At 46.0% G+C, this 71,888-nt stretch overlaps 2 protein-coding genes across 4 annotated transcripts in view; one reads left to right on the top strand and one right to left on the bottom strand.

The window, feature by feature from the left end:
- The window catches only part of SCML2 (Scm polycomb group protein like 2), a 65,888-nt gene extending 65,384 nt beyond the window's left edge, over nucleotides 1-504 (top strand). Inside the window, exon 14 of the mRNA XM_032442346.1 lies at nucleotides 1-504. This exon is cut by the window's left edge and continues 1,926 nt beyond it. The gene's annotated coding sequence lies outside the window, so the exon portion shown is untranslated.
- A 9,196-nt stretch (nucleotides 505-9,700) lies between these two features.
- RAI2 (retinoic acid induced 2) lies at nucleotides 9,701-40,427 on the bottom strand. Of its 3 annotated transcripts, none has more exons than XM_015886042.2 (2): nucleotides 40,325-40,427; nucleotides 9,701-11,833 (listed from the first exon to the last, which is right to left on the bottom strand). In XM_015886042.2, the coding sequence occupies exon 2, from the start codon at nucleotides 11,740-11,742 to the stop codon at nucleotides 10,096-10,098; it is 1,647 nt and encodes a 548-aa protein (XP_015741528.1). In that variant the 5' UTR covers nucleotides 11,743-11,833; nucleotides 40,325-40,427; the 3' UTR covers nucleotides 9,701-10,095. The 3 variants fall into 3 exon arrangements, with proteins under 3 accessions (XP_015741528.1, XP_032296987.1, XP_015741537.1); XM_032441096.1 differs by lacking the exon at nucleotides 40,325-40,427 and adding an exon at nucleotides 28,320-28,627; XM_015886051.2 differs by lacking the exon at nucleotides 40,325-40,427 and adding an exon at nucleotides 25,567-26,505.
- Nucleotides 40,428-71,888: the final 31,461 nt, after the last annotated feature.

Below are 71,888 nucleotides of genomic sequence, written 5' to 3' on the forward strand. Positions count from 1 at the left end.
TATTTTCTCTTTGTGTTTGGAAAATACTGACTTGATCATTGATAAAAACCATATGAAAGTTACAGTTATATATTAAGAAAAACATCATGCCCCGCATGTTGAGTATGTTGTTTAAACCTTGCTTCCACCATGATTTATTATGCTGAAGTTCAGAGTTCCTTAGCGTAAAAAGGAGCACTGCTCATACAATTAACTAAACAGTTTTCATTTTTCACGTTGCAGTTGGCAGAGGAGAAACAAAGATGTTTAAAATTTCGGTTTGGCCTCTATGGAATGAACTTTTTTATACATGGCACTATTATGGGTATAAATATTTGTTCAAGGCTTTGCATGCACCCGTGTGCATGGCGGGGGGGGGGGAGGGTGTTACAATACCAGAATTTCACCACGTGCTGTAGTGTGAGATTCAAGCGTTCCATGTGTTGTAGCAGAATATATTTTTTATTCTTTCTTTTCAATGGGATGTCTTTCCCGTCAACAAAAATAAAATGGTTTTCCATTGCAGCGCGTTTCATTTTGACACCATGTGTAAGCAGTGCCTGCGTAGGCAGGGGTAGCTCTTATCTGGCACTGGGCAGGTCTGGACAGCTCGTGTAAACATCTGACGTGAGGAAGTTTCACTCAGAAGGATAACATGGTTCCAACATTGTTTATCCCGAGCAGTTCGTATTTGAACTTTGGTTGGTCTGTGCTTTCAAAATAACGATTTAGGAATATATTCATCTCTTTAGTTTTGAATACAGCATACCGCTGCTTACGGTTTATAGAATTCCCATATAAATCACCAAGCGGGAGAGACAGCTAGAAACTAAAACACTGTGCTGTGTTCAGATGGAGTGATTCAAAATAAAGCAGTGCCAGTGGGTTTGAACTTCGTGTACTTTAGGTTTTATTATTTGTGTTACAGAGGAGTCTGTTACTCTGATGCCCGTTTGCAGTGGTCTGCCCGCTTTTTTTACATTTGAAAAGTAATGTAAATTGGGTTAATGGTAACACCAACACTTCGCAGGCCAATCGTGGAACATGGAAATAACAGTAGTCTGGGGGCATTTTGCATCTTTGCTCAAGGGGATAGCAAATATCTTTTTTAGTGCCTATTCAATACAAAAGAATGTGTGATGTGTTCTCCTTGTTTCTCTGAGGTGCTTTTCTATCAACAGGGGTTCACCTACTCACCTGTTGAATCCACAACTTTTAGACTCTTGTAAGACTGTGCTATGACTTGTCAATATGCAGTAGGGTCTCTTTTATCTGAAACTAAAGTTCTGCTTCTCCGGGAGGAGCGGCATCTCTCACAGCTCGTGAGGAAGATCAGTAAAAGACACCAATGTTGCCTTGTAAGAACTGGCTCAAAGGATGGAATGTCTTACCCTTTTTTGTTGCTTTAATAAAGGCACATCATTTTTTACATCAGCTGGTAGTTACTGGGGAAGATGTTCCTCTGCCTGCTCGTGGTGTTCGTAGAAACTCTGCTTCCTTTCTGGTTGCCCAGGGACAGTTTGCCTAGAAGCTGCATTAACCATCTCTGTAATTCTAATGGCACTTTTATGGGAGTCTGCAGACATCATTGTGCACCTCCTGCACATTCAGCTTTTTAATAGCCCAAATATTCCTATATCTAGGGGAACAACGAACACCCAAGGAAGAATGGCTAAACCTGGACAGATGAAAATGTATGGTTATTCATGCCTGTCTTTTCTTTAATTGGAGGTACAATGCAGAGAGTTGAAGCACAGTCACAGTGTTGAATTAATAGGTTATCTTCCTGCTTAATTCAGAGAGTCACTTTCTTCTGTTCATGTAACTTTCCAGTGGGTGAGCTTGGGATCATGTTTTCCTTTAAAAAAAGAGGTAGTAATGCAAGTTTATTCATATATTTGTATATGTGAATCTGTACTATAAGTAGTTTTTAACTTAAATGTCCCAGCATCCACAAGTAAAGGAGCAGCCTGTGTCTAGCCAACTTGAAGCAGGGATACTCACTGCTTTAGGATGATACGCGTTATACTATTTCTCCATTCTTTTTCCAGTTGGAGCTGGTTTTCTTTCTGTTCTTCATTATCACAAATTATCCCAGGCCTGCTCAGTGATTTTGTCTGTACCACTTCATGTAACTTTTATGCTGCCTGCCCTGAACCTATTTGATTTCTAAAAGCTTTTTTTCTAATAGACTTAAAATAGTGCCTGGAAGTAATGATTGTATAGAAAGCTGTAGAGGAAGTGGTGCTACAGGGAAAAACAGAAATACCACTCAGCATAGGCCTTGAGGGCTTTCCATTTAATACAATGGGATTTGTATTGACAGCTTTCTGTGTTTCTAGCTTTCTCTTGTCTCTGCCCTGTTCTGAGTGGAGGACTCTACTTGGTTTTAATGCAGTGTCATGTGGCTAAACAGACTTGAAAGTGGATAGCAATATTTTTGTCTTTGATTGATGTGCTGGTTATGTAATGGTTACAGAAACATTTAATTCCAACTTCAGATGCGTGAGTTTCTTCTGAATTGAAGCTATGTAGAGATAGGCTTAGATCTCCCCAAGAGATCAGTTTTGAAGGTCATATATTCCTCCTCTCTTTTTCATTGCTTGTAAAACTGTTGGAGTGTATAGAAAGTGCTTGCTTGGAATTGCCTGAGAGTGATGCAGGGAGGCAGAAACTGATTCGCATCTATTCCTCTGGTGAGATGGTTGCTGCTTTTTGCTCAATCCTTGATTATAATCTTTCCCTCTGCAAAGTTCAGTAACCAGTCCGTAGTTCTGGGATCTGGTTCCCAATCTGGCAGTGCTCCTGCTGGCTTGAAAGACCATGCAGAGCTGTTTTGAGCCTTTATCTTCTTAGGATCTGAGGTCCGTTGTAAGCTCTCTGTGTTTTGAATCAGCAACCAGGAGGCATTTTATATTGCGATTAATTTCTTTTTTTTACAGCGGCAACCCTGGAGATTCTTCTTTGAAAAACAAACACATAATTTTTTAAAACTTTCTCCTCTGACCGTGGCTGTGTAGATGATGTGAGTTCAGTATGTCCTTAAAATATGCCGTTATAGCGGTCCAGCAGGCTTTTAACTCCCTCGCTTACATGAATCATCCATCCCTGTCTTAGCAGATCATTTTGATTAGCTGTAATTTGTCCCATCTGAATCAGAATTAGCTTCTACCAGCCCCATAATCTCCCAGCCCTACAGTACAAGCAAGCAGCCTTGCCTGAGCTGCTGCTCCTCTGAGCTGTATGGACGTCTGCTAGTTTCATTTCAGCTTTCCCCATCTGTGATGGAACTGCTTAGTGCTGATAGTGAAGGCTGCACATCTCTACCTCTTTTTTTGTTAAGATATGTGAAGACATTTTCATCTACTTAGATTGACTTTTTAGCCTCCGAAATCAAAGCCCTTCCAGGACAAATTGTATGAGCAAACAGATGCCAGCACAAGAGGGAAGGGAGATCACATCCTGTGTTGTGCGAACAGACAAATGTGAACAGATGTACAGCTCGAATCTGGCAGAAATGCACTCCTGCCAGTGACTCCTTTCTAGTTATGACAGCTGGAAGGAAATGAATGCACCACAAAACCACTATGATAATTGCCATTACCCTGTGCTGGCAGCCTCAGCAGTGAGGTCAGGAATGGGAAAGACAAAGACTCAGCTCGCCTCCCAGGTGAAAGCTGAGGCAAGTCGGCGAGGCAGTAGGAAAACCTCAGCGAATGGCGGTGCACCTCAGAAAGTCTGGTGTTTGAATGGGATCTTATTAGATTTCTCCTTTCCTCTTGTGTAAAGTGTTTGGTGGTTTTTGTTTTCTTTCTTTTTTTTTTTTTTTTTTTTTTTCCCCATGGTTATGTAAGTACTCTGTTCCTTCAAGCACTCGTGTTGATGTTAATGGGGATTTCAGCTCTGAATGCTTATTCCCTCAACTTCCACTTCTCCAAACCCGGGCCGCCAAGCAGGTCTTCCTACTGCTGGAGATCCTTTATTTTGAGGGAAGGATCTTTGTGTGTGCATGTTTTGTGTACATCTTTGCCCTGCAGGTTTTGAAAAATAAGAAAAGGACTCAGCAGCTTGCTTGCTGAATCCCTGCATAACGTACTGCTGCTACTGATTTCTTCCCTTGCCAATGCTGGTGGTACTCGGTCCACAGAGTGTTTTCTTTCTGTCTGTGTTAACTCCCTGTGCTCACATGAACAAAGTAGTGTGGAGGGCACAATTAATAAATCAAGGCTCAGTTCAAGCCTAGCCCTGGCTTATGCTTGTGGTTTAGGAGTGAGCTACTAGCTAGGTCATCGTAACAAGACTGGGATGTCTACCAACACAACTTCTTTTCCTTATCAGGCTGATGGACAGTGGTGGATTTTTAGGCGTGTGGGTTATTTTTTTTTTGTTTGTTTTCAATTGAATGTTGCCATCTGTTTTCAAAGAGCCAAAGCAATGGGCTCTCAGCTCGGCCAAAAGGAGCTTATTGCTTCCGTACATCCTTGTATTCACCATAATGTATTGTAAACTGTCTTAGGGTTTGGCTACAGGAAATGAACAGGTTGGAGAAAGTTTAAATGTTTTGAAAGAAAACAGAAATGGAAGCCTGGGATGAGTGATAGGGTTTTTGTGCAATAATCATGGGAAAGAAAGTATATGAAGAATGAAGTAATGGAAAGCTGAGGAGAAGGAGAAACCTGGTGGAATGCAGAGTTAAACCATTTTGGATTTAGATGCACTGATTGCTGAGTCATAACCAATGACTTTGGGCATTGGTATTGAGCTGAGATTTTAAGGAGGAAAGAGAAAGATTAGCATTGTGAGCTGTTTCAGGGGTGTGAAATTGTTTATCTTGTGTGAAAATTGACCATTTTCCCCTTTCATTTTGCTGGTCACTAGTTGCAAAAAAATCAGAACTTGTCTCTTAAATGTAGTGCTGTCTTTGATTGAAAGAAAATCCTGTCAGTAACTTCAGATACCAAAGACTTCTTGATGTGATTTCCTCTGAGAATATGGGCTGAGTCATTCCCTGCCTGATCCTTCAGGCATCCTCTCTCTGTCCTTTAATTGTTTCTTCCTAATTAAATGAGGTGCTGCCACCAATTCCCTCTGGATGTGATTTGTTTTAAAATCACACCTGACAAGGAATACAGCATTAGGTTTAACTTAATATAACTTCCCATCTTCGTACCATAGCTGGCTGACTGTTTCTCATTGTAGACTATAGTTGACTGAGTTTGGGGTATGAGTGATCTGACCCAATAGCAGCATTGGCTTTACAAAGAGAAGTAGCTTTCTGCACTCCCTGGGTTTTGTTGACTAGATTGTCAGTATCTGTCATGGGAGCCTCAATACTCATCTCTCTTCACTTCAGCATGTTAACTAATTCATCATCAAAAGTGCTGTTTGTTGTAAGAAGGATGGAACAATCCCTTTACTTGAACCCTCCATGAAAGACCTACCTGCCGTTTAAGAAGACATGCTTGGATGTTCCCCTAAATGAAGGGGCACTGACAAAGTCCCATGGTCTACCACACAAGTGGTCTTGCTCAAAAGTCCAGATGTCCAAAGTATCTGGTACCAAAAGGCAATCCCTTGAGAATACTTCTGAGCCTGAATCCCAGTGTGCTGCACACTCCCAGCACTGTCATTTCGCATTTGAAATGGCAAAATGTAGATGATAGCATTTAAATATTTCCTTTTTCAGTCCTGCTCTAACCCCCTGTATATGAGTATTGGGATACTCAGCCAGTGAGGCATGTGGTCCTCAGGCTTTGGGACCAGCGGGGCAGCTCTGTGCTTGCATGGCTGAGCTGTGTGCGTTTCTAAGGGCACGCTGTTGTGCCAAGTTGTCCTGATACACACTTGGAAACCTTCAATTAAAGCATGACAAATCCACCTGAAATCTTATAACTTTGGATGCAGGTGAAGTGTTATTCTTTTCCCTCTGAGGTCTCAGAAGACAACTAAAGAACTGGTGAAACAGAATCCCCAACAATTACTAACTTTCCCATACCTACTGATGGGACTCATGGGTTGTTGGTTTTTTTGCAGTACAAAGGTCCTGGGGAGAAGGACTTCCTTGTTTTGTGTTGCAGTGATGCACTGCTTTGTGGCTTTGGTTTGCAAGATGCCAGACTTGGACAAAACATTGCCGATCATCTCCGGTTCTTAAGCAGAAAAGGATGGGAATGCCGTCAATGAGGAGATTGTGGGAAGGATGATATTAAAACAATGCAGAAAATGTGGTCATTTTGAGACAGCTGTGGGCTAAGGAACATTAGTAATCCTGGGAGCGAAGGGGGCTTGGCAGGGCATTGGGTTCCCAGCGCTTTCCTACAAACCTGAACTTCATTATAGTGAAAACTTTTTGCCTGGGAAACAGTGCTCCGTTCCAGGTATGTTTATTCGGTGCCATCCCACCCATTCCTCTTTTCATTTTCGCCACTTCATTTGAAAGTAGCCTATTAATTTCAGGATATTACACTGTTACTGAAGGAGAGCTTGGCGTATGTGGGCACAGAACAGTGCTAAATACTTCAGTGGTTAGTAATTTTTCTCCCGAAACATGCAGAAATGATTCAGGTGGTTAAACAACAAGATGGATTTTCCTAGCATGGGGGTGATACTGGGAATTTAACAACTGTGGAAAACACATTTTCCACACCGAAATTAGGGGATTTGCTTGTGCATGGAGGACAGCCCCAGACTATCCTGAATAGCAGACTTCAGAACTGATGAGTATGTGATGTAGTCTCGGAGAAATGAAACTGTAAATAAGAGTAGGGGGGAGCAGGTGAGTAGAGAAGCAAGTTGAAGTGAGTAAAGTGGCAGGCGTGTACAGAAGCAAAGGGCACAAATGTGCACCATTCCTGCCCAAGCACTTCAGCCTGTTCTCATAAACTTGAGCACAAAAAGAAACCCAAATGTCTGGCACCAGGATATTATGTAATGTTGTTCTACACCATTTTCATTGTCGGAGATCCTTGGTCGCGGCTGCTGGCAGGCTGTGTGTTGCTGCTGGATCACTGTCCTGAGGTGCCTCTGCACAAGTGGAGGAGCAGACTCCCAGCACTGCACCCTTTGGTGTTCAGCAGCCACTTCTGTGTGTACAAGGCAGTGCTACATATGCATCTGTGTTAGAAACTGACACATTTGCTGCTCTCTGTCCCTTGTCTTTCTAGTTTAGTTGGGTTTGCTGCTGAGTCCTGCTCTTCCCCACCACTGGCTGTGTCATGGCAGGGGGCAGAAGGAGGGAGAAGGATGTGTTCCCTGTGCTGTGCCATGGTGTGTTGTGTTTGTATCTCAGCTGCCTTCATCACAAGCAAGCAGACCCTGTACTCACTGCCTGCTGCTCACGGTGCCGCAGCTCCCTGCAGTGCGTTCTGTGAAGCTGACAGCTTCCTCTGCTCTGCTCCTCATCTGCTCATGGCTTCTTGCTAGCTTTAACATAGGTGTCAGGTTATAACAGATCTGGAGGTGGCTCTTGGCTTCCACTACTTGTTTCCATCTTCCCCTTTTCCACCTTCTTGAACTCGTAATTGCCTGTTTCTCACCTGGCTGTGTGTCTGTTCTGTCAGCTTAAATATCACTTGTTTTTGTCAGGCTTAGAAATGTCTTTTCCTCTTTTTGCTTCAGTGCCAAGGAAATGACCAGCAGACCTAGGGGCTGCTTTCCCCTTGAGCTTGAAGTTGGGGTCCATGGCTTCCTGCGAAGCCCTTCCTTGAGAGCAAACAGATGGGAAGGGATCCCACTGTGCTCGTTCCTCACCTCCTAATAAAACCCACCCTCCAAGTCACTGGGAGCTTGGAGCCAACACGGGTTGCCCTTGAGGGTCAGTGCTGCTCCTTTCTGTCTCTACTTTGCACGTGCCCATCGTTGTAAAACATCCTCCTCCTGTCATTACGGCTTAATGACTTTCCCTTCAACTTCTCAAGAGGTATTAATGTCTCCATTAACAGCCACCAGAAATGGAGGCTCCATATATCACATAGCAGCTCCCCATCCTTCTCCTCCTGCAGAAGTTTCAGAAGCAGTTAAAATGTAGCCGTGGAGAAAATTAATGGCCCAATGTACAAAATCTGTAATTGCTGCTAGCAGCGGGGAGGAGGAGGAGGTGGAAGCGCTCAATCTTCATGTAATTAAGTGCCCTGTTCTGTGCCCATGTGCTTCACACATGAGCGCTGGTAGGAAGATGGTAACAAGGTAGGGGCCTTATGCCCAGCACAGTATAAGGGGAGGTGTTGTGGCATGGCAGTTCCACGCCCACCGCCCTGTGGTGCATCCCCTTTCCCTGACCCCCAGCTGCCCCTCCCCTGGCACAGCTCCATGCCGTTCCCTCGGGCCCTGTCGCTGTCACACAGAGCAGAGCTCAGCGCTGCCCCTCCGCTCCCTGTGAGGAGCTGCAGCCGCCATCAGGCCTCCATCAGCTCCTTGGGGCCTTGGCTGCTATGGGGAAGTGACAATGGGGACCAGGGTCCTGAGGGACCTCCTCAGCCCCAGCACTGCAGCTACTGGGAGGTGGCACATCAGCGCAGCTTTTTGGGAGGAACAAAACAAAGCAGAAGAGCGCTTTCAATTAAGAACAAAATTATTTTTAAAAGACACAAAAAAAAACCTGTCAGATGACAAAACATTAATGAATCCATCAATGCTATGAGCTCTCCAAGCATTTTCAGTTCTGCCAGCTTTGGAAAGAATAAAGGCTTTAAAATCATTTAAAAAGATTGGCAGGATTTGATGCTGCAGGTGTGCAGCACCCCCTCATTCTTTATATAAAGTAGTCCTTCAGCCCAGAAGAGCAGCAGAACACCCTTCCTGACCCCTGTTGATGGGGGCACTGAGCAGTGCCCTGCTCTCTGCAGTGGGAGTGTCAATGAAGCTCAGGATGAGGCCCATACCTGGAGATGACGTTTTGAACCTGGAAGTTGCCCGTCTGGCCAGCTTCCTGCAAGAACTACTGCCACCATCTCCTCAGAGCAGAGGAGATCTGGGTGCTGTTTGGCTGCAGAGGGAGGAAGCATGGTGCAGTCAGAGCACTGTGTTACCTGGATGATGGGTTCAGAGCTACATCTCAGTGGGTGCCCCATCCCTGCAGACACTCAAGGTCAGGCTGGATGGGACTCTGAGCACCCTGATCAAGCTGTAGGTATCCCAATTCATTGCAGGGGGTTGGGCTAGATGGCCTTTAAAGCCAAGGTGCAATCGTGCACCTCCAGCTGTCATACACAAGTGCAAAACTGTCACTTACCAGAACTTTTATTGCAATGGTACATTCACATTTCTCCATGGATGGGCGCGGCTTGTAAAGCACCAAGTAATGAAGTTACATGGTTCTGCTCTTTCATGATCACTGACTTCGGCCATCAAAGACAGCTATAAAACTAACAATAAACAATGCCTTCACCTATCTACAGTCAGGCTGGGAAAAAACTAGGCCAATTTTACCTCATCACTCCTTGGCAACTGAATTCTCACAGATTTTAAGACCTTGTCATTTAAGTAACTGCTGCTATTGCTTTCAACACTTCAGATCCGGGTTGGCCTCACCACTCACCTACCCTCATTTTTTACCACTCCAAAGCCCAGTGGAGTGCAGTGCCCCCTGCAGCACACCCCAATCTGCTCCCGGGTGGGTTGTCAGTAGCATTCACTCTGATCATGTGAGGGCGGTTGCAGACTTTGGCCGGGCCTCCTCCACGTGGCCAAAGCCCTTCAGAAACGACAGAGATCCCGCCACCGATTAGCACGTACAAACATTTATTTTGAAATTTCCGTTCTAACCATTATGAAGAATTACATCATCAAAGCACTTTATGGCAGTGAAAATAGCTCTTACCCCTCTGACTCATCCGTTACTCCATTAAAGCTGCAAAATGTGCAATCTGCTTGAAAAATAGGTTGCTTTTATTCAGTTTCCCACGAAAAGTCAAAATTTAATAACAAAACAAAACAAAACAAACCAACAAAAAAAGAAACCCAGCTTATAGGGACTCTACATCTGCTCCTCTCCCCCCTTCCCCCAAAAATAACTTACAAAGATAGTTTAAAGTTTTAAATGAGTTTTAAACCAAGTGCATCTTTTTTATTTTATTTTTTTTTTTCCATAATAATCTTAAAATTCTAAAAACCCATAATTTACTTTCTTGGAAAAAAGGCAGCGAGCCGTTGCTTCTTGATTGGAAGAATGTGTATTTCGGGCGAGTTCATTTTCTTTAGCTTTACGCTCCTGTTCTTTACGGGTTTCCTAAGCGCCTCGGCGTTGTCCCGGGGCTCGGGCTGGCTCTTCACATCATAACACTGCAACACTGAGTCCTGGGGCATGTCCCTTTTGAAGGAGAAGTTTTTGGTGGACACCCCTGACAGGCCCTTGATCTTGCCGCAGAAGATGGCGGGCACAGCATCCTTGACGGAGACGATCACTTTGGCTGTCTGCGAGGTGCTGACGATCTCGATGTTGTTGCCACCGGCCTTGGGTTCACAGGCCGCCCTCCCGGCTGGTTCCACCAACCACTTCTGTGGCGGCCGCAGGAGCTCACCTGGCCCTGGCCCCGCCACCCTGCCCTCCGCCTTGCCCGCAGCCTCTGGCGCTTTGGCGGAAGTGAAAGGGGTGGCCGGCTTGTCCTGTGGGCTGCCCTCGGTACTGGGCCCGCTGCCGGCCATCTCCCCATGGGGGCCCCCTGGCTTGCGGCAGGAGGAGAGAGACAGGTCCAGTGCCCCATCCTCAGGGGATGGCGGTGGCGGGGCAGCCTCGCAGGCCCGAGGCACAGGCGGGCCCTTCATGGAGAGGTCCAACGCCTCATTCTCGCTGCCCATCTTGATGACAGTGTGGCGGCTTAGCTGGGAGAAGTCCCGCTGGTGGACGAGGTCGAAGGGCTTTGTCTCCTCCTTCTCCAGGGGAGTCTGGGTGCCCTTGCAGGGCTGCGGGGTGAAGACTGGGGGCTTGGGTGGGTCAGTGGCTACCTTGGCCTCAGCGCCGTGGGGTACGGGGATGGGGACAGGGATGGGAATGGGCACCGGGACGGGCAGTGGCACAATGACAGGGTAGGGCACCAGCAGTGTGGCAGGGGGTACCAGAGGGGAGAGGGGTGAGCTGAAGGCCTGGGGGGGGAGGGCAGCATAGTCAGGAGGGGGCTGGCAGGGGGCTGAGCCCAGGGTGCCCTGCCCTGAGGGGAAAAGGTCCTGCAGGACTGCAGCGAAACCAGGCGTCTGAAAGACGGGTGGCAGCACGGGCTCCTGGCCTGGGCCTGAGGGCTTGGGGTCCAGGAGCTGGGGCTGACTGACAGGGGCAGAGGCGCCCGGGAAGAGGCTGCCATGCAGGGGGCTGGCTGGGCAGGCAGTGCCAGGGGGCAGCACCAGGGGTGAGTTGAGGTGCTGGAAGACATGCTGCTCCAGCAGGACTGGCAGTGGGACGGGGCCTTGCGTGGTCATGACGTATGGGGTGGCACCACCAGCCGGCATCTGTGGGGCAGCACTGCCAGCCACCTGCAGGTGGATGGGGAGGACAACGGGGCTGTCCCCAAGGCAGATGGGCTGCAGCACGGTGGCCGCCACCTTCAGTGCCACCCCACTCTGTGACTCGGCCGGCGGTGTCAGGATGGAGGGAGCAGGGACGGTCACCAGCGGGGACAGGGCCTTCTTCATCAGGTCAGCTGAGTTGATGTTCCAGGCCTCTGCCGTGATCAGCTGGGCCACACCGTTCTCCAGCTTGTTGTTGGCCATCGCTGCCGGTGGGCTGGTGACATCCATGGGCAGGTTGGGGGTCTCCTTGTAGAGCTCCTCCATCTCGCAGGGCTTTGTGGCTCCGCAGCGCCGTGCTCACATCACCATCAGCAGGACGGGGCTGCCATGGGCTCCGGCATTGACATCGCTTGGCCTGCGATGCAGAAACATGGTTTAGGCAGTGCATAAATCTCCTCCTTAACAAAACATTTGCGACTGTCTTGGAAGACCCTGTCACCAAAACAAGCCCTTAAACGTTTCCACGTTTCAGGGCAGCGGCTCCACAACTCACAGCGGTAATGTACACAGCGATGCTATATATACAGACATCCGTGAGTGCTGTACGAAGAGTTTTGAGGAACTTATATTTAGCCATAAACACAGATAATTTAAAGGACTTGAGGGCTGCCTGTAGTCAAAAAGCCCCACCCATATGCAAGCCAACCCAAGGGCTCAGGCAGCCCCTTCTGCCGCCTTAAACAAAGTCTGCCTAATGACAGTGTGTGGCAGAGCCCAGAGACTGCACACTGCTTTAACTCAGCAGGAGCACAAAACCAAGCGTTTCTAAAAATACACAGCTCAGAAATGTTCCACCGTGGCAAAGGGTCCTCGGTTCCCTTGTAAGAGCTGTCTTGTTTTCCTCCCATGGGGTTTTACTTTAGTGGGTCAGGCCATTGGTGCAGTACCTCTGACACGGCCCTTTAGAAGGACTAGAGGAAGCCATGAGGATGACCAGAGAGCCAGAATACCTCCTCTGTAAAGAAAGGTTGAAGAAGTTGGGCTTGTTCAGCTTGGAGAAGAGAAGGCTGCAGGGAGACCTCATTGTGATCTTCCAGTACTTGAGGGGAGCTTATAAACAGGAGGGAGACTGGCTTTTTACAAGGGCAGATAGAATCCTAGAATCATAAAGGTCAGAAAAGACCACTACGATCACCCAGTCCAACTGTCAGCCCATCACCACCACCCCACTAAAGATCATCTCCCTCAGTGCCACATCTACGTTTCTTCAACACCTCTAGGGACAGAAATCCTTTATTCAGATGTTGGTGAGGTGCTGGCACAGCTGCCCATAGAAGCTGTGGTGCCCCGTCCCTGGAGGCGCTCAAGGCCAGGCTGGATGGGCTCTGGGCAGCTGAGCTGGTGGGGGGCATCCCTGCCCATGGCAGGGGTTGGGGCAGGGTGGGCTTTAAAGTCCTCACCAAACCATTCTGTGATTCTGATTCAGATTTACTTTACCAGCCAATGCCTTTATCTAAACCAAGCAAATGTCAACAGAAAAAAAAGGACAGAGACTGTTTCTGTTGATGACAGTGAAATCTACAACCTGTTTCCTTCAAAAATCAACACTCTGCTCCCCCCACGTTCCCCTGCGAAGCAGTATATTAATGGCACCGTGCATTCATTTATTCAGAAGGGTAAATAATTTCCGCCCGCAGATTTTGCCATGCTGCCCGTGCCACTCCTGAAGTGAGCAGCGCATCCTGAGGTAATAATCACCATGGAAACTTGTCCGTTTTTAACTCTGTTACCATGGGGAAGCACCGGAGCACCCCAGATTTACATTTCTCACCTGCGCCACAGCTGCACGCTGTTACCCAAGAGCAGACCGCACGCCATCACCATCACCATCACCATCACCCTGCATCCTTGACCCACAGCAGCCACACGCAGACCCTAAGCCTGTGTTGGGTACACAGAGTTGATGACCTTAGTGGTCTTTTCCAACTTTAATGACCCCACAATTGTACGGATGGCCCCGCTGCTCACAGCGCTGCCCTGCCCACATGAATGGCTGCGGGAACAGCACCGTCACCTGCCAGCTCAACGCAGACAGATGCAAAAACCAACCCCCAAACAAAGGGCAAACCACGGCCAAGGCGGGGAAACGGGAAACCAGAGCATCCCTCCTGAGGCCTGTAAATCCCCAGGTTTGGCAGCACGGTGTCACGGCCAGAGCAGGACTACAGCGATGTTGGGAGTTAATAGCTGGGGCCGGGCGAGCGAAATCCCGATAATGTATCATCGGGTACATCTGATTTTTAAAGAGGATTTTTAAAAGTAAACAGATGAGTCATTCCTTCTCCCCCGCCGCTGCTGGCTGGGAGAGAATAATTCATGATTCTTCTCATCTCGTGAAACACTGAGAGGAAAACACGACTGCGGGGTTGAGGGGTTCTGTTTGTTTCCTCACTCAGTGCCGGCTGCAGGCAGAGATTCCCGAGCACAAGAAAGCAGGAGAGAAATAATGCTGCTGATTCAGACAGCGACGAGCAGCAGCACCAAAGCAAGCAGGCCCATCTTGTTGGGGAATTAAAAAGGGGTTTTATACTTCTCACGTCATCTCCCTCCTTATAAAAGAACCATTCAAAACTCCCTCAGGCCTGCAGCCCAGCCCTGCACCCCTACTGCCCTCTGTTCTGTAGCACTGAGGAGCACTGCAGGCGGCACCGGTACTTCTGCTCTGCCGTTTGTTTGCAAAGCGTGAGACGATCTCTGCATTTCCACAGCAAATGAGTGATCTGGTAGGGATGGGAAATGACCTTCTATTCCCCTGGTAAAGCCATTTAGCTTTGAGAAATAGAAAAATTAAGATGAAAATTATGCCGCGTACAAGCCTTGAGGGATTAGCATGCTGCATGGAGCCACAGAGAGAGACAAATAACTGTGCAGGATGAAAGTCTGAAGCATCATAAAATCCCCCATTGCTGCTTTAGAAAGTGACAGGGCAGAGGAAGTATCTAGACGAGGGAAAGAAGAGCTCATCTATCACCATCAGGCACCTGGAAGAAATGCCTGCTTCTTGCTCTGGGGCTTTTAAGGCATGGTCATATGCAGTTCCAGGCTACATCCCCTGTGTCCCTGAGGTATAGGAACCCAGTGGTGCCAGCAGCACCTAGGTGGCAGGGCACAACTCTCAAGGCCAGGTTGGATGGGGCCCTGGGCAGCCTGAGCTGGTGGGGGACAGCTGTGCCCATGGCAGGGGTTGGGGCTGCATGGGCTCTGACATCCCTTTCAACCTAAACTGTTCTATGTATCTATAATTCTATGCAGAGGACCTACACTGAACTGCATTTTCCAACACTGTTATTAACAGTGAAAGCTGTACTACATTTCTCCTTTAATAAAGAACAACCTGAAGTGAGTACTGCTGTTACTTTGAGGACTGCTGCTCCTCTACTCATATGGAGAGCTGCCTGGCTTTTAAAGCCAGTGCTATGTATCTGATAAGCAAGAAGGAAGGCAGTGCAACTCAGCAAAACCGCCTTAAGGTTCCTCTCTCTGCCTCACCCCAGTGCCAGAAAATCAATTAATTTCACTTTCCCTACTTATCTATTTAATATTTAATTTGCTGTTTGTTTTAATTGAAAATAAGCTTACAACACCGAGAAGAAAGCTATTGTAAATAACTTGGGTTTTCCCACCGGGGTGCTGATAAGAGTTAAGTTCATGGCACTAAGCAATGATGTGTGCAGCTCTACAGGAAATGATATGTTAGCTATGCAGAAATGCCATTATGAGGGCGGTGATAACTCCGTCCTGCTTGCTGATCCCCTGCCGATGTCAGCTTTTCCCAGGGCTGTGGGTGCTCGCTGTGGGACCACCCATGCCACGCATGCAATTGCCTGCAGCCAAAGCCCACCCCATCTTTCTGCTTCCTTCTGCAGTAGATAAGGCAGAGGGCAACCAGGGCACACACTGACACACAGCAGCGAGCTGTAAATCACCTTGCATCCTGTGACTTGTGCTGTGCTGTTACAGCCGCACATACACAAAGACTCATGTTGTGACTAAGGTTGTTTCAGGAATAGAGAACAGACATACCCAAACTGTATATAAGGTTAACTAATGTATATGCACGCACTATGAGACATGACTGTTCTGAAACCACTGGAGATGCTGCTCTTCCCCAGTGTTCAGGTCTCTCCTATCCACAGCACATCCCAATCCTAGTTGTCTCACAGCTGTTGCAGCAGAAGAGCCTTGCTGTTGGGAACAAACCCTACACAGACAGGGCTCTATTTTCCCCCTCAGAGCAGCACGGCAGTGCCCGCACACCGGCAGCTTGCTCAGCTTGCACTAAGCTGGACACACACACTCAGAGCCCCAGACAGCGTACGGAAATCTGACATATTGAACCTGACATGTGAGGGATAAATATAAATTTGCCAGCCGTAATTACTGCTGAGTCACGTGCCGCAGAGTTTGGTGACATCCCTGCAACCTCACTGCAGCTTTCACACTCCAAATTCCTGTTCAGATGGGGAACATGAGGCACTGCTCCCAGAACATCCAGGTGCATCAGTTCTTTGGGACCGGGGCACTAGGGGCTGCTGCACTGCCCTGGGTATCCCACAGGGATGGCAAATGGCAGCAGGGTGGGGGCCTAAGAAACCCAACATGAAAGTGATGGAGGGAAAAACTGGACATACTCGAGGGATATCTCTTGTGCCAGAGCTCCTGGAATTCACCACACCTCGACCCACACGTTTTGATACACACACTGTGCCCAGGGTGTTTAATTCTGGAGCAAGACAGTAGGAAGGATGCAAACCTACACTGGCATTGAAAGGCTTCTTAGGCTTGAAAAGCAAATGGCATGATTTTCCTATGGGAAAAAATATTTTAAACAATTTTTCCTGCCATTAAATATCCCATTTAGCTGATTATTTAGTATTGTTTTCAATCAAAACATTCTATTTGCCAGCAAAGCAATGAAAAATGAGCTGCTTTGAGAGCACAGAGCTAAAAAAAACAAACGAGAGCTGTGACTTTACAGTTAATTTTTTAAAACACGCATTTTGTTTTCCCAGCAATCGATACCCCAATGATAACAAGAGGAAAAGGATATCAATTAAACATAATTGCCAGTCCCGCTTCCCCCCAAACCCACAACAAAAAGCACTCAGCGTCAGCCTGATAAAATATTTGCTCCTTTCCCAGTCGAGGGCTTTATTAAACAGTCCTTAAAGCACAGCGTTTCCTACAAAGGGTCTCAGAGTTTGATGTCAGTGACAAGACTTCAAAGCCTCGCCAGCTCCTCGGCAGAGGTTTGTTCCCAGCTCAGCAACCTTCCTCCCGACACACTCCCCCGACCCCACACTCACACACTCTCCCTGTGTTCCCTTGATGTTTCCCAATACTCAGATGAGAACTGGTTTGATGGAGGCTGCCCTTCACAGACATGACCATGCAGCTTCTGCTCACAAGGGACAGGGACCCATCACACCAGTCACCCTGCTCAGCTGGCCAGCTCAAGTTAAAATCCATTTTGTGAACCACTACAGCACTTCTGCAGGTGAAACACCTGACTTTGCCCCATTGCACCATGATGGCTTCAACACCCTCAGCTGCCTCCTAGCCAGCAAACCCTTTCACGTCTCCTCCTTAAGGCTTGCCAGCTCCAGTCAAAAAACACTTGATGCAAGCGAGGCCGGGACAGGGACAAGCTCAGTAATGTTGCAACGATCACCATTCACCTGGTGCTGCCACCCAAACCCTCTCACGGCAGCAAGGAAGAATGAGCATGAGGCAGGCTTTGATCATAACTGAACATCATCACTCACTGAGTCAACACCTCCTCACTGAGGAGAGCCTGAGAGAGCTGGGGCTGTTCAGCCTGGAGGAGAGGTGGCTTTGGGGAGACTTGATAGCGGCCTTTAAGTACCTAAATGGAAACTATAAGAAGGAAGGATTGCGACAGACTCCTTAGCTGTTTGGAGGGCAAAAAAATGGTGATTTAACACTACATCCCTTCTTCACCAACTTGAGTAACCATATCCTCCTTCAGCTCGCCTGTTCAAGATCAATTTTTATACTCGTAGCTCCAGATTTACTGGACTGCCTCTCCCTCTCCAACACGTCATCACATCAGTACACCAAACCCAACATTTCGTCAGCTACTTGATGCCACTAATCCTCACGCAGACAGCACACCCACGCCAGGTTTCAAACATGCCACCTTATCCAAAGCTGTGTGGATGGAAAAGCTTCCAAGCAAAAATAGCCCCTTATTTTTATCCTTGCAAAATGTGTAAGCAGCTGCAGGCATTTTGTTTATAAGAGCCAGAAAAACACAGAATTCCTGTGATGTGAGGAAAAACGCAGCTTTTTTTTTTTTTTTTTTTTTTTTAAATCTCCATTTCACATCCGTTTACACACAGGTTTCCATCCCATAAGCTGCACCGAGCCTTTCCTGGTCCCTAGGAACCAGTCAACACGAACCTATTTTGCAGACATGTCTTGCAGCAGGAAACAAGATCAGCGCTTCCCATGCTTTTCCATCAAACCTTAGAAGAGCCCATACATCACAATGACCGCAGTACACCAAATTTTGTGATTATCACTTCCCCCATCTTAACGATGGCTGCCTGGTACCAGAATAGAAGCCTGCTGCCACGGGATGCAGAGCCCCTGACATATTTACTGCAACATTCGTCACCAGCCATCTCCATCGCGACGTGCTCTACTACGTGTGCTGAAAATCTTACGGAAGCGGCGGGACACGGAACGGCAATTACATCTTTCCCAGATGAGACCGCTGCATTAATGGACCAGCGTAATCCATCATCATTGACTGTAAGTCCCCTGGGGCATGTCACCAGGCCACTCCAGCAAACCTGGAGGGGAGGTCTGGCGTCCGGCTGTGCTATCCAGCCTCAGAGATCAGTGGCCGCACACTGATGGCTCGGCTCTCCCGGGGAGATGGGAGAATCTCCCTGCACAAAAACACCAGTGAGAAGAGCTTCAATCTCACATTGTCACATTTTCAGCTAGAAATTAATCGCTGTACATATATACAGTAAAGGACGAAAGCTGGCTCTGCAGTATCATTCATTTCACTACATAGAAAATGAAACAGAAAATAAAGATGAACAAAACAAATAGATCTTAAAAATAAATAAATAAATGCGGCACACTGGAGCAAATGTTGGGTTATTTTTTTGCTGCCTGTCTTCTTAGTCTTGTAGGCATACACCCTCATGGGCTCTTCCCACGTAAAAATGCTCTGGCTCAGCAAGACATGGCCTGTGCTATCTCCATGGGTCTGGGACAAGCCTCACGCCAGCAATCAGCTGTAGGCACCAGGATGGCAGTGATGAAATGGAGCATCCCCTGGTTCCCCCAGAGGAATGATAATGGGGCACCAGACCCAGCTGTTTGGGTCCGGCTGTCTAAACAGGCACTGAGGGATTAGGTCCCATTGCATCTTTTGCACTAATTAAAGGCTGTTTATTATCAGATTGTCCCCAGTAGTATATCTTTCTTCCTTGCGTAAACACAGCTGACGCTGCTGTCTGAAAATTCACAAAAACCCAATAAGTGGTAACATCCATGTTCGGGTAAGTTATAGAGTGTGAGAGATGCCCAGCAGGCCTCCCTGCCAGCACGTGAGGACCGGTGGGGTCTGCGTGGCTAGCTGGTATGCCATGCCACCAGCAGCCATTCTGATGCTCCTCCTATCACCTGCTCTGGCAGGAAAACATGCAAAACACGTATCTGAAAACACAGGTAGCATCCCATCAGACACTGCTAAACCACAGTTTTTTGGGCCATGGAACAGGTTTACTCAAATCTAGGCCAGCAAGGTACTCTGGCAATGTCCATGTCTTGATCCAGATCATAGAGAAGTCTTGATGTCCACATCTTGATCCAGTCCATGGACAAGTCTTGATGTCCACGGAGAAGTCTCAATTTCCCCATCTTGATCCAGGCCATACCTATAGGCAGGTGGCGGGCTTGGCTAGACCCCAGCCCTTACACTGGAACACTACTGTCACCATGAGCTCAGGCACTGAGAGGCAAAGCACTGCAGACTCTTTGTAGCCGCATCCATAAATAATTATCCTCCGTTTTCCCCAAAGCCTCTGTTGTTACACTGCAAAAGAACGGATGCAGAAGGGAAAAGTAATTTTTTCACAGGCCTCCTTCTAACTTTCAAGCATTGGATGCCAAACCAAGTGACACTCTTTTCATGCAGATTTGTGCATCTAATTTAAAAGAATCAAATTAGTCCATGAATCTGCTTTTAATGATATGAAGCTCCGTGTTACCCTTGTAAATTTATAGAACTGTTTTAGCCTTCCTCTCGCTGTGTCTTACAGCGGCAACATCTAGTAGTTTCAGCAGTTGAATTTTTAACTGTGTTTATCTGGGTCACTGCTACTTACAGCATAAGAAGATTTAGTGAATCCAGTTTAGCATCAGTCTAATGCAGAAGAAGAAGAAAAAAATCTTTAATTAAAACCAAAAGAATTATGGTGTTTGGCAAGTAAAAATCTGAACATAATCAAATAAAAATCTTTTGACTCAAGAGGAGCACAGATCTCCTCGCAATGCAATTAAAATCAGTCTTGGAGTTTCATGTTGTTGTGGGTTGGGTTTTTTTTTGCCTGTAACTGGCAATTTCAGGTATAAAAAAGAAAGCTGAGAATATTACACCATTAGGGGGAAATTTCCTCCTGTGACATCATTTAAATTCATTAACGAGTGAAGAATGTGAGCGCTGGTGCTAGCAGTGCTCAGCTGATCTACCAGGAGCACAGCTGCATGTGTGCCCATCTGCCTACAGGAGCTACAATTCTATGCCAAGCAGTGGTAATGATGGAAAGTGATGGAGAAGGAAATCTGTTTTGGTAGCGCTGCTCTCCGGCCCTTCCACAAGGATACAAGAGCAAGCAGGGGATGCTCTGAAGGCAGGAGAAGCACGTAGTGTTTGTACATTTCAAGCAGACCTTGCTTTTCTTTCATGCTTCTCATCACCAGAAGAAACTAAGATGTTGTTTTGGAAAAGACAAGCAACCATTCACACAGGAAATGAGGTAGGAGGCTAAAAGGTCACTGTGAAAAGAAAGCCTGAGAGTATCCACATCATGTGAGACAACATCCCCCAGCACCACACTGCCTGCTGGGTGACACCGATGTGACTCAGAAGATGAGTGCACCTCAAAGACTCACAGGAGGTCTGCGGCAGCAGGGGGTGGCAGCAAGCAGAACGTGTCCACTCTGCATCCTCCTGCCTCTGGTGGAGCCCTTCGGTGCCTGCCCAGAGGTGGCCTCATGGCTCCAAGGAAAGCTCAGCACCTGTCCTGCATTTCACAGGGCACTGGTGCCATAGACACATGAGGTAACAAAAGCTGCACCACTGGGACCTGCAGCCTGCCGCTCCCCAGCTCCTAACAGCAGTACAGGGAAGAAAGGGAACAGTGTGGATCCTGTTATTGATTTGATGCTAAGAAGGAGTGCAGGAAATAACTGACTACAAAGCATTTCCCATGTCAAAAACTGGGAGGACAATGGATCTTCTTCAGATTACTGCAGGGAAAAGATGCCATAAATTCTCAATGCTCCAGTCTCTTCTTTATTTTCTTTTCAACCACAGTGGTGTTTTTCTCCTCCGGTTCCCCAAACCTCCCCATTGCTGACAGAGAGCACCCAAGCCCTGCACTGGATTTGGTGATACAGTTGCTTCCTGTCCTTCCTCATGCACTCTCTGTCACAGGGAGGAGAAGATGCTGTATCTGGCCCTTCGCTAGAGGGGATTTGTTTTATCATACTGGCTTTAGAGATTTATCACTTCCTTCACCTTCCTCCATACGCACAGTGAAGAAATCTGCTTTAAACATGAGACAGGCACAGTTCCCATTGCAGAGTAAATCTGGGGGCTAAAATAAAGAAAAATAAAAGCTATTTTAAAGCCAGAGATGACCAGAATGTTGACCACAGCACAACTGTCTGCACACAACCGTTGTTCAGCCCATTTATGCCATCAGGTTGGCGCATCATTCTTCAGATGACCTGAAATCACCTTTACCCAGGCCTATGGAGGTTAGGAGCACAACCCAGGAAGGTGAGGGAAGGTGCAGAAGGAGAGGGAAGGGGAAGAAGAAGCAGAGCTCCTGACATCTGTACTGCAGAACTGCGAGGACCTCTGGATTGTCTCCAGATCAAAGGACTACTTGATAGCAGTCACCGAACGCCTTTTGGCAGAACACCACCACGCATCTCATACTTGCAAATCCTCACAAGAGGGACACTCGTGACTTATTCCCCAGAGTGGATGAAATGGAAGTGGTAGAACATGGAGATCTGGCACTGGAAAGGAGACTGGCAATCCCAGCTCTGGGGATGGGCAGTGCCTGATGTAAAAAGTGAGATAGTGCAGGGCACAATGTGCAGAGACATCCAGGCAGGAAAAAGCCAGGAAAAAGTGCATGATGGTGGTAGGGAAAGTGAAGAGGGGAGTTGAGGAAAAAAGCCTAGTGCTCCTAATGCAAGGCAGAAGATGAATTATGCAGAGAGCAACTGAAACAGAGGGAGGGTATAAAACCATGCCTGTTAGGGAAAAGAGGAAAAAACAATGAAAAGCTGCTGATTGGTGCAACCCTTTAGCTTGTGAAAACAAGACTCGGTAAGGGACGTCTACTGTCATTCTAAAACAGCTGCCAAAGATGGATGAAAAATATCTCTAACCACAGTTGAGGAAGCGATGCATTTCCCTGACTTTGAAAGCTGGAGGAGAATCATGGAGTCTCGGCTGCACCACAAAAAGCCAGGTCATGCAAACAGGCTTCCCTGGGCAGAGCCGTGCTCTCTTCCGCAGCCCTCCACGGGCTCCCTAAGGGCTGGTGTGAAGGCCTGAGCAGCCCCAAGGCAGTGGCCGGTCAGCGGAAGCAAGTGTCCATAAGGAGTGTCAGGGTGCTTCCACAGTGTGATATGCAGAACTGCTGCCCTCTGGAACACCAGGAGGCTACGCAAAGTGAAAACACATCAGGGACAATATTTAAGCCTCCCGAAGAAAACCTTTCTGTCTGTAGTCACTTCCACATACCAATCCCCTTGGCACCTTCTATTCTGGAAGGAAAGAATGTTGCTCTGGAGCCACTCTTGCACAATAAACTATCTCGAGATGACTGAAAACCAACTTTAAATGCATGGTGTCATTTACAAAGCTATTAAAATGCTTATCATTGCCTTGAAGCCAGAAATTCATGTGGCCTGCATAAACCCGCTCTGCGCTTCAAATTCTCAAAATCAGCAAAACAGCAAAAATCATTAGAAAATGTATGTTATAGTGAGGCCGGTAAGCACCAGGCAGAGCGTCCCAAGCTTTACAACAAACAGTTACTGGGATTTAACAGAAAGCCTACAGTCTGAGAGACTAAGTAACTAAATAGAATGCAATCTAAAAAGCATCGAAGTACATTCGGAGGCCAGAATTAGCAAGAAGCTGAAAAAGCCAAAGAAAAGTCAATGCCGTTTTTCAGTTTTATTACTTTGATTCAATAAAATTCTTTGGATACTGTCACATTCTTGGCGCAACCATAGAAATCCGAATGGCAAACACTGTGCTGTGATTCATGGACTGAAAGGTTGTCTGATTTCATTGGGCAGGTAAATATAACAGTGCAAACAACTCCTCTGGGCAAACTATTTCTAAACTGCTATACCAATATTCGGATAATCAAAATTGATATTCACCTTCAATAGGAGCACAACATATGCGCACAGATACACGCATCCCCTTTCTCCACACCTTTTGGACCACAGGAACACAGCTTACGGGAGATGCTGCTCTATCCCAGCTCAAGACCTCGCACTTACAGGATTCTTAGCACTTCCTGTTGGATGTACTGCTAATTGTACCCCCCTGTCTCGCTAAAATAAATTCTCTCAGAAATATTCATCAGAGGCTTTATTCTACTATTTGTTATTCCGCTTCGGGTTGCTGTGACATAGATGATGGAGAGATGCTGAAGCCCTGGAAAAATTCAGGCCAACAATTACCCTAATTCCATTTGTATCATTTATTTAAGTAAAGCAAAGTAAATAACTGTTCAACTAGCTCCACTTTTCACTCACAGCTTCGCTTCACAGGCTCTGCAACAGAAGTACAAATCAGCACATTGATGCGGACTTCAGGAGTCAGCGCCCATGCACTGCTATTGACAGCAGGACAAGAAGCAGGCAGGAAAGCAAGGAATAACAGCCTGTACCAGCCCTCAGGAATCACAGAGCCTGCAGCATGTCCTGGCATGGACACTACAGCTGCTCCATCCCCAGCACCATGACTGCTGAAGATGGTGGTAGTGGGATCCTGTATGACTGACCTGCTCAGCCTTTCCATGTGACTGAAGAGTATCCTTGGATTAAAGTTTTTCATGGGTGTTGGTGGGAAAGGAGCCAATCAGCACACTGTCTGCTCAACTTGGGGCCCAGATCTCACTAATCTACAAGGTTGGGAAGGATTCCCTTGGCAATGATTAAGCTGCAAAGTTGAAGAACAGTGTTTCTGCAGCGTTTGTAGGTCAGATAACAAATGCTGCTGCCAGAACTGCTTCAGTAATTGTCAACAGTGAAGGACAGAATGTTACTGGCATAAAAGAGAGCAAGGCAGAAGCAAGGAGGCAATATGGCCAAAGGGGGGCAGGGACCTCTGCTCCCTTCATCTGCCAGGCCCCTACAGCAACTTGGAGCCGGGTGTCCCTGCTGGCCATCTCAATGAGCCCCTCTTGGCCTTCCCCAAGTACCACTGGTCTCCGTGGGCATGGTTGTGCAGAAAAGCTTGGGAGAGCGTTACAGCTATTGCAAAAGAAGCTCCAAGGATGCACAACCGTGCTCTGCAGCAGGCAAAAAACTTGGAGCGCTTCATGCTGTGATAAATAAAGCAGGCGACAACCCTGTTCTGAAAAAAGCAGCAGGAGCTTATGGGTGAGCCTTTACCTTGTCCTCCTCGATCACTGTCATCACGAACAACAACCGGCTCTTATCAGCTGAGACATCTCTGCTGGGAACAAGTGACTTCAGGACACAGTGTCCTTCCCCAGTCCCTTGAACCCTCGAGACAATTTACAGCGCTGTCACTTGTGCACGTTCCCTTCTCACGAGCGCGGCCCATTCCTCTCAATTTAGCATTTTGATTTTTAAATAAATGTCCTCTACAGCTCTTGTGAGACCTTGACGATAAGCCGTTTTATTGATATTCCAGTTCACTTTTCAAAATGTTTTCAGATTATAGGATAAGTAGTGTCTGCTTTTATCCCTTCTGTGTGCAGTTCTGGTATCAACTTGCATGAATTTTATAAAGGTATAAGGGTAACAAAACTGCATCATCGATATTTTACAGCATAAAGCACCGAGGATGAAAAACTACTAAAAACTTCTCTAATGAAATGTCAAAGCCAACTAGCTTCACTAAAGCTAATCCGCAAATCTTGATGACAGTGCAGATTACCCAGCCTGCTAAACTGGCTAGCGTCCAAGGCAGCTCATCTCCCAGGGATTACACCTCCATTTAGGGTGGTTGTAGTTTGAATTATTTGGAAGAACCCCCGGAGGAAACAAGTTGCAGCTCATACTATTTGTTCTCTGGGCTTTTCAGCGCACGACCCGGTCTTAAAACATCAAGCAACAACAGCACGCAACACGCGCAGAGCCCCAGATATTGGTGGTACTGTGATGGCCAACCACCAACACGTCAGAGCTGCCGACAGCTGCTGCAATATAAACTTCCTAAGGACCTTGCGGTTTGGGGAAGAAATCCCTCGCTCTTCATCCCCCCTGCCCTTGTGCTCGGATCTGAAGCCCACTCAAGATGGAAGATTGTTTATTTCTCACGGGGCTATCTATAGAAGACCCTTTCTGTAATCGTGCAGCTCCTGAGCGTCAGCCCGGCAAATCACAACATTTTATTGTAATTTCACATTGTTTACTTTTGCGAGGCAGGATCTTGGCAGAGACAAGCGTTTCCTCCAGGGACGAAAAGGACAAGGGTGGGAGGGGGGAAAAGGACAGAGGGATGGAAGGAAGCACCTTAACACACACTTCCCCGGGGGCTGTTTTAATAGCGACGCTGGCCCAAACACAAAGGAGGGAGGTAGCCACACAGACCTTTCATCCTGGCGGAGCCCTTGGGTGAGCATCCCGCAGCCGACGATCCTCTGCCTCGCTGCCAGCCCAGCCTTTCCTCCTTACCGTTCTGCTGTGTCCTCTACAAAGGAGGAGGTGGAGGAGGAGAGCTTCTCATGCTGTCTGTCGGAGACAAACACCAGCACCAGCGGCTCCACACATGCGGGTTCTTCTCTGCTTGGTTTCCAGGGAGATTTGACTCATCATGTTCAAATGTTTGGGTTAGCAGTATTTAAGCTGACGGGAGTATCTGAAAGCTCTAGGTGGGGGGAATATGGTGTCTGTATTTCAAGGTGCTATGCTCACATCTCCCACATTTACCTGCTTCTAGAGCTGCTCTCCCAGGCTGCTGCTGAAGCTGTGGTTCTCCGTGGGGAAGGCAGCTGTGGCTCCACACTGGGTTAGACAGCAGCAGGTTTGCTCCCTCTACCTCTTTAGGTAGAGAGCGTGGCTCACAAAGACCCCAGCACACGCTCACCCCAGCAGCAACTGCCTCGCTGCATAAGATGATTCACTGATGTTTAAGAATCACGACGACAGGAGCCCTCATTTTATTACCAACTTTCCGCAAAGGCACCGAGGCTGAAGATAGCTAATGCTATGTCTGGCTTTAGCTCCCTGTGAATATCTCTCAGCAATAACAACTGATAGCGAAGCCTGGAGCCTACACATCGCTCTCCTGTTTGTACATAAATTCCCTCTAAAAGGATTTCAGCACCCTCACATGGAGCTCTTAAAGTCAAGTCAGGCAGACAGAATGGTGCCACGCAACTACAAACAACACGGGACAATTCTTTATTACAATATGGCGCACTATTATTTCTGAAAGCACTGACAGTAATATGTGGCGCGTAAAAACACACATTCATCATAAAGAGGTTAGATTCTAATTCCTGCAGCTTAATTTTTTCTTAAGGGCCCCAGCCCATTTTTCAATTAAGGCAGGATAATATTATTAATCATAAAAAACTGCTGATGTGTTAAATTGTTTCCTTTCTAGCTAGCATTGCCTGAGAAACATCAGGCATGGTGCCCCTGACTTATTCCAAGGCAGTGGCAATGGGGAAGATGCAGCACCCTTCAAAATGAGGACGCATGCAGCTTCCCAGGTGATGGGCAGAGCCTGCCTGGTTCTCTTATTGGGTGCCCACTGGGCACAGCAGGAACAGTCAAGCAAGGAGACAACCCTTGGCAGCTTCAGGGGAACACCAGGCCCACCAGATCTACTCCTCCTACCTCTGATGGGTGCTCTCCCTCCCACGCACCGCTGTGCTGCACATCAAAGCATACAAATTCATCGAATATCCCAAACTGAAAGAGACCTATAAAGATCACAGAGTGCAACCCCTGGCTCCACACAGGCCCACCCAAAATCAAACCCTTTGACTGGGAGCACTGTCCAGACTCTCCTTGAACTTGTGGCCATACCCACTGCCCTGGAAAGCCAATCTCCCCTGCGACAGAATCCTCCTTCTGTTTTTCCCCCAACGCGATCAGCTCTTCAGGGCTACTCCTGGTTAGCTGTAGCTTCATGTGAGTAGTTTTCTCCCATCACCAAATACTCCACCTTATTAACTGCTGAACAAGAGCAGACTGCATAAAGAGCAAAGGCAAAACAATGAGACCATCCTGTGGGACACCCCACTTTGCAGCTATTCCCCCTTGCCAAAAGCAACAACAGGAGCTCTCCACCCTGAAGCCTGTGGAGGCACATCAAATAAATAGCAATTGTGAGTTTCAGCCAAAAAATCCTTTTCGACACGAGTCGCTTCTATTCATGTGACTAGTCTCATTAAGATCAATGAGAACTGGAAAAAGCTGCAGGACAGAGCTTGCGTATGTCTCTTTCCTGAAATGTTCAGCTGTATTCCTTGTGAAAAGGCAAACCAAGCCTGTGCCACCAAAGCTATAAACACAGTGGGATTAATGGTCAGCAGCCCACCAGCACTTCCAACAATGCTATTGTTAGTAACTACTCACAGACAGTAATTGTTCCAAACAACTGAGCTGCCAGACAGGTTTTTGTACTATACATACATTTATATTTATATAAAAAGAATACTTCTTCATACAAATCTGAAGTATGTGAAGCTAAAGCTAATGGGCCAGGCTTGTTGAGCATCTCAACAATCTAATTAACTGCAATCAAATTCATGGCACAACTCAGGGTTCATTTCATTACAATCAGAAAATTCAATCTCTGAAATCTTACTATATTAAGCTAAAGCAATGATCTTTCTGTTGAAGTTCTTTCTTTTTCCATTTTAAGGTGAGAAAAAGCTATCAGGCCCTGGGAAGGTGGGGGTACGGACTCCTGGTGGCTCCCTCTGAAAGCCTGACAAACATTCAATCGATTACTCTTATATAAGAAATAAAAAAATCAGCAGCCTTTTGAGCATGTACCGAAATACATTCTGAAGCACAAATCCTACCTCTTGTATCTGTTTCTATAACATGCCTTTTCTTGAAGAGATGAAGTCCATACACACACGCACATCTCTATGCATCCACATCCTTTCATTTAAAATACAAATCCATCAGGGAGCTATTTAAATCCACTCATTGCTGCAATAACGAATCATCTTATCTCTGTGTCATACTGGATGTGGGAGAGTCAGAGGTTCAAGCAAAATGCCCACACTTACGCAAAGACCTTAACAAATCTGCTTTTTTCGGTTCATTTTAAAATAAATACTCCTTAACCTCACTGCAAGACCCAGAAAGAGAATACTCACTGCAAGCTCTGCCTCCTCCTTATTCCTTCTCTTCGAGGTTTCCAGCTATGTCTCTCTGCAGGAGTCAAGTGTGGTTTTAATAAGGCAGATGAGGCAGGGCTTCTCAACTGCTTTTGATAGAGGTGAGATGGTCAGCTCTTTATTGACTTTCTGCAGTACTGCAGCTACGCACCGTACAGACAATCCTGCTTTATGAGCATGCACCAGACAGGAAATGGGCCTGAAAATTTCCAGTCGGTGTTGTTTGATGCACTGTTTGAAAAGCTGCACGATGTGCATATAAAGGAAATGAAGGAACAGCCTTTGCTGTTGTTGCTGCTAACCCATTGCACTGCAGGCACTAAGTGCAGCCGGCAATGCCTGCGCAGGAGCCATTTTAAGAATTAGCATGTTTCAGCAAAAGGAACAAAAACGTCGATGACTTTGTGTGTGCAAGGAAGCACTGCGTATCAAAGATCCTTTATAAGGAAAAATAACACTGGAGGTAAGCGCTGAAGGATTTTACAGTCCTCTTGCTACATAATCAGGCACAGTGGCATACCCTGTTCACAAGGCACTGCACTGACACACAGGCATCTTCACAAGGGCATGTGGAAAAAGGAAGAAATCACAGCCCTGTACCACGTACCATTAAGGTTTTATTGATACCAGCACAGAGCAACTGCAGCACTAATTAATGGATACTCACAGGCTGCACACATCCTTCCAATCGAGTGGCAACAAAAGCACGTAGTGTTCTTCACCATCATATATACATACATTATTTTGGATGTTTACACTCTTTCCCTTTCTTTTTGGTCTTCTGCATGTCCCTGGTTCCTCACCAGCTCTCACACACACCAGCAAGGCAGGTTCCCTCCCTGGTCCTTGAACGTTTGAGTCCCCTGCCACAAGCCTACATGAGGTCAAGCAACCCATGCAGAGCCCAGTGCCCACAGATACAGGGCCTGGAAGAACGTCCCCCAATGTACCTCCACATGGATGTGACAAAAACTTTGAATATCTCCCTGTGCCTCTTCTATCTCCCTGCCAAAGGGCGAGAACACTCCTCTGCCTCTGAGGAGCACACTGATGGTGAGCAGATCAAAGACAGCAAGGAAGTACAGGAGCTCGGTGATGGCAGACATACAGAAAGCCTGCACAGACATTACAGAAGCATGGCACGCACATGCCTGCATGCAGCTGGTGCTGGCTGCACGACAGCACAGAACCAGGCACCAGCTCACACTGCTGGAAATGGCAGCCACAGGAGTGCTGGTGCCAAGCAGCAGGCAAATATAGCACACCTCCTGCAAAAGAGCTGCACCTGGGCATCACGAGATGTGAGGTATTCATTGTTATTTATCTCCTCTTGGCAGAGCTCTTGAGGATGCGGATAGTAAGGCTACAAATACATGCACACTCAGGGGCTCAGAGCCCTTAAGCATCAGCCTTACAGCTATTGTGTTACTACCAGTGTATACATCCCTGATTCAGGAAAGGTTTTAGTACATTCTTAAACACTACTGACTTCAGAAAGACATAAGGATCTCCTTAACTTTCATTATGTGCTTAAGTGTCTTTTCTCTATAGATCTGCTTTCCTGCATTAGAAATTTAATGCACACTAGCCATTTGTTTTATAGTTACCCGGATAATATGTCTTTCCTTTCCAAGTGCAGTACTGGGCTACTTACATGGTAGGGTGTTATTTGTTACACATGTATGGACAGAAACCAGGGAAGGCTGGGTTTTCAGTTGGCCACCTGAAGAATCATAGGATGGCTGATGCTGGCAGGCACCTCTGTATCCATCAGGCCCAGCCCCTGCCCCAGCAGCACACCCAGAGCAGGGTGCCAGGCCCATGGCCAGGTGGCTCTTGGAGATCTCCAAGGAGGAGATCTCTGAGCAGCCATGTGTGCTCCATCACCTAAACATGGACTCAGACAATGCCAGGTTGCTGATTCTGCCGCACACTGCAATGCTATTCACGTGCTCCCAAATTTTGGCCCACTAAATAAATCATCAGTGGACAGCTACAGCACGACACTTAAAGTAAGGCGAGGAATTGCCAATGACCTATAGCACTGAACTTCATCATCCTGTTTTCTGCATTTATATTTAAAATGCAGCTATGGGGAACAGGCATCTTGTGAAATAACAGATGCCAGCCTCAAAACACATACGCAGCATTAATTCAGAGGACTGTGCTGAATTAGGAAGCTAAATGCCCACTTCTGCTCCCACAAGTCAGTCTCAAACAGACCTGGTCTTTGCTGCTGTTCTGCCATTGTCCTTCCTCCCAGCCTCCCCCACCTGCAGCAACGTGCTGATCTCATCCTTCACTCTCTGGAGCTTAACTTGAATAGTCCAAACCACTAATTGTTTAAGGCCTTTATTTCAGCATGTATTTAAAATAATCCAAGAGAACAGCACACCATCGTGGTCTTAGATCTATTGTCAATGGTGACACAGATTATTCCCTTCATTTTCTGAAGGGGTGCTGTCAAATGCTGTTCCAGGCTACAGGCCAAAACCTACCCCCAGCCCATGTGCTCCGCTCCCACTGGCACCAGTGGCATCTCCATCACGGACTGACAGCAGTAAATGGGCAGAGATGCGCTGGCTGCTCCAAAAGCACGATCTATGTGCTGAATAATTCATTTTAAACTGTTGCACAGATGTCAAAATGTTATTGCTGATTTCTAGCCAGCAGAATGGTGGTACTGCTGCTCCCAATGCAAGTGTGTTGCTCTCAGTGACACTACTGACAATCTGAGGGATATCTCAGCTTGACAGCAAATCCTGGGGTGCAAAGCCCATATGGGAACACAAAACTAAATTCTCAAATGCTCGTCATACGTCACCTTTTGCTCTCCTTACTAAGAGCTTTCTGTGGACAGAGCCACCACCTCCAAAAATTTCAGGAAAGTAGGCTGCAACCATACATGGTTCTATATGTAAATGGTGTCCACCATCAGTTCAACCCACGAGATTTTCTACACAGTTCCACAGAAAGCCCACAAGAACAAACAGCTTGAGTCACAGCCAGGTTTGGGCAGTAAAAACCAAACCAAACTGGGATCTCTGACAGGAGCCCCAACAGCGACTGGACCCCTGCAGCACAGGTGCAGCTCTGCAAGGGATGCACTGGCTAGAAAGTGCCATTAAATGTGCTTCTCCATGTCAGCTGCTCTATGTGGAAACAGACCTCATCTTAATGAGTTCTAATTTGTTTTAAATCCATAGGTTTCTTTTTAATAATTAACAGTCCCCATCGCTCAGCAAAGCCATTCCTTACCCCTGACTACTTGCTATTAGGAATGAATTCATGGTGAAATATTGTTATAAGGTGGAAAGCAACCGACATAATTCAAGTTTTAATTAAAATATATACATATCACACAAAGCAAGACCACTGGTTGGAACCATAATTGAATAAGCAGAAAAAAAAACTCCACCAAACCCAAGGCTCACTGCATACTCCCCCCAGTCACCCATTTTGTTCTTTTTATGCTATTTGAATTCTTATAATTAGTTTCCCTTACTGGATGCCCTATGCCTAGGACAAATATAACATTTACTCTGCAATTCCAGGAACTACAGAATTCATCGGCATCATTACAGCGAGCATTACACACGCTCACACGCTGGGGTCCAGGAACTACAATTAACACATTAAGAAATAATAACTGCCAAGGGAGCAGCTGAAGATAAACAGCATGTAGCTGATGTAGCAAGAATTCAGGTTGGAAAAGGGCTGTCTCTTGGGTTGCAAGAGGAGAGAAATCGAAGCTCCGTGCAGCACTGCACCACCATTTAGCTAAGAAATCCCCAAAACAGGTTGAACAGCAGCTCACGTGTTCACTCCTTGAAATTCAATTTCACTGAAAGTATTGCTGGCTCGAAACTGGATTTCTAAGGAAACCAAAGGCTTGCATTTACAAAGAAATAATAATTGCATCCAAATTGAAAGTTTAAGCTGGAGAGGGTTTTTTGCTGGTCGAATAATTGTCCTGAAGCACTGTGGACTGTTGTTGGCTTTTTGTTCTGTTTGTTAACAGAAGCCAGAAATATTTACTGAAAGGCTTTTTTCCCCCTTGTTGAAATCTACTTTGATGATTGGTCTGTTTGTTTGTTGAAATGAAGGAAAAAAAAAAAAAACAAACAAAAAACCAAACAAACCATTTTTGAAATTTGTTCCAAGTATTACCAATGAGGAAATATCTTTAAAATTCCACAGTCTTTTATTTAAAGCTTCCAGGCTTCAAGGGCTGAGCAAATACAATGGCAAGAGCGTGCCCACCGTTGGATGGTATGGGGATCTACAGCTTTGCTGTGGTTGAAAGATGCCATGGAACACACTGCTCCTTTCGGGTGCAAGTCCTGAGCTTTGCCATTGCTTTCAGCTTGGACCAACAGAAGACCTCAATACTTTACTTTTTGCGAAGATTGGAAGCCAATGGGAATGGTGGCACAAAGAGGACTCAAGGATGGCTTTGTCTCACCTCTCTCCCACCCCCAGGCTGAGAAAACTCAACCACAGCAATGCCATCACCACCCCCTTCCTAAATTCACCCATAGCCCTGGAGGAAGGGGAGACACACATATGAAGGTACCACCAGCAGCCATATAAAACCCACCGTGTGGAGGAGAGTGGCAGCTCCCCTCAAGCTGGGGAGATGCATGCACCCATCCCAGTGGGTGATTGTGAAAGGCACTGATCCCCAGCGCCTCCCCAAAGCATCTCTCATCAGTCATATAAGACATTTCAGCAAATAACATGGCACTTTGTAGAAACATAATTGTTTTTATTTTCCAATTTTCCATGTTTTGTGTAGAGTGCTGCTGTGTTCGAGTGAACTCAATAAAAGCATAAACAGTAAGCACCATCTGGAGAACATTCTTCCAGCATGCTGAGAAATAGCAGCCGCCTGTGCTCTACCTGCTATAAATAAATGTCATTAAAAAATGTCCAAAAAATTGTTTGCTCTAATTTGATGGAACTGCAGCCAGATAAAATTTTTGCTTAGCCCTGTGCTAGGGTACCTGCCATCTGCACGATGGAAAATGAAACTGCAAATGTTTGCTTCCGAGCCCTTAGAGTTAGTATCAGTATTGCTAGCAGAGCATCAATCCTACGCATTATTCTAATGAAGGCACTGGAAGCTGCAGCCTGGGAGTAACACATGAGCAAGCTATTCGAAACCCGATTGTTCTTCAGCTGTATCAGGTTCACACCACGGTGATACCGCTGAATCTGCCAGCAAGAGGATGGGTGGAATTATTCTTGCTCTACATCAGCAGCGTTAACAGTTCGAAGGGGGAAAAAAAAGAAAAATAAATGTCTGTAATTTCTTTTCAGCCTCGCACAAATCCACTCCACCCTCCCTCCCTGTAGAAAAAACACAGACGAAGTTGGCTGCGGGGTTGTGATGAGGCTCTGCGAAGGGTCAGCGTTGGCTGTGTTTGTTTAATCACTGCAATTAGAGCTATGCAAATAATGAAATTGTTTGCTACAGTGGCCAGGCTGAAAGAGAAATCAATATAAAACACAAAGAAATGTTTACGTTGAGCAACTGAAGGACTGTATTTTTATTTTTTCCTTTTTCTTGATAAAACAAAACAAAACAAAAAAATAAGCGTGTTGTTTGTTCCACTCGGAAGGCATCAAGGCCGTGAAGGAATCAATTCAGCTTGAAATGCGGAATACGTTTTCACAGTGGAACCAAGCGCTTGAACAGTTCACATTCTCCTTCTCTTTTTGTTCTTTTTTTTTGTCAGAACCTGGGAAAAACAATTTCATCACCCCAAAAGGAGATGCTTAAGGTGACTTCTTATGAGCAGGGAGGGAATTTAAAACAGGAGCTGGGTCCCTCAAAGAATGGAGTGGCCATAATTCCCAAGATATGGTGCATCTCATCCTAGGTCCTAAATCTAATTTCAGAACAAGAGTGGGAACGATGGACACAAATCAGATTTGGTCCTCCTGGCAAGCTATACTGCTTTCTCCAGCATCACAGTTGTTGCACGTTGGTTCCTTCCATACAGCAGCTCCCACAGTGCCCTGTTCTCACTGAAGCAGAGGACCCATTCCCACTGTAACCTGTGTTTTGATTTGGGAAGGACTTTGTCTGCCAGTAGCTGTGTGGATGCAGATGAGAGCACAGTCCCTTTTCCCTGGTGAAGCCGTCATCTCAAACACAGCAAGGGCAGGAAATGGTAGCGTGGTTACGGTTCACATGAGCCATATTTTCCTAATATAAATATTTTAGCTAGATTTATTTAGAGAGTTCATTCACATTAGTTTAATGAGAGGCTCAGCAGAGTACCTAGACCATCTGGAAGCAAAGACCACTAATTTTTGTAAGGGTGAGGATCTTCCTGAACCACTAAGGCTTTCTTAGACATCGGGATGTCAGGTGGACAGAGCGTACATGTGCATCTGTGTCTGTCTGGGGGGAGGGTGATTCTTTGTTTTGTTTTTGCCTTTGGTCAAATTCAAACAATATGCAGTAACAAGAACTAAATGTCATTTTCCTCCCATCCATCTTAATTTGGCATCCATTTTAAAGCTTACCTTTGACCTTTTAAAATGTTAATACACTTAAGCAGATATAAAAACCACACAGCTCCTGGAAAAATTAATCACAGCCATATCATAATGTTAGTCTGAAAACGTAACATCGGTTGTTTTCCTCCATAATTTTAAGAAACGTTTGTCAAATTCAGCAGCAGTAACTACACTGCAATTAGCTATTATTTCCTTTTCAAACAAGTACCCATGTTGAATGCTACAGCAAAATTCTATCAGCATAACCAGAGCAACTTGCTACAAATTTATGTTGTCTGGTAACTGCCTAGAACCATAGGAAAGGTCCTGAAGAGGACCTTGATAAGTTGTCTGAGCCATCCTTCTGCCCCTGGGCAAGATTCAACCACATCTAAACCATTCTTGACAGGAAACCTTACTTAGACTTTCTCTAAGCAGCAGCCTCAAACAGAACAGGAAAATTTATTTGCACAAATCAAATCACATAAAAATAAGATAACTATGAAAATAATCCACATGAGTGCGTTACATCTACTAATACAAAATACAAGAAGGCAATCCTTCTGTAACTAAAGAGTTCAAAACAGGAAACTCTAATAGAAACACCCCCTTCCTTTTTAAACATAAGAGAACCTCAGCTCCCTGGAAGTTCAGTGGCACCTCTCCTCAAGAAAAGCAGTTTCAGAAGCACCGAGCACTAAAGTATTTGTGCCTTTATGCTTCAAAGCAAAGAGCTCTTCAGCCAGACCAGAAAGCAAACAGGAAGCAGGAGTGTTGACAAGCCTCTCCAGCAACCACAGCATGGCCAAGATGTCCAGAGCCCCTCCGTGATCAGCATTCCCCTCATATTCCAACTTAACCATTTTGGGGTCAGCCGCCTTGTGGACAGGGGCTGGAGGCTGTGCTAAGTCCCTCCAGGCCATAGCCAGCTTTGTAACTACATGCTATGAATGTGAGGATTGTGGCCTACCGCAATGCTCTGCTTTCACTTTCTTTTTCTGTGGTATCTAGCGGCACTAGGGCTAGCCCCATCAGTGTCACGATTCTCTCAAGAAGACACGAAGTTACCATGACAGCCAGAACATACCCTAAAACACAAGTGATGGTATCACAAAAACACTACTGGGATGGCCCATGGCTGCTACCTGAGCATCTTAATAATAAATAAATAAATCACTTAAGGACTTAGATAGCAAATCCAAACCAGAGAGGGTAGTGCATCCTTTCAGTGAGCAGGGATGTAACTCCTTAACGCTGCTTTCTTCCACCTACCAAAATCCCTTCAGCTCCAGCACAACTGGAGCTCATCCAAGCAGCCTTCATTAAGCTGAATGGTTGCTTGATATAATGGCTGGATGAGATATGAGATACCAAGGTTGACACTACGAACCCCATCAGAGCACAACATCCTCTGAGGCATCCCAGCATGACCCAACACAGGCAACGCCTTCACCACCACAAGGTTGCAAGGCCTCCGCGCCACCTTGCCACCCAACCAAGCTGCCTTCCCACCTCCAGGCCATCCATCACCAAAGCTGGAGGAGAGGGTTATTATTCTGGTGGCAATGCCTGGCTGCTTGGCTAGGAAAATCCTAACTGAAAAACAACACGTTGCCCTTCCTGTTTGCTTTGCAATGGCCTCCTTTGAGTCCAGCTCTACAGCAAGCCATCCATCACCAACCACCAGAAAGACGTGCATCAGAAACACAAAAATATTCTACACTCTGTTTAGTTTTCCACACTTCTATTCTCATTGCCCTTATGCATCATTCAGTTCAACGCTCCTCGATATCTTTCCTTCAACCAAAAGAACCACCTAACTATTCTTTTTAAACCAAGGACAATTTCATGCAGTACAGTCACATAAGCTTCCAAAGACAATAAAACAAAAATATAAACAACGAAGACACATTACTCACTTTGTCACTTCTTGACTCTGTATTTCTTGTTGCTGGAGTGCAACAGAATGCACACATGCAATTGCTGTGAGTATTTTATTCATCATTTTCTGATACTCACGGACCACAAGTTAAGTGACACTTCTCTAACTAATTAGTTTATTCACCAAGCATAGATGAATAACTGATGAGCTACAAAAGTTGCTATTGTTCCGGTTGGTCACCAAATAACTAACTTGGCCATTCAACCAGAGAGAAGTTTTCTTCTCTGAAAGGTGACAAGTAGCTACGTAATGACTTCTATTATTTTCTCAATAAACTCGGAGAAAATAGGACACTGCAGTTAGGAAAACACAGAAAAGAGAAATTAGCTACTACTGTCATTAAGGATTCAGAGGCTGAAAAAGAACAGTTGGTGCAATGCAGCTGGAGTGCCTTATTGGAGCAAAGCGATTATTCTCTGTCCGTTAATGAATTATTTTTCACTGGAATGCAGGACCTGCACTCCACCAAATAACCTGGCTTTGCCACCAAAAATGCACTGCTTGCCAGAGCACATGAGAGCCATTGTTCTCCTGGCCCTCCTGCTAGCCACCGTATTTCTGCTGCCTCTTTGTTTCCATGTCACAATAAAAGCAGAAACATAATTGAAAGGTTGGAGCAAACAAAGGTGTTGGAGGACAAACTGCTGTTCAGAACCAGCCTGCACTAACTGGATGTGGAAATGCAGCCTCAGATGTCCAGCAAGCCCAATGAAACTCACTAGGGTGGAGAGGTCAACCTGCTTCTTGGCCATATTGCAGCATTGCTATGTGGCTGCTGTACATGTGGGCAGATCTGCTGGAAGATGGGAGGAAGCCAGAACTAGCCAGCAACGCTACATCACTTGGCAAAGTGGCTCCTTCACAGGGTGGCCAAATTACAGGGCTGTTCAGTGCCCTGGGAAAGATGGCCAACGCTGGAAAAAAGAGGAAAGGAAATTCCAAGGGAGAACGGAGGAAGGTCAGTGGTGGTTCAAAGTCTACAACTTCTTACAAAGCTAGTTACCTCCTCTTCGAAACCTGGTGTTTTCTGAGATAATTCAGAAAGGCTTTGAGCAGAACAAAACAGAATGAAAAAGGAAACCACCTTCTTTCTAAAGAAAGTATATAAAGGCTACCAAAGTATCCCTGCAAATGCCATTTCTGGAGACGTGACCCAGGGCAGCCTGATCTCCAAGCGAAGCCATTCATGGCCAGCACCATGCATCCTCAACCTGCTCCTTCCACTCCAAGTAGAAAAGCCAGTGCTGCCCCAGATCATTTACCAACCCAGCTTTGCAAGGAGACCACTCATCTGCTCTCTCCACAGCCCCCATTTAAGCCATGTGTCCTACAAGCAGACCTACAGGCATTGTCTCTAATGGTCTTTAAAGGTTTTTTCATGGAAAATTTAAGAATACATATACATTTTTTACTTGGCAGCTCGGGGGCACCCATCACATGTACTTGGCTACTGTAACAATCATGTGATTTATGTCAAAATAATTGGGGTTAAACTCTCTGCCACATCAAACTCTTCACATTTGGCCCCATCTCTAGGACCTAGAAACATCTGAAATGAATAAAGCCACGCATCACTTAACGGGATCTGGGCTTAATTAGGATCATTCTGTTTTTTACGGGAAGAACCTTGGTACCACCAGCTTCAGATGGCAAGTCCATCACTCACAAGGTTGCCTTCTTTTTTCTCCTGCTGTTTGTTTTTTCAGTACCCGTATGAAAACATTTCCACCTCCACCAAGCTTTCTGTTGTTGTTGTTGTTCCATGAGTCCTCCCAGCAGCCGGATGACAACCGCTCCTTATCTTTGGCCGTCTTCCACGCTAAAATAAGAACCCTGCTGCTACGCCAAGGGAGCTGCGCCCTCCCACCTCCGCTGGCTGCTCCCCGCGCACAGCTGGCTGCGCAGCAACGCCCGCCCCAGGTGCCATTTTCTGGCTGCATCTCCCTCGCACTGTTGGGATCTACCCCTGAGCCACAGTTTTTATTTCCCAATCACGTGTGCCAGGGATGCTCCAAACCTAACAAACGCTACACCTGGTCCTTACCACCTCGTGTCGAAGCTTTGGCGAGGCAATTAGCGGGGCAGGATGGGATGAAGGAAGCATTGAAGGGGTGGTGTGTTTGCACAGCATACAGCCTGGTGTGGGCAACCACGGGTTAAAAGGAGGGGTGCGGAGGCAGGGGAACATGGGGTACCGCGGTGCAAGAAGGCAGATTTTATTTGAAGAATTAGTTCTTCAAACAGGAGATCAGCCAAGTGCCTTTGTTACACTCGAGTGCATCTCTTCCCCGTAACACAACGCTGCTGCAGGCTCTGCACAGCCAGCTGGCAGCAAATGCCAGCTGCACCGAGCGGAGGCACGCTTGGAGCTACCTGCACCTTATCACACACGCTTGGAGCTACCTGCACCTTATCACGCTGACTGACAGAGCCGTTCACGTGCTGCAAGCACACATCGCATCCCCCCAGCTGCCCCAGGCAGCTCCGGCCGCTGCTTACGGGCGGGCACTCGATACGCCTCTCGAGTTAATTCCGGCGCTTATCCCCTCTTCAGATCGGGCTTCCTATCGCACAGTGAAAGAGACCCAGCGCCTCGCCGGGGCTCACCGCGGAGTGCCGCCGTCAGAGCGGCGGTGCTGGGCACAGCGGTACGGGGCAGCCGGGAACCCAATAACCGCAGCCATCCGCAGCCGCCTGCAGCCAGGGGAAGCTTCTCCTAATTCCCCTACTCACACTGGGAAGAGATAGGAACGCGCTGATTTTCCATCCCACACTAACGCCGTGCCCAAAACACTCCAATCAGCGCCGTATTTGTGGGGCAACCTTCACCTTACACGTTCAGTTACTTCGCCAGCGATAAATGACGTGCAAGGTTGCTAGGAAAAAAAAAAACAAAAACAACGCACTGAGATTTGCTCGCCGAGTTTAAATGGAAAATCCCTGAAGAATTCAGGGTAACCGCTCACCCTCCGCTCGTTAACAGCGGATCCCCGACAGACGACGCGTATATTTTAAGCCCCGCATCGGCGAGCGGTGCTGGAATACAGACTTCCAATGAGAAGAACACCCTCTATAAACACCGGCCAAAAACCCCCAGGAGCAGTAGCAGCCCCCGAGTCGCGGGGCGGCACCGCTCTGCTCGGAGATGGGGCTCGGAGCCCGAGCGCAGGTGTCGGTCCGCGGCCAAGCCGGACAGCCCCGATGCCCGGCGGGCACCCGGCCGGCCCCCGCCCCGCACTGCGGGCGCTGCCCCGCGCTGTCACCGCCGCCCCCAGCTGCGGGCACAAAGCCGCCACCGTCGGCCCCGCACCGCACCGAGCCCCGGCGGCGCCCGGCCCGCAGCGCCCGCCCGGCGCCAACAGAAACAATGGTCACGGGCCGGAGCGGGACCGCAGCCCGAGGCACCGGGGCCGCCGCGACGCGCAGCGGGAGGGCCGCGGGAGCAGCACGGCCGCCGCCCCGCTCAACCTGTCACCCGCCGCCCGCCCGCGGCCGCCGCAGCTCGCCCCGCGCCCCGCCCCGCGGCACCTACCTCCGGCCGCCGGTGGAGGCTGCGGGAGCCCCGCGCCGGGCTCCGCTCCGCGCCCCGCCGCCGTCGCCTCCTCTGCCGCCGCGGCCAGGGCGCAGCCGACACCTCCCGCGCCAGCCCCGGCCGCCGCCCCGCGCCGGGGACGCGCGCCGTGCCCTGCCCTGCCCGGCCCTGCCCGGCCGCCGGCACCGCGTCCCGCGCCGCTCCCCAGCGGGCCGGGCGGGCAGGCGGGGCGGGACCGGGCGGGGAGGATCCGCCCACGATCGGCCGCGGAGGGAGGAGTGGGGCGGCGGGGCCGCGCATGCCCGCGGGGCGGCACCGTTGGAGGGAGGCAGGTGTGCGGGACAGTGGTGATGTGCGGTGTGACGGAGCGCTGTCCGCCGAGCGAGGACATTTCCTGCTTGTTTTGGGGGTTCTTTTAATTCTTCCCTTTATTTCTTCCCTTCTCCACCCTTTATCTTCCCCTCTGTGCCTCCCCATTCCTCATCCCTATTTCCCAGTCACGTTGCAGGCTTTAAGCTGGATCTTTCCTCTTTAAAATGCTTTCTTTACTGTCATCCGTGTTTTTTTCCCTTTGCAGTAGCTCATCACAAGGTGCACTGCATTAAGCTAAATCCGTGCCTGGTATTACATCACGTGCCCTCAACCAAGTGCAGGAGATGATGGTCCTGGAGCATCTCCCCTATGAGGAGAGACTAAGCGAACTGGGTCTGTTTAGCCTTGAGAAAAGAAGGCTGAGAGGGGACTTGATCCAGGTTTATAAATACCTGAGGTGTGGGAGCCATAGTGGTGAGTCTGGTCTCTTTTCAGTAGTGCGTGGGGACAGGACTAGGGGTAATGGGATGAAACTACAGCATAGGAAGTTCCACATGAATGTGCGAAAGAACTTCTTTACAGTGAGGGTGACAGAGCACTGGAACAGGCTGAATATATTCTCCTTCTCTGGAGATATTCAAGACCCGCCTGGACACCTACCTGTGTGACGTGGTGTAGGGAGCCTGCTTTGGCAGGGGGGTTGGACTCGATGATCTCTGGAGGTCCCTTCCAACCCCTACAATTCTGTGATTCTGTGATTCTGATGGTAATTCCGTCTGGATTGCCCTTGATATTAGCAAACTGCTCAAGATTTCCTCATGTGGTTTGGTGTGCATTGCAGAACCCTTGGTTGTCGATCAAACAGATGATGACTTAGGAAATAAGAAAGCGCATCCACTTGTGACATCCCAGGAATTACTAAAAGAAAAAGAAAATACTCAGTAGGTCATCAACCTCATCCATCTCCCCAAGGAAGGTAGGAGTAACCTGGCACTGCCCAACACCATCATGAATCTGACCATGGACTGTGTGATGTCGCTTGTAGGTGTAGATGCAGAACCATCGGTCTGTTGGCTTATACCTGTAGGTAAGGTGGTGGTGTTGGTGCTGAAGCTCTGACTGATATGAAAGCAGGATGGGCACATAGTGCACTGTGGAATTTGGATGCATCAAACCCTACTGGAAAACCATCATCACATATTGAGTCACTGAGGGGATGGTTGCAAACAAGTTTCTCTCACCCTTCTAAAATGTGACAGAAGTAATCAAATCTAGCTGTGGCCCGGGGACAGTGACCTTAATTTAAAATCAATCACAGATCCCTCTGTCAGTGATGGCTGATTGCCCTGCTCGCATCTCAGGCCGATGCTGTGGCAGCCCTGCCATCCCCAGTGCTGTCACACAGCAGTTAGCGCTGTGTCACCTCCATGCTGGGGAGGTTGGCACTGTACGGCCTCAGGTGCATGGCGGGGCTCCTCGCTTGGTGCACTTGGAACTTGTGTGAGCTTCATTGTGAGGTCAGGTGGCTGAGAGAATGATGGAGAAAGAATTTGGGCTGTAGGTACTGCCCGTGCTGATGGGCTCTCACTATTTCCCTTTGCAAAGGATGCAAAGCATGCACCGCCATTCATCTTCCTTTTCTTTGATGCTGTGACAATGCTGTATGGCAGCAAAATAAATGCTGCCAGGTGTGGTTATTAATATGCCAATCCAGGTTACAAGCTTTAAATCAGATCCACAAATTCCGTGTAAGCACCCACATTGTAAGTGCTGGGTAAGGAGAGCTGATAAATGGGTGCACGTGTGCTGCCGTGAGCTTTCATTGCACAGCAAGGTGCTCATTGTATGCAAAATGGGGATTCTGAGCAGATGAGGGATTTCTAGAGGCGGAAGGAATTTTCTGTTTGTTTGGGGTTTTTTTTACTAATAATATATAGCGGGTAGGAAGCCTGTGCCTGGTCTAAATTGAGCGCTAAGCAGCTTTAAAATTGTTCAAGGCATTATCTATTATAAGGAAGTTTATAAAGCTCCATCTCCATTATTTGAGTTTTCATGAGGTCATAATCCACTTGACCCTTGTGGTTTATTTCATCCCTATCGTCCCTCAGAGGAATTATAACCTTTACCATTACCACTTGCTAAATATATCAAGGGGTTTTAGTGACATTATAACAAATCACCAAGCTCAGCATTGTTGCTCGTAACGTGACCATAATACCTGCTGATTTTTGATTCCGTGCCTTTTTCTGAGGTCATCTGAAAAGCTTCTTGGGTATTGTTTTGGGAATCAAACACTGAATAAACCCGGGAATATTGAAACAAAGCACCGTGGCTTCAGGTAATGCTCCTCTCACAATTATTTTTCTTTCTAATTTCTAACTGCACTATGATTTCTAATAAGTGCTCATTAGAAGTCATAGTGCAGTTTGATTTTCCTGAAAGCAATTTCGGAGATGATCAAGGGTATCACAGGTAAGTCTAGCATGTCACTATATGTGGCTGTTTAAAGAGATAAAACACTGGGAAGATAATGAAAAGTGAGAATCTGGGACAGAAGTAACACATATAATTACGTTTCTCTCTGCAGGTCAGTCAGTTTCCCAGGTGGGTCCCATGTTGAGCCTGCACGAGATGTTTGTAAAGTTCTGTGTGGTCACTTAGGGACCAGCTGGGATCAGATCTTGGCCTCAGAACTACGTTGACAAGCCGTACCTTGTAAAACTGCCACTGGGATCCCGACACCGTTGGACTGGTCTGGGTGTGTGGCACCATCTCAGCTGATGTACAGCACAATGTCTCTGAACAGAAATTCCCATCTGATGAAAACCTGGAAATCTGTCATTGGGGAGAGAAGGAAGGGTACTCTGCCTTTGTCCTGCAGACCTTTTTACTGTGGTCAGTAGGGCCATTGGGGTACACTTTAACATCCCCCACCAAGCCACAGGCTTCACGTCTCCAGCATATTAATTTACGTCCGTGCTAGTCACTCTTTTCAACCTTTATGGTCAGTGGAGAGAAATAGGCACTTTTAGGACGCAATCCATTTGACCTTTCTTACACATCTACTTTAGGAAGAGATAAATCACTCCCCCAAAGTGTCTGCATTTTTCTGTTGACCACAGAGGGATTGGAGGGTGATTTGTTCGGTCAGGTATTAACATTAAAGTCTGTGTCTGTACCATTAGGTGAATCCCAGCATGGTTTACTGCCCGACAATGACTGAAGTGCTTCCCAAAGAATTTTATTCATGTATCTTGAGCATGCAAAAAAACCATATATTTTGTTCTTTTACAGCCTGTATGTTTGAGAAGCATTGCTTTAGCAAGGTCTCTCCATTTTGTGTCTGAGTTGGTCATGTTGATGTTCTGTTTGGAACTGTCTTCAGCTACCAACTGGGAAATGGGCAATTTCTGTACTTTTTCACCCTGTAGCTTTCACCAAATATTTGTCTGATTTAATTTACAGGTATAGGAAGGGCACATTTTCCAGCAAGGGAATGAATACAGCATTAGCAACATCTCTTATCACTGTATACAGCCAGAAATCAAAGTTGAATGTGCATACGTTTTTTGGGTGTGTTTTTTTGTTTGTTTGTTTGTTTGTTTGTTTTTGTTGAGTTCTTATCACAGGACAAGGTTTTAAATAATACTAGTAATGAAAGATCTGTATAACTGTACTGCCATAAGCACATTAAGACAGTGTACAGTACATCTCAGAAAAGGCCCAAGGCTCAGATGTCTATCTCTATGTTCTTGTATTCCCAACAAGCAGTGAATAATGCATTAGTTTTGCTTCAAGCATCCTATTTTGAATATGCTTTGGCCAGAATTATTAGCTTTCATGTAATGTGTATTGTTAACAGAGGTCACGCTCTGTGCCCATCCAATGCGATCTGCAGACGTGCCCCCGTACGGCATACAGGAAGGCTTTAGTAGGAATTCTCCTTGTTGGTTGTCCCCACAGGATCCCCTAAGATTTAAAGATTGGAGGTCCAGATCCAGCTGAAAGTGGTGGGAACCTCCTTCCAAACACCACGGCTCATTGGCTCAGGCCCAAAATATTTAACAAAGCTGAAGGAGGGAACATTTACATTGCACTGACATGGGAGGACTGCTGCTTTCTCTCTACCATCCTGAGACCAGCCATCTCTATGCCTGGACACACTACTGACTGTGCTGAGAACATCCAAAGCCAACTCCCTGGAGCCATCCTGCGGATGGCTAAGGAGAGAGTACTCTGAAAAGATCCTTCCCTAAGGACAGCTTAGTGAGGGCCACCAGCACCCCAGCACTGGCTCTAGTCATTAAGAGCAGAACTGAGCCTGGAGAGAGAACCTGCTCTTGGTTGCTGTAAAGCTGTTGTGCTTTCTTCTGCCGCTGTGGTGGTCTAAAAAGTGAATTAGCTTGCAAGGAGCTATTAGGAGAATGCTATTTAAGATACAGGGTATAATTTGCAAAAGAGTAGGCGTTCACACATCCGCGTGTACACACACACAGGCACGCACATCCCGTATTTAAGTTTCCACAGCTACCGCTGGTGCAATGCAGCCAGCTGTTAAATCCAAAATAGCAACGAGAGTACATCATACGCCCTCCATATTACCATTTGAAAGGGACAGTTCCTTGGGAGGATGGGAATTTGACAGCATATGAATATGTCTGAGACTCTATTAGGCACTAATTCAGCAGGACTGGCTGAATGAGATGAAGAAGCAATGAGGAGGAGAGAATCTCTTCAAATTTGAGCTGATTGGTAATTTTGATGAAAGCCCTTTAGTCTCATTCACTGACTGTTAATTACCTCTGGAAATTAACATTTATTTTTCTCTTCAGGAAATGTTCAGCTGCCAGTATGGAAAGATTAATTAAATTTTTCCACGGATGAAGGTGAAAGGAGGGTCCTTCTGGTCAGTGCACATTTTGGCTCTGGAGGCAGGTATGTTGTGACAGCTCCCCTTTGGAAAAGAGCAGTTACTGTTTGGGGATGATAAGTGTGTCCCTGTCTTCCTGGGCTGGGATGGCAAGCCAGGTGCTGTCAGTGGGGAAGGGAGGGTATAGAAGTGCTTTGAAAGAGGGGAGGGAAACAACAACGATGACTGGAATTAAAGAGTTTGGAAGTAAGTAAGGGGAAGCCTCTTGCTCCACCCAATGAGAATTAATTAACAATTCAGGACAAAAGTATCTCTGCTTAAATCAAAGGGAAACCCTCAGCTTGGGCCCATCTATACAGCGTATCACAAAAGTTAATTGATTAAAAAAAAAGTGGTGACTTGAACCTCACATTCATAAACTGTTCATAAATTCAGCAGCTTCTCCTACCAGTTCTCATTTATTTGATCTTGGCTCAGCCTCAAAAGCTGCTTTTGTCAGCACTAATGATGGCCCTTCCACTGCTCAAGAGTTTATTTCCAATATCCACTATTATTCCGCCCACTCCCGCTGTGCAGAAAAGAAAAAGGAAAAAGAAAAGGAAAAAAAAAAAAAAAGAAAAAAGAAAAAGAAAGAAAGAGCAATGTCCTAGGGAAACTCCTGTGCGTGTTTGCTATGGGCATTTGAGTTCCTGATTTGTAGCTGTGAAACCAAGCGTCTAGGCATAGCTGGTAAACTCAGACAGCATTATTAAAAGAAAGGAGTGCTCTATCCCTATTTTTTTCTTTTTATTTTTTTCTTTTTCTGAAAGGAAATCTTTACATTAAGTTTTAATGACCGGTAAAATAGATGGGCAGTCCTTGGAAGCACAATAGATAGATCTCAGGCTGCCTGTGTGATGCTTGCAGGGAAGAGATGAGGCAGTTCGGAAGGCAAATAGGTCAAACAGACCCAACAGCTTTCCAGAATCAGCCTGGTAGTGAGCAAAGCACCACAAGAGAAGCCAGCTCGGTCAGCTGAAGCCACCCGGGCAGGCAGCTCCCAGGCTCACTCACTGCAGCACAAAGTGCAAAGCACAGCCCTTTGCTGACCCGGTTTGCTTTTGTTGGAGGAAATCCCAATTAACCACAGAGGCATGGGACACTGTGCATGAGGTTTAGCTGGCGGCAACACTGAAGGGTTTGGGGGGTTACACTTTGAAGTGTCTGTTCCAGATGATATAACATAGTCCTTTGTGGTCCTTCACAATTATCTCTATAAAGGGAGGAGGAAATACTACTTTGACCCAATGGCAAATCTCCTACAGCTGACAGATTTTTACCTGTAGTCTTCTCTATAGTGTGTTTTGAGATCGATACACAAGGGCTTAACAGCCAGCCGGTGTTTGCTATACATTTGCATAAGCCGTAGTGTAGGAGCTTGCTGCCGGCCAACGGTGCCATCTTTTGCCTGCAATAAATTTGGAGATTAGTAATTTACTGTCTGTTCAGCTGAGTAAGTGTTGGGGAGGAGCACTGCAAATTATGAGGAAAGGCAGCAAGAAGCAAATAGAAGTGATATGAACAGAGAAGATGGGATAGATCAGGGTAAGAAACTCATATGTAAGGACCGGCAGAGTGGCCAGTCTGAAAAAGAAAACAAAAACAACAACAAAAAAAGAGATTTGACTACAGGGGCTAACCAACATAGACCCCTTTTTGTATGCTTTAAAAAGATGTTACCATGTGAAACAAATATATGTTTTTCCAAAGAAAAACATGTAGTGTCTCAGTTAGGTTTTTAAGAATGTCTTCTGTTTCTTTCCCAGCTAAATCTGCTTATGTTTGACTCAATTCTACAAGTTGCTTCTTCAAAACAGCATTTTTTTTTTTTTTTGACAAATGCATTATTCACCAGAAACATTCTCCCAGCTTTACTAGAAAATAAATAAATAAAAATTCAATGGACTGGAAAGAGGCCAACAGTTTTTGGTTCAGGCCTTGTAAAGCAGCAAATAAACATTTTCCACATGCTTTAGGAGAGCAAATAGTTCCTTGGTTCTCCATAGTCTCTGTAGAAGAAGGGACATTTGGAGAAATGTGTGGTTAGATTTGTTTCACTGTCCGTAGAAGGGCAAGGTAAGCTCCTTCAGGGTGGGGGTCAGGGAAAGGGGCTGCACCACAGGGCGGTGGGCATGGAACGGGATGCACAGGGCTGTGGGCACGGCCCCCAGTGCTGGAGTTCAAGGAGCATCTGGACAGCGCTCTCAGACATAGGGTTTGGTTTGGGTGGTGCTGTGTGGAGCCAGGGGTTGGACTCCATGATCATTATGGGTCCCTTCCAACTTGGGATATTCTGTGATTTCTGTGGATCTATGATTCCCTCAACCTCTGGTGTGGCCATTGGACTGTTCTTCTCTTGTATGGCACACAGCTTCAAGTGCCCAGAATTACAATAGAAAGATAAGTAAAAAAATTACACAAGCGAAAGAAATGAACACACATAAATTAAACCGGGAATGTGGGGGATAGCTGAGATAATTCTGTCTTATTTAAACTTGCTTTTAGCTTGTGTGCCTTCAGCTAGTCATGTTACATAGCAGATAGCAGCATAGAGGTGCCCTGATAACCAGTGTCATAGTGAATGTAGTTTAAGGCTGATGCAGCTAAAACGCAGTGTTTGAAGTCTAATGATGGGCAAGAGAGACAATGCAAATTAGACATGTTAGATGAGCAGTGTATCCAGTTCCTAAAAATAACATTATTTTTAATGCATGGCCGATTTTGCCTGCAATGCTCTCTTTTGAACTAGAAAGAAGAATCCAGAGATTCTTGCATATAGACACATGTATACATGCAATTACATACATGTATGTCAATGTTAGCACTGAATAAATGATTCAAAACTGGATCAGATACACATGCATGCTATTATATCTACTTCTTGCTGCAACTTTCTTTTCGCTATGCAGAAATACTCACCATATCACATGCCCCTCCATTTGCAGTATTACCTGCCCTTCCTGTATCAGACACCGTACTTCTACAAAGCTCAGGGAGCCAGCAAATGAGTAATAGTAGGTGCCTGGCATCCCATGTCATCATGATTCCACACGACATCATTTTATGATGCAAATGCACTCTGATCTCAATAGCATGCAATATATCAAACGTGTAATGTATGCAAAAATGATAAGGGAGGAGGTAAATAAATTTGTTATGATTTTAATGATATACAATTTAAATGTCACTTTTGCTAAGCAATTAGGGTCTGAAGAGAATGACCTTTGCACAGAACCCACATTGTCCTGAGGCATGTTTCTCCTCCATGCATTTATTACTGCTATGCGTGGTAAGGGGTAGCTGGTACAACACAAGCCCACCATTTGTGCTAGGGCTCTTTCAGACTGAGGCCCACAGTGAAAGTGATAAGTGATAAGGCAGCCCTGTGATGTATCCAAGTCCCCAGAGAGAAGCGATGCCCTGCGAAGGGAGGCAGCAGCCTTCCACCTCCTGTACCTCTGCTGGCAGTGCTGACAGATTGAGTGTGTGAGCTACCTATACCTCCAAGGCTGTAAACTGCACAAAGCATTATCTTTACAGCTGAGGGATTTTAGTATGCGGTAAAACGCAGTTGCTGGTGGGAAATATTAACATACAGAACTCTGTTTTGACAAGGAAGAACATTACAATAATATAGTAACAGGCTAAGTCTACCTTCCAACTGTGCTGTTGTAAGCACTTCCATGAGGATTGGCCATCGTGTGGCATCTGCTAGTTCATAAACAGCATCATGCATGGTGAGAAGGAGCAATGGGCTATACACAACCATCTTCCCTCTTCAGTATTTTTTCTTTAATATTTATAACAAGTTGATGTAAATGGAAGCTGTCAGGGACCCTGCTGGAGCTCCCTCATGGTGGGTGCTGAGGGTGACGGTGGCAAGGCCAGTCCTGGCAAGGCAGATGCAGTCAGCCCCTGTATCTAATCCATTCTTGGTTTTATGGCTGGAAAGGCGTTGGGCAGATGGCTAATATTTTCTTTCACTATCAGCCTCTGTTGGATTGAGACCAATGATGTAAACACAAATAGCTCTGGCTCTCGGTCACTCAAGCCTCCTGCCATCAGCGCTCCTAGCCAGGGCGGTATCATTTCCATGAGCTAAGGAAGTGGGCATGAGCGAGTAAAGTGAATTGATTCACCACACAAGCTGGAGAACTGCTTGAACTGAGAGTGCTGAATGTGGCCATTGCTAACTCATGTCTGAGAAGCCTCAGCATGTGTTCACTATGTGCTGGTTGTCTGGGGGCTTTGTGGGGTGGGAGAGGTGCTGGAGCACACATGGCAACGTGCTTTAAGCCATCTGGCATTCTGGAGCCACATACAGAGCTTCTGCGGTGCAGACATGCTGACTGGTTGAAGTCCAAAGCTGATGGTCTGCTTATGTCTGATGCACTGCTATTTGCGAGCCCACCTTGGGCTGATTCTGGTGAATCCAAGGGGAGGTTTGAATAACCAATTAACAACTTAATAGTGCTCTGTGTAGTTTCTATCAATTGGTAGATCCCATGGTTCAGGCACTCTTGATGTTTCTTGCTCTGTTTTGGTATGACAATGCATATATCTCTGGGGTCTGTGGAGATACTGGGAGTATCTGCCAGGAACCACACTGTTGTTTTGTTTTGTTTTTTCCATTCACAGAACAGAAAAAGAGTATAACAGAATAGAGGAGGAATGTTTAGATCCAAAAATGTTACTGCCCAGATGTAGATGTTTAAAATTTCAGCTTTCAGAAAATGTCCTATTCTAGCAGGGAAGAAACTCATGGCATCATTATTTACAAGTCCTGTGGGGAGTGGCTGAAGGAATCAGGGCTGTTCAGTCTGAAGAAGAGGATGATCAGGGGAGGCCTTATTCCTTTCTACAACTGCTTGAAGGGAGGTTGTGATGAGGTGGGGGCTGGCCTTTTCTCCCAGGTAACAGTGATAGGATGAGAGGGAATGACTTTAAGCTGCACCAGAGGAGGCTTGGGTTGGATATTAGGAAAACTTTACTCCCAGAAAAAGCGGTGAGGCAGTGGCACAGGCTGCCAGGGAAGGGGTGGAGTCACTATTGCTGGAGGTGAGCAAGAAACATGTGGGTGTGGCGTAGAGGAGCAAGATTAGTGGGCATGGTGTGATGGGCTGGTGGCTGGACTATGTGATCTTACAGGTCTTTTCCAACCTTAATGATTCTATGATTCTGTTCCCAGTCCTTAAACCATAGAAGTCTGTACTGTTCATAGGAAAAGCAGCCCCTCTAATCTCCAGCTGCATGTTATACCTCTGCAACATGTGTAGGTAAGCAGCAGTCCTGTATATCATTGGAGAGGAACTTAGTTGTCTTGTCTTTCCAAAGTATTTCTACTCATTTGTTTAATATGCCATATGTGCCAGGTCCTCTCTTTTTGGCTGGTTCGCCATCCCAAATTCTTGTGCATGGTGTTGAAGCAATGATGGCATTACCCTGGCTCTTTCTGCATCTGGAGCCTGCACGCACCTGCTGTAGAACAGGGGATTCAGACAGGGGTGGAGAATGAAAGCATTTACAGTTCTCTGCGTCATGCTTTAAAATTGATTCTGAAGTATTGTTACAAATTAATGTCATGCTGCCATACATGTTTCGATAATCAGTGAAAAGAGAAAGAAACAGTTCATAGGGCGTAAAAGAACAGGGAGACTGTTAAAAGAGAAAGCATGTAAATTATAAGGAGAGGTGTACAGTACTCTTATTTAAAGTACTGGGTCTGGAAGGCCTGAAGAGGAGTAGGTTCTCATGTGATTCTGCAGAGATATGTTTTGTACTGTAGCTGCAATCTAGCTCATACTGCCTTTCAGAGGTAACATTAATTGGGTGAATGCTATTAATGAAACCTAACTCACCCTTACGCTTCTGCAAGCCTGGCATTTGCTTCCTGTTTGAATCAGAAATCTCTAGGAGCATGGGCCTTTAAAAAAGCTGTGCTCACAATCCTTCCCCCGCTGGTGATTTTTCTCAGGCCCTCGCGCTCGCACTGTGCTGCTGCTGCAATCGCTGGGAGACAATTGGAGGTTATTTTTAGACTGCCTGCTCTGCAGCGCTGACATTTGTAGGTTAGGCGTACCAGTTGCTGGCTGCTGCCTCTATCTTCCCTAAATATTTCCCTTCCAACAGCTGGATGCCCCCCTCTTCCCTCCCTGGTCTTTCCCTGCAAGTATCAAAGTATAAATCCACGTTACGTCTGTCAGTGATTTTGGTCGAGCGGAGCTAGAGGTGTCATTTGAAAGGCACAGTCAGCTCATGTCCTTCCATGCAGCAGGAAAATCCCAGCACAGCACACATCAGATCAGTGCATAAGGAGCTCGGCATGCTCTGGGTTCCCTCAGGGTGAGCAGGAAACCTTGTGTGGGCCTTACTGCTGCCTTCACCCTACCACGGGTAGCAGCCATGAGGAGGATGCAGAAAAGACAGAAGGTTTTTGGGGTATGACAGTGTGCTGCCATTTGTCCCTGTGGCTAAGCCTCTGCACTTGGCAGCACTGCAGCTGAGAGCGCTGAGCCTTCAGCTCCCTGGACCTGCTGGGGTTTGAGTGAGTGCAACGACCTGCTAAGCCAGGGTGGGAGAGATGGCTGCTAAAATCAGAGTTCTACAGCAGATTAGATTACGAAACCACCATTAACCTACTCTGTGTTGTAATCTCAAATCCTTCTAAAATACTTGGCGTGCAGCGGTACAAACATTATTTTCCATTTTCAATTAAGGCCAAATAGAAATCCTTTTTCCAGTCAACCTCTTTCTTTTCCCAGTGCTTTTGGCAGAGTAGTTTTTAAATGAATATCTTCATGCAGATTGTAGCATTAATAAATCCAGGCAGATAATCTTGCAGGGCACAATCCATTTCCTCCATCAGGGACCTCATGTGGGCCTTGAGCCAGGTAAAACCCCTGTGCAGCCTGGTGAGATCCAGCCTCATCTGCTGCACAGGGACAGAGCTCTGCTGCCCTTCCCAGTGCTGGGGCAGCATTGCACACTTCTCTTCCCTAACTATGACAACATGTATTCCCAGCATGGGACACCTCCAAAATCTTCCAAAGAGCTGAACTAAGAATCACAGAATCGCAGAATCATTAAGGTTGGGAAAGACTTGTAACATCATCTAGTCCAACCATCAGCCCATCACCACTGAGCCCACTAACCATGTCCCTCTGTGCCGCAGTCACTGCCCTGTTGCTGGACCTGAACTTCTTTCCACACTTTCCATCTATCCCAGCAACCTGGAGTGTCTGGGAGACATCTGGCTGATCCTTTATGCCCTTGCTGAGCACAGCTGAGGATGTCTCACCAGGAACAATTGCAATTCTCATTGCATGAAAGAGAAACTTGCACCAAGACCCTGCAGCTGGAGGCAGGGCTATGGGAGGCAGGGCTATGGGAGGCAGGGCTATGGGTGGCAGGGCTATGGGTGGCAGAAGGGTAAGGCCATGGCTGGGCCCCTCCTGACCAGGGGTGGCCATTCAAAAACAGGGAGCAGTTTCCAGCAAAGTCTGGCTGGACCATGTGTCCTGGCACACACTCATGGAAGCTTCTAGTTGCTGTTGCTCTTCCATTTTGGAAATATTCACAATCAAGAAGTGGTGCTGTGCCTAAGTCTAAGGCCATCTCCTGTTCATATGCACACTGGAGATATGAGCCCAGCAGTGAGAAACGAGCAGCCCCTCTTCATTTTTCCAGTGGTAAACAGGATTGTACAAAAATACACCTGTTGTCTTATTTCCCAGCAGTTTTCATCCTGGTGCTGGAGACCCTGCAAGGACACCAAAGCATCCTCTCTTTCCAGCAGCAAAATAATATCACAGGTTCATTCATCCTTCTTGTTGCCCAGAAACAAATCCTCTGAAAAATCAGACCCTAAAAGCAGCTAACTGAAAATCATCAGCTGAATTTAAAAAAGAGGAAAACGTGTTAACCAATTAATTAACTGATTGATGTTACTTTGGTGGTTCTCACCCCACAGACAGCATCAGGTCAGCAAAATGTGCTTTCAAAAGAAATGATGCTAATTAAATACATGATAGAGCAGCCCATGTAATAATTAGCAAGGGATAAAATGCCCGTTCTGCCCATTAATTGGGATTGTTTTTTTTTGCCGGACCTGCAGCTGGTTTGTATTTCTGTTTGTCTTTGTCTCCCTGAACCTTAGGCTACCTAAAAAGATCTTCACTAAACGTAATGTCCACATCCCCCCGGTTTCAAAAGCAGCAGAAACCCGAGATGCAGCCAGCATTCATTTTCTATTATGCAAATGTAACTTCACAGTATGACACATCTGTAAGGTTTCATTTGGCTCCCCCCTGGCACAGTAAGCATCTGCAGCTTTAATGCCTTTGATATACTGTTTTTGATTAGATTAAAGCTGATATTTATAGTAATTTCGGTAATGTCATTAGCTGTCACTGGAGTATCCTCCAATATTTTGTTTCCTCCATATGTTTTGCAGAAGGGATAATGAAATTTGACTGTCCTGCAGCCCGGGCATTGTTTGGGAGCACGGCTGCCTGGGATCAGTTGCTACTTGTCAATTGGAAGTGGTGACAACAAGCGTGCCCTCTGCACTGTTCAGTGCCTGTCCTCCTCTGTCCTTCCAGAAGTTGTCTTCCCTGCAAAATGGCTGGATGGCACAGTACTTCTTCAGACATCCTTTTTGGTACCCATTTCATTGGTCCATTCACTGCAAGCAGACCCACAGAAATCAAGAAAGCTGCTGAAATGAGAACTTGCAAAAGCTGTCAAGGAGATAATTCACAGAATCATACAATCATGAAGGCTGGAAAAGACCTCTAAGATTGTCTAGTCCAACCACTGATCCATCACCCTGTGCCCACCGAGCACATCCCTCAGTACCACATCTACACAGTTCTTGGACACCTCCAAGGACGGTGACTCCACCAACTCCCTGGGCAGCCTGTGCCACTGCATCACTGCTCTTTCTGAAAAGAAATGTTTCCAATTGATTTCAATTGCACCCAATTTCAATTGCACCCAATTGAGCTTCCTCTGGCGTAACTTGAGGCTGTTCCCTCTCATCCTATCACTGTTACCTGGGAGAAGAGGCCAACCCCCATCTCACCACAGCCTCCTTTCAGGAGTTGTAGAGAGCGATAAGGTCTTGCCTGAGCCTCCTCTTCTCCAGACTAAAAAAATCCCAGTTCCTTCAGCCACTCCCTGTAAGACTTGTGCTCCAGACCCCTCAAAGCTTTGTTGCCCTTTGGACATGCACCGGGGCTTCATTCATTCAGTCCTTTTCTTTGTGCCTCATTTCTGCCAGGAGAAGGTCCACTATGCCCAAGAGAGGAGGGGCTGGTGGGATTGAGGGAGGGTGGGATTGAGGGAGGGTGGGCAGGGGAGGAAGACTTCGGAAGAGAGACTGCAGACCAGCAGGGTATTTAGCTGTGCCGGGGAATGCAATGACAGGCAATAAATACATACAGTTTAACAGTTTAAACAAAGGTGGGGAATTATTTATGGTAGGACAGTGAGTGTTGGCCAAGGGTCAAGGAAAGGAAAACTTAGTTTAGATTTCTGGGAGGAGAAAATATTGGGTACATAGCATTACATAGTACATAGAGGTGGAGACACTGTTCTGGTCTAACCCAGCAGGCAGCTCAGTACCACACAGTTGCTTGCTACTTGCCTCCCAGTGAGATGGGGAAGAGAATTGACGTGTTACCAGTATTGTTTTTCTTCTAAAGTGAAAATGCATCATCATACCAGACACTATGAATTAAAAACCCTCTATCCCAGCTGAAGCCAGGACAGATGTAGCATATCTCTGTGTGCATGTCTCATCTGAAAGGTCTCAGGTAGGAGGGAGATAATGACAGCACTGGAAGTGGGAGGACTCTGGGCACACTGCTGAGGGATTTTTCTCTTCCCTTTCTGCTCTGAGCCTCATCAAGCAGAGCACAGACGCATCTCTCTGAAGTGGCTGCATGTCATTACTGGTGGGATTAAATAATCCAGTTTTGGAGATGGTTCTGGCTTCAGGTATCTTTAAGGTGCAAACCCACCATGTTATTTGAAAGAATATGTGTAACACAGGCATTTCTGGCAAGCAGTAGGCAAACTGCAGTCACATTAATCCTGCAGTAAATAGATATTCACTCCCCAAGAGTAGGTGGGGAATGAAGGTTTATTTGCCAGTGTTTAAGTGAAAAAGATTGCTTGGCTTTGCATTAATCTTTCAGATCCATTTTTCAGGGGAAAAAAAAAAAAAAAAGAAAAAGAAAAAGAAAGAAAAAAAAATGCAGCTTAAGAAATGTCACAAATATCCCCTGAGAGCGTTTAGAGGGGAGACAAAATGGACATTAAAAATGTATAGATAATCTGGACTCTCGTTCTTAATGGCGCACTCTCTAATTGTGTGTGCTGGAGGTCTGACCCTCTTACATGGCTGTGAGCAGGAAGCAGTGCAGGCCCTGCTGGGGAGGGCAAGCAGGGGAAGCCCCTGGCAGCCAAAGAGATCATGGCCAGTGTCAATGGGGATGGCTGAGCTGCAGCTTCCTTGCACCAAGCACTGCTACTGTCATCTTTGGGCTGATGTGCTGCAGAATGCCCACTTACCTCCTCCTGCTCAGAGCTGAGGATGATGCACTGGTCAGTTATTTCATTTGGGTCCTCAAAGAGGAGCTTGCTAAGTGACTAGAGCAGGTCCTTCAAGCCAGTAGATTTTCTGTGCCTTTATATCAAGTATAAACTGAGAGCAAGTGATCATCTGCTCCATGAACAGTCAGTAACTGCTGGCGAGTCCTTTCAGTCAGCAGTTCCCTTGGGAACAGCATACAGTTTTCAATCAAACTGTATTCCACCGCTGGATCTCTGTACAAAGGTAAATACAGCAACCCGCCTCCCTCTGTTTTTCTTTTTTTTTTTTTTCCAAATAAATTTTGCATTTATGAAAACAAAAGTGTCATTTCAAAATAAAAACTGAGCTCTCGCTTAGAAGCTGTCAAGTATGATTGCTTGCTTTTTGGAAAATTACTTCTCCGTTCCAAAATTGGGTCCAAAAATACGCAAACAATACTTATATATTTTCATATATACTTGTTTATCTAGGAAATATATTCATATGAATTAAGTGTCTCTGTTTTGCATACAGCTATTATTATAAGATCATGGAATCGCAGGAGGGCTTGGGTTGGAGGGACCTCAAAGCCCACCCAGCCCCAACTCCTGCCATGGGCAGGGCTGCCCCCCACCAGCTCAGGCTGCCCAGGGCCCATCCAACCTGGCCTTGAGCATCTCCAGGGATGGGGCACCACAGCTTCTCTGAGGCTTCTCTGGGTTCTCTACTACATTAGCTTTGTGAATACTTTCAGTTATCACAAAGGTTAATCTGTAGGAACTGTAACTATCCCCATTAATCTCAGCTACTTGTGTATGTCTGCAGATCTGCCTCTTCTGCATTTGTGCTCTTAAAACTTCAATGTTTAATGCAGTGTCACTTTTAAGTCCTCTTATTAATCTCTATCACTAAACTAACCTATCCCTGGACCATTCTGGTCAGACTTGCCTCAGCTCAGGCACCCATTTCTCTGCCCCCAAGCAAACCCTTTCAGCTGGTTCAGTGCCAGTAGTGTACATTTCTCAGCTCAGGGCTTGTTTATGACCCCTCTTTTCTCAGAAGTTTCCTCCATTTCTTATGAGTCCATGCCTGCCCTGGACTCTCCCTGTATTTCCACACTCAGGAGTACCAGAAAATCCCCATACTTAGCATCGGGGGGTTGAAAAGAGAAATTATGATTGTTTTCAGATTCTTCAGCTCTCCTTCCTGATTAACATCTCATATGGAAGGAGTTTATGTAAAGCTGATGTTCACAGGCTCGGCAATATGCAATATCATTCTCCACCAAACAATTCTTGTCAACACTGATAGTCTTTTCCTTTGTTGGACTCTTGGTGAAAATTGTTGGAGCTCGTGTTTCAGTGTTCCCTCTTCCATTATTTATAACATACTGAGTTACAAGTGACAACTAACCAAAACACAGCTACACTTCTTGGTAGATCTTCTCATTTTCCATGTACTCAGAGCACAGAGTTTGCTCTTTTTAAAGCACGGATGCTTAGCCTAACCATCTCAAAATGTAATTAAAACATAAAATAGGAAAATTTTATAGCTGTCTGCCAGATGTCCTGAAGAGTTTCTCTAAGGAAAAAGGAGGTAATCTGTTCTCAGCATCCTCGTGGCTTTCTGCAACATTCACCCCTTGGAACTGGCAGAATTTACTGTCTATTGGAGGCAAGTTGTTTTGGAGAGAATTTGTAGATACTTGCTGTCTTTTGTGGCCAGAAGAGGTTATAAGCCACTTCCTGGGATGCCTGAGATGTGCCCAGTCCCACTGGCTCTGTTTGCTACCAGCAGTCCTCAGCATCCAGCCCCTCACGGAGCTCCTCATGAACTCACATTGTAGGCTGGTACTTGCCATCCCCTTCAGTGAGGATGTCCCACATCTTAGCCCTGATGGATAGGAAGTGGTGCAAAGGGATCTATCACCCTAAACCCTTCGGGAAGGCAGTATTGTGTGCCACCATTCTGCATCTCCAGCTGAGGTGGCAAAACTCCACTTTCCAAGGCTTTTGTTCCCTTATGACAAGACTGAGGCAGTGATGAGTGGTATCCCTCAGGGGTCAATACTGGGACTGATGTTTAATATCATCATTGAATCCTCAGTACAGGAGAGTCATGGAGCTGTTGGAGTGTGTCTGGAGGAGGGATGGAACACCACCCCTGTGAGGACATACTGAAAGATCTGGGGCTGTTCAGCCTGGAGAAGAGAAGGCTCTGGGGAGACCTAATAGCGGCCTTGCAGTGTCTGAAGGGGGGCTGTAAGAAAGAAGGGGACAGACTCTTTAGTAGGGTCTGTTGTGATAGGACAAAGGGGAATTGAGGAGAGATTTAGATTGGACCCTGGTCTGTGCACATCCCAGTTTGTTGCAGGGGAGTTGGACTAGATGGCCTTTGAAGTCCCTCCCAGCTCAAACAGCTCTATGATTCTCTGATAGTAAGTTTCATTGCCTGAGCTGGCTGCTCACCACATGCAGCTTCTCCCAGCCTGCAGCCTGCTTGCTGCTCTTTCCTTCCTGCTAACCACAGCAGCAGCTGATCTGCATCTCCACTGGTGTGGTGCAGAAGAGGACATTCACAATGTGTGAACCATGCCAGAAAACTGGTTGCAGCCAATATAAACTACAGCTTATGCAACTAGTGTAATCTCAGAAGTTATCCCTACCAGATCTGGTCAGGAACTGGTGCTGTGCAGGTCAAGGCTCTGTGGCACCATGGGGAGTGGCACTAAGTGAAAGCATGGAGCCCAGCATGCTGCAGTGCCCTAGAAAATGAAACTCTCCTCCAAAATAAATGTTAAAGCTGCCAAGGCATCATATTTCGATGTGTTTAATTTTCTTTATGTTTTCACTTGCACAGTAAAGTACGTTTGTGTATGAGCAGCACTACAAAAGCATCCAAGAGACCAGAGCTGGAACTGAGTTGAGGTAGAGGGTTAAAATAGTTCCTCATCTGCCAACACCGATGCTTACACTTCCCCACAAAATATGTAGCTGAAGCTGCATTCTGTCAGGGAACTGTTTGGTCTAAAGGGTAGATTTTGCTCCAGTCTTTAGTTTGGCTTTGTTTCTTTTCAGTCCTAAAGAGCACGTATGCATCCAGGTTTACAACAATTTTGGGACAAGGTTCTCATCAGCATGCTGTGCAGGGCAACAGCTGGCAGATGTGCAGCTGAATTTGCACCATGACAGGGTGTGCCCATTGCCCCAAATCCTTCTCCCCAAATCTTCTGCCCCAAAGAGGCTCAGGCACCCACCGCCTTCCATCAGCATCTCCCGACTCTCCAAAACCCCACTCCTTGTGTGAGCCTGCAGAAGGCTGCTTGTGCTTGTGTGGGAATTGGATAATTCTGGCGTTAACCTCTTTGCTTAGGCATCCTCAGCTGCAAATTGAGGAATAACAGCACACTTCCGAGGGATGGGAGAGTGAGGATTAACCTCTACGCTGCTTGGAAGCACCGTATACGTGCCAAACAATATAATCGTCCTAAATGCAAGGCCAGGATAATCCAAGTGTTTTTGCAGCCCCAGAATCCTATTTGATTTCATCTGTTTTAATTAACAAATTTAATTCTGCATTATTAGGGACAACAAGAATTAAAAAAGAAAAAAATTAAAATTGAGCTTGCTTATGCTTTATTACAAATTATTGTTATCAGCCGCCCCGCAGGACTCCAGTAGGCACTAAATATGAACAATGGTTAAATTACGAGGGTCGTGGAATAGGCACAATCAAAATGCAAACACTCTTCTTTCATGTGAGGCAGGAGAAAAAAGAAGAAGAATCCTTGGAACCTCCTTGGAGCCACCAGGACTGCAGAGAAACGTACCAAGCAAACTGTAAAACTGATTACGAGGCTCAAAAAGGCTAACATGCAATTTGTGTTCTTTTTATGTAGATTAAATGCATTCACTGCAGCTCATAGAGCTTAGATGCTCAGCAGGGATTCAGAGGGCTGGGTATCAGTCAACCACAGCCAGCCGCTAAACCACAGGGCAAAATCTGCTATTGTACATTAGAATAGTCACTTAATCTATCTTAATGGGTGAAAAAACCCAAGGGACAAATGTATATTAAAATCAGAAAGTTAGTTGTAATGTTTAGGGAAAGCTGTAAATATTTTTTTGAGATAACACTGTAAAACATTAATAATGAATCTGAAATCCCCTTGCATATCTTTACGTTTAGCTCCTGCAGATGCAGCTGCCCAGGAGCCCTGCCTGTCAGTGGGGAAGAAGCTCCAAGATGAAAAACACTGACCAAGTAAGCAAGGCAGTGATGGAGCAGGATCTCCTTCAGCCCTCTGAAGGGAAAGCTGTGGATTTGGTGGCTGGTGGACTGCTCAGGCTCCCCTGTGCAGCTCCAGGGGTCTATGTGGGTGCAGCCACCAGGGCAGGGATGCTGGTAACAGCGGTAGAGCTGCCTCTGTGAGAATTATTCCAAATTACTCCATAAAGATGAGGCAGTAACTATGGCACAGCCCTTGTTGTGGCACAGCACAGAAAATCCAGCCTTCTCCTGCCTTCTTTGCAGGACTGACAGTTCCTAGAGACTGGGGAGCAATAACATCATCTAATCCCTGCCTGAAAGCCTCCTATTTACTTTGCTGTTGCCTGGAGTATCCTCAGCCTCATCTAGCTTAGATCCTCCCAGCAGAAGGTTTTCTGCTCCTGCTACTTATATCCTATTTAGAGCTAATTGGGACCGCCTGCTATCATGGCTCAGAAATAATTACTTCGCCATAATGAAGATTCAATCAGGATTTTTACACCTGTGCTAAGAGTGGCTGACCAAACCACTAGCATCCTTACACATGAACCCTGAAATAGTACTGTGAGCAAGGAGCCTTGTCTCCACACATGTGGGTACGCAGGGAGGGGTGCTCTGTCAGCTGTCAGTTAATGTTATTTTGGAAGACATGGAAGAAAGTAAACCCTGCTGTGGCCAAGCAGGCCAAGACCAAGCAAAGAGAGAGGGCAGATGCTAGCAAAAGACTGGTCAGGACTGCTCTGGTTCTGTTGAAACTACGGAGACTGGGAGCAAAGGCAATTGTTGCCTTCAGCCTTAGCATCTAAGCCGTGAATGGTAGAAGGAAAGGGGCTTGGCCTGCCATGCCAGGAGGCCTGTAGGTCTGAGTCCCTTTCATGCTCTGCAGCCAAATAAACACCAAGCTCCTGCCACTTTGCTGTGATTTGCGTGGCAGAGCTGAGGGACAAATTGCTCACAGGATGATGATTTATTCACTTGCATGTCATGAAGTGTATTTTGTAAGCTGAAGAGTTTTCAGTGCTTCAGCAGCCTCCCTTGCTGGTTGTACCAGCACAGGATGCACAGAGTCCTGCTGGCTGGCTTTACTTCAGCCTACTGAGCCTCATGGATGTCTTGAGGACATCCTGAGGACACACAGGAGTGTCTGAGGTCAGCAGCCCCTGTGACAAATCTTCCTGTCTCAGAAATGACACATTTGCCATGCACTTTTCTGCTGGTTGTATGTTTTGTTTAGGTAAAAGAAAAGAGCAAAACTGCTGTTCTCTCTGTTTTCCTACATGCCTCATGAAAAGCAGGTTTCTGTGTTGATAGTTACTCATTACACACAGACTGAATGTCAGGGATGTCAAGTTTCATTCATAACCTCCCAGTCTTCTTCACCTATTTGCCTGAACCTTCTACAAACAACAAGCAAACTACTAACATCTGTGATGTCTGATTTCCTCTCTGCTTCTGTAAGGTCACTGAATCACATACATCACATAGCAAGTGCATCTGCTCTGCCATTCCATTTTGCTCAATAGCTACATTACACAAGGAGGAAAAAGTACAAACATCTGCTTCAGTGCAAGGTAATGAAGACCAATCAAAATCGTTGTTATGGTTGAAGCTCAGAAACTTGGAGCTTCAATTCAACTGGGAATTAGGCAGTGTTGTAGTTTATGTTTAATAGCTGCCTACTTAACTTATTGCTGTCCACCACTGTGTCATGGAAAATGTACTGGAATTATTAGACTGTGATAATTTTGGTCTCCCTGATGTTGAAGAAGAGAAAGCTCTGAATTTCATAAAAGGAGGTACTGGGTTTTTAAGTCCACTTTTGGAAAAGTATTAAGACTAGCCTTTTTATTAGACCATTCAATTATTAAATGTATTTTAAGCCTGGGATTTTCTTCCTTATGTGATACTTGTCTTCCAGACATCGCTTTTTATTCTACCATAACTGGAAATTGAAATGATGAAAGACGCTAAGTTATGCAGACTGAGATATTCTGGCTAATGTCTCAATTTAAAAAGCCAATATACACAGTGATATTTACAACTCTTTCTTGGAGAGTGGTTTATTGTAATTTTCTTTCATTAAAGATAGTTGAAGTAGATCTTGCCCATTTTCCAAGCACATGAAAGTCCCCAGCATTAAGGCAATCACATGGATCCAGTCCTCCTTGGTTTGTACCAGACAGGATAGCTCAGCAGAGGCCAGCCGCAGTTCTGCATCTGCCCAGCCTCCATGGCTCCAGGTTACAGCCATCATCACATTGTCACCAACATCTGAGTCCACTGCATGCAGGACTCAAAGCAGCTAATAATCCTATCTGTCACATTACAAAGCATACTTTGGATGTGACAATCAGAAATTCTTTTGAACTAGATTTGTGTGTTATGTGGATAGAAATAATTGACAACAGCTGGTGTGTGTGGTCACTAGTAATGGATGATGTCATCTGCAGCAAGTTTGAGAGTACATGATTCACATTACAGCTCATTGCAGGTTCTTTGAGCTAATAATGGTGCATACTTAGATACTAAGATATATATATGCATTGCTACAAACTTCCTACTACCTAATTCTTCATGGTCAGCACTAAATGGCACATCATGGCCTTTCTCATTATGGGAGCAATGGACCTTAATGCATCAGGTAAAGGGAATTAGCTCTCAATTTGACTTTGTCCAAGTGAATTACATGCACTATGCTACCTTAATGTAAATAAGATGTGTATGCTCCAGATGATGGTTATGCTGCGTAGATCAAACATATTAGAGAAAAATAAGCAAGTATGAATTAGGAAAGTATTAAAAACACTGTGATGGCTTCTTGCGTCCTTTCGCTGATAATACAAAAGGACTTGTCATTAATCCAGTTATCCATGCCCACAGAAAACCGTAAAACCCCTCCTAAATGAGCCAAAACTGTGTTTTCAAAAACAAAGGTCTCTCATGCTTACAGTGCTTTCTGGGAGCTCTTCCAGATTGAAACTGAGTGTCACTAGGAGACAGGAAAGCTCTCTTGTCTGAGGACGTGACCCTCTCATTTCCATCCCTTGGAGACCAGACCTGAACCATGCTCGGTCTGACTCTGCATGCCCACCCCATACTGTGTTCATGGTGACTAGCTGCCCTTCTGTGTGCCTGTGTGCGGCTGCGGGATGGAAGCTCTAGGGACACAGCGATGCAACAAACAAAAAACACTTCTTTCTGGCCCAGAACTTTGTTTTGCTCTTCTTATCCTCCAACCAGGTCATGTTCTGTGGAAAGTCCTGTGTCTGGAAGAAGGAAAAAGCCCTTTTCCAGGTGGCTGGGGATTTTGTTGGTGATGGTGGGCTTTTGGCTTAGCTGTCTGGTTTTAAACAGTGACTGTTCAGAGGAATGTTAGAGCAAATCCAGAGAAGATGGAGTAGAAATCAGAGGGCAGGGGAAACTACTGGGGGTGCAAAACAGATTAGCTTAGCACACTGCTCTGCAATTTATCACAGAGGTCTCACCTCCACAGACGTAGAGTGTGTTGAGTATTTACAGACAGGGGTGAGAAGAAGTGGAAAATGACTTCCCCATTCTTTGTATAAACCAGCCCATTTCATAAACCAAGATTTATTTACTGATGCACAGTATTTCTGTCAGAGACACCTGAAAGTGTTCTGACTCATAGATTTTCCTTAAAGTAGGGGCAGGCCACAAGAGTGATGCCTACATAAGAATATTTGGAATGCCCAAGGCTCGAATTGGGCTTGCTTTATTGAACACATTTAAGCTTCATGAAGCACCCAGCATTGTGCAAATAATGCTCAAAGGACAAAGCAGTGTTTGTGAGCAGTGTAAGAGGGACTGAACTTAGCAAAAATCTGACCCTCTAACTTTTTGCTTGCTGAGATGAGCCATGAAACAGAGAGAACCTTCCACAAAATCCATGAGTCAGGAGGGCACGAAGGGTGGGCAAAATGTGCTTGGAGCTGGGTTGGGAAATGGGGTATCAATAAAAGGGAAAGGGGTTTGCTGAAGAGCAGAAGTTGCAGTGTGTATCTAAGTAATATCTTGAGATGGGAGATATTTATAGTTATCATGGCTAAGGGATGTTTTCTAGAGAAATTCAAAGAAAAGTGAAAGGTGGGTGCTTTGTGAAACCTGAATGTTTTTCCCACGTGTGGAGGGATGTGTGGAAGCAGCTGAGTGGGAATAGGCATAGAAGGACAAAGGCAGGACAAAGGCAGACCAAAGGCAGAAAGGAAGAAGGTCAATGGCTTCAAGAGCTAAAAGCTACTGAAATCCATGTTTTATATGGGGGTTGGCCATATTGCCCACTCTGAGCTGCATCTGACTGCTGTGCTGTAAACGAGGGATGACTGGCCTTGTAGCTAGGGTAGTACCACCACCACCTCCTTGCCTCCTTCTCCATTCAATCCCTGCTCTCAACAGAAAGCAAACAAATAATCAAGAGCTTCCTGTTCTCTCATGTACAAAGCCTTGTTGAAATGCTGGCTCAGAGTCAGAGATTTTTACTGAGCAAAACTTTGTCCCATGAAACTGCACTTCATTTCCATTTCAAAGGGAAATATTATCAATTTATTTACTGGAACTTCAGAAGGAACTGCCTATGCAATACGGTCCATTTTCTGGATTACTGAATAAGCTTTGGTTTGTGGTAGTGTGCTTAAATCCATCTGTGGCTGTATTTATTACAATTCCTTTCTTTTTTCTTTTTTCTTTCCTTTTCTTTTCTTTTTTTCCCCCAATTTGCATAGAGTCTGAAGGGGGGAAGGTCAACTGATGCAACCTCATAAAATCCCAGTGCAAATGTAGGGACTGTCAAGAAATTTCATATGCTTTGGATTTCTGGCATTTCAAAAAGAAATATTGATTGTCCTTTTCCCATTTGCCTGGAGCAGGTGAATGAAGAAACTTCTGAAGCAATAATTTATTGTGTCTTTACCGATTCACTGAAGCATTTATGAATATAGCCCAAAGTCTCTTGACATTAGCTGCCTGATATGTTATCACACTATTTCATACAGAAACTCGAAGAGCAAACTTGGCTTTCTGTTCAAAGCCATAAACACTAGACAGCCTTGTGCACAGTGAAGGAGGTTACCACGCGGTGCATCCAGGGAGGTTTTCAGCTGTGATTTAACCCTTCTCTGGCCTACATGGCTCTGTTCTCTTGCAATACTGTCTATCAGCCTCTCTTCCATGTAGCTATAATTAAATGAGACAGTTAAATAATTATGGTATTCAAATTGCCAAATTTTGAGGAAGATGCTCCTGGGACTGCAAGGCTGTAAAGTGCTGGCCATCTCCTGCAATGGAAATCAATGACTCTCAGAGCACGATCATGCTCCCTATGTGTAAAGGTCAAGCACATGCTGAATGTGACTGCCATCTGACTGTGCAGTGACATTGACCATCGTGAGGGGACTGAAATGAAAACTCACACAGTTATTCCTCACTAACAAAAGCATTTTAGTTTAACTCACTCATACTTCAGAGACGCCTTGGAAATTTGTTATTGAGATAAAGCAGTACGTTTCAAAACCTGTGTTCTAAAACCAACACCCATTCATAATGCTAATGACGCCCATTTCAAAACAAAATTACTTCAGTCGTAGTGCAATCTGCTTTGAGATGACAGTGCTGATAGTGCAGTGATAAATGTCATACTGATTTGGTAATGTGTTTATGCCCACGTCGAGCTGGTGGCTAGGAAAAGGATGAAGTATGTTTTGTGCACATTCACACACACACAAAAAAAATGTTGCAAAACTGCAGATGAAACCTAGATCTTCCACCAGCAGGAAGATCATGATTTTTGTCTTCATATGGATCTGAAATCCTAGCCTGAGGTCATGTGTAAACTGTAACTATTTTAAATCTGTAGGCCTAAGTACCTTGTACTCAAGAGAAATGTAAGAACTGGCAGATGAGTTCTCAGAGCAAAGTCTTTTAAGTTCTGGGAAAATCCTGAAAAGATAGGAGCGAAAGAGGGGAACAAAAAACAAATGAGAAAAGGACCAGGAGGGGCCTCGAAGAAAATGTTGGCCAATATCTTAGAAAGCAAATGGAATGATGCAGAAGACTCTAAACCAGTTATCTTGGCACTGATCCCAGGCATAGTCATGGGAAAGACTGATAGGGGACACAATCAGTAAAAACATAAAAGATGAGAGCATAAAGTAATGCCAATCAACAACTCCTTATGGAAAACAGGTTTTGTTAAATATGCTTGATGACAGCATATTTTTCATGGGGTGACAAGTTGATAGGATTCAGAATATTATTGCCATAAAGTACCCAAAACTTTGTGTTTTCGGGGAAAAAGATCACTGAACAAAACTAAAGCAGCTCCCATTCAAGTAGTGATAAACTAGTTAACTAATTGACCGAAAAATACTGGAAGTAGGGAAAGGCAAACCCATATAAAGTTGCTGTGGTGGAGTCCTGTGGGAGTCTATTTGTGCTATTTCATATAGTTTTTATACCCTGGAGAGAAAATCCTGCAACTCTGGTGAGGAGGGCTGACATAACCCACAAGCATTTTTATATAGCATAGGCGTAATTATGAATTTAGAAATAGATGGATCAGGAGTGTAAGATGGAGGGGCTATGTTCTGGAAATCAGTGATGCTAAAATGAGCCAGGAAATCATGTGAGACACATTACTGAATATGTTGCTTCCAGTGTAATGATTCAGCCAGAGGAATGAAAAAGTTTCAAGAGGATTTAAGCAAGTGGAAATAGAGAAATAGTATCATCCCTGCATACAGTGAATTATCCTTGAGTGAGGGCAATACCATAAGACAGCGTCCAGCTCTGGCATCCAGAGCTCAGCAGAGGTCAGGAGGACTCAGAAAGATGCGGTAATGATCCGTGCTCTTTCCCAGCACAGGCTGAGAATGTGAGCTAGTTAGCATGTATATGAGAAAGCTAATATATGATGTGGTAAGAAATGTGTACTCCCTGTTTAATTTCTGATGGTGGTGAGCTCCTCAAGACAACAGAAGAATGCAACAAGATCCAGTGCTTGGAGGTCAAATCTGTACGCATCTAAAATAGAGACAAGGCTACACAATAGCCAGGACTGGGGACCAAAATCCACACTGACTGCGTGCGACCTGTACAGGATGGTCTTTTGTGAGTAGCCATAAACATTTCCCACAGTGGAGCTGAAAGGCTCAGAAAAACTTAAAAAACAAAATTAAAATGTCCTGACCTTCCAGCCGCTCATGTGCCCATCCATATGTATAATCACAGTAAAAAGTTGTTCCATAAGATGGGCTTTGAAGTCATTGGCCACATTTTCTTGACACTCATGAAGTAATCTGTATTGCCTTGAAAGAAATTAACCACTGAGACTGATACTTTTGCTACACAAACTATTGTTTCTCCATTTGTAACACTCTGAAGTAATGCTCAGGCAACTGGGGATGTACAAAATGTTCTCTGGACCTGAAGAACGTGCAGAAACATGCTCCAAAATTTCTCATGATGCAGCCCAGGAAAATGTTGCTAGCATAGCATTAATGGGATCCATACCAGGAAGGCTCATTCATGCCATCGGTGGTTTATTGAACTGTTCTGCAGTAACTGGTTAGTTTCTTTTTTACAAAACAAGAATTCTTGGTTCTACAAGTTATTGTTTTATACAAATGCAATAGAATAATGGGTAAGAAAAACGCCATAGAAAGTAACAGCAAACAGACGTTCTGCTATGGGATGCTCACAGCTCATTTTAAACAGCCTGGCCTTAAAGTGCATTAGTTATTTCCATTGACTATTCTGACGCACAAAGGATGAAGCCACAGAGCTCTGTTTTCTCTGAACAAAATGTCTTGCTGGGAGGCTGAGCTCCTCACTCTGCAGCTGTGGCCATGGTGAGGGGATTGCCTTAGCTAAACAGCTAGGGTACCAAACACAGCAAAGGCAGTGGCAACCCTGGGTTCTGCAAGAGACGTGTGTTCCAAGAACGTGCCAGTTGGTGAGTTAAACCAAGCAGCCAGGGGTTTTCCTCAGCTGTCAGTAAAAAGGGAACATGGTGATTCCTTCAGGCTAATTTCTGTGTGATTTGAAAGCTGTGGAAGCACGTAACACTGGAGCAGGCAAAGAGCGGAACAGATATGGTTGCAACCAAAGATCATCTCTACACAACCAGTCCCCATCAAGCTGGAGATAATGTCTGTATTTTAAAAGCAAGATATTTTTTTCTGCATATTCATTGAGACAAATAATAAAATACAGGTGTAAGCAAACCTTCATTGTCTTACTGTCCATAGATAAATACACAATAAGTTCAAAGTAGGGCTGGATTCATAAGGCAACACTATGCTAATCAGTATTCGGGTCTCAAGCGTATTATCTGTAATTTACAACCAATTTAAATGGCATTAACAGTCTTCCCCTTATGGGAATTTAAATTTGCATCCTACCATTGAATTAAACACTGATTGCATATTTTCTATAGGGGACGTAATGCTCTTTGAAGCTTGTTTTGAATAATAAAGCATCTATTCATGCACATGGTGCAATGTGTTTCTTTGTCCTGCATGTAATTGAAGTAAAATGTGAGTTAAAGGGATTTTTCCTCTAGCCACAGGTTTGTTGATTACCATCTATTTTCATCTATTCAAGGTTTTAAAAAGGAAAAGAAAAATACAGTAATCTCTTCCTGCATTTGGAACCTCATTTACCACTCAGAACCTTTCTGAGAGCGTTGAGGATGAACATTGAGGAGGTCAAGTTGCAGCCAATCTTTGGAGATGGAGAACAGAGCAAAGTAGTCCCCACCCTCCTGGAAAAAGAATAAAATAAAATACCACTGTCCAAAAGCAGAGGGAAGGAGACAGTGTCACATCTAACCTCCAGGAGAGCCTCGTAGCTGCTGCTCTGCATATTGCCAACTGCTTCGGGCCAAGAGCTGTGACGAGGATGACTTCGCCATTAAGGAAGCGGCTGGGGTGAAATAATACTGTTGACCTTTTCAGTTTGATTTGTATAGGAGGAATAGCTGAAATAAAAAACAAACATGTGACTTTCTCCTTCCTGGAGATGAAAAATCAGCACAAAGGCAGCCTGAAAAGCGGGACATTGGTTAGTGGCCTAAAGGGGATCCCAGCAGCACCCGCCAGCACTGTGCCCCAAGAAGTCTGTCCTGCAGCAGCTGTAGCCAGGGTGGAAGAAAGCTTTTTTGATGGGTCTTAGGAGATGATTTTGTATTTTGCTGTTCGCTTTCAGATGGAGGCATGCCTGTGTGCCTAGCAAAGCTGTGGCTGTGTTAATGGCTCAGATATTCATGATCCTGGCATTTATCCAGAAATGACAGTGAAGGCAAAACATAGTTGATGTATTTGGCATTTGTGCAGTGATATCAGTAATGGTTTAGAGAGGCGGTTTTTATTTTTCATCATTCTCTGGTTTTTATTTTCTTGAAAAAGCAGGAGTCACTGCTGCTGGAACCACAGCTTTCCTTCAATTCTTGGGATTTTTGGAAGGCTTTAAAAATACGGAATGCACAGAACTCCAAGATGATTTGTCTTCTTCTCTGTCTTCAAAGGTGATTTTATATCTCCTTGAAGGACAAATACTGCTTAAAAATTGCCAACCACATTTTAGGAAGAGGTAGGGAGAACTGAGGACCATGACCTTGATCCCATTAGGACAAGGTGTCAGACGGTGGCTGTAACCATATCTCTAGACTTAAACAGTTGCACAAGATTTCCTTACAGGCTACCTTAAATTGCTGCAGTTAATATTGTATTGGTGCCATAAAACCTAGCGCCAGTAGGGCCGCCTCTGTGTGCATAGCCAACATCAAAGGGCTCCATAGCCGTGCTGCCCGCAGATTGCAAGGGACAGGAATACCTGCTTTTTTTGCTTTCAAAAACAGTTTTTCTTTGCACCACATGCACACAAGGGAGAGGATGGTCCGTAGACACCTTCAGACTAATTGCCATTTTGTTCATTTTCCCTAATGTCCCCGGAATGTCTCTGAAATGCAGTTTTGGTACCACAGACCCACAGGTACAGGTGGGAGGCCCTGTTTCTTTACAGCCTGCTAATATGTGTATTCCATTCTGCTGTTTGCAAGAGGGTCACAGAGCCCTGGAACAGGCTGCCCTGAGAGGTGATGGAGTCTCCTTCTCTGGAGATACTCAAGACCCATCTGGACACTTTCCTGTGTGACCTGCTGTAGGAACATGCTTTAGCAGGTGCTTGGGCTGAGTGATCTTCAGAGGTCCCTTCCAGCCCCCATAGCTCTGTAATGCTGTGATGGGGAGCAGGAAGTCTATTAAATGCCTGCCCCCCCACACACCCGGCTGCAGGTTACAGCCCCACAGACACAGTGGCCAGGCCCCATAGACAGCCAGGAGCATCAGGCTGTGCTATCAGCAGCCATGGGAAAGCCCCCTTGTCAGGAGTCCCCACTGCTCAGCAGGAAATGCTTGCAATTCCTAGTGAAAACACGGCTTAAAGCAAGTTGGAGCTTCACGACCTGTAGCCCTAGTTCAGGGGCAGTGCCACTAATACTGATTGCTGCTGTACTGATTTTGTTTGCTTGCTTTCCAGTGCACCAGTACAGGAGGTTTTTGGCAGGCCTGTGGCAGATGTGCTGTAGGCCTTCAGTGAGGTCTGTGCTCTGGTGTGCTCTCTTCACTACAGCTGCAAGCCGTGAGTATTTCTCCCTGTTTTTCTACAGACATCATACAAAGAGCCTGGCCTGATTTCCCAGTGGTAGGCTCAAGCAGCAAATAGCAAAGTATGTATTTTCCATCCCCTGCTGCTGGCGTTTCCCGGAGATCCGCACATGTGCACTCACTGCCCACCATTTTCATTAGCGATGTAGAAGCAAACACAAAACCACCACGGTTAAAGCGTGCCACTCACCCAAAGAAAGGTGGAAGGGTAAATAAAGCTGAAAGGCTCGCTGAGTCACACAGGAAGCTGCACCCAAACAAGCTCAATGTGTTTTACTGCAGGCAAGAGAGAAGGAAAAACAGTCTCCTGAGTGCAGCACCTAGAGACAAGGGCATGTGTCAGGAAATGCACTGCAGGCCTTGAGAAACCTCAGCTTGGTGGCTGGGGCAGCCGCCAGGGAGGGATGCATAGGCTGGAGGCAGAGGGCTCCTGTTTGCAAAAGCTGATGGTGAAGGGATGGTGCCAGAAGCCCTTTAGCCAGGGGTAATTTCCAATACATTTCTGATTTCAAAGAAAAATCTGGCAGGCTTTTTCTAAACCACAAAGAATTTTGGAAACATTGGATCAATCTGCACAGGACGACGAAGGGTTGATGGGTAGTTTCTGGTGGCTTCCGACTGAGATGGGATGCCTTTCAGGGTGTAGCAGCTGGGATTTATGGACTGCCATGCAGCGGTAACTATGTGACATTTATATGGGAGGTTGGCTTCAGAAGATCGGATGAGCTCTGCTGGCTTTTGACTTTATTCATCTATGAAATTGCCACTCTGCTTTATAAGATATTATGAATAAATAAACAAGGGATGGGGCTGAGCTCC

This window comes from Coturnix japonica, chromosome 1 (genome assembly GCF_001577835.2).
Source record: "Coturnix japonica isolate 7356 chromosome 1, Coturnix japonica 2.1, whole genome shotgun sequence".
NCBI lineage: Eukaryota > Metazoa > Chordata > Aves > Galliformes > Phasianidae > Coturnix > Coturnix japonica.

Bases quoted from the DNA above. Each gene is read 5' to 3' on its own strand.
- RAI2 (XM_015886042.2), bottom strand. From the start codon at position 11,742: ATGGAGGAGCTCTACAAGGAGACCCCCAACCTGCCCATGGATGTCACC.